Genomic DNA, 72,089 nt, shown 5'->3' with positions numbered 1-72,089 from the left:
TTTATATAAATGATATCATGTTGTAGATCTCATTCTACTTTTTCCCCCCACTCATTACTTTTATAAAGCTCCCCACCATACAAAATAAGTGCTATCTGTTTTGTTGCTTCAAACTGTTGGCTGGGCCTCTGAGCTGCATGTAGTGTGCACAATTTCTCCACCGGAGGACATCCATTTTCTTTCTGGCTTCTACTATCACCAGCACCACGATGCATAGCTCTATCCTCAGCCAATTATAGATTTGTAAGAGCAAATCTGGGGATTTACTCAGGGGCAGAATTTCTGGGTCACAGGATGAATGACTTCTTTTTAGAGCCAGAAGTGTGTTGACCATGTCAGTTCACACTCATGTGCACCAGTAGGTGGAAGGTCCTTCTATTCCAAATCTTTATCTCACTGTTTTAATTTTCAATTTGTGTGATTACTAGCAACATTAAGTATTTCTTTAAGTTGTTAGCTTTGAGGTTTCCTCTTATGTTGATTGCATGGTCGTGTCCTTTGCTAATTTTTTTTATTGGGTTTGCTTTTTCTTCCTCAATTTGCAATAGGGTCTGCAAGGCTTGGATACTAATTTGTCTGTTTGAGACATTGCAAATATTTTCCCTCATTTTGTTATCTGCCTGTGAACTTTGTGGAATAGAGATCCTTAGTTTTGATAAAGCCTATTCACCAATATTTTGTCTTATTGTTTGTGCATTTAAAGGTGTGTTTAATTTTCTACCTTTGGACCATAAAGGTGTTCTCCTACCATGTCTTCTCTTCGCAGTTAGCATCTTATTTTAGGTCTTCAACCCAGCTAGAGCTCATCTTTGTGCGAAGTGATAGGTGGGGATCCAATTTCATTTTTCTTCATCTGTTTACCCAGCACCATTTACTAAACAGCCTGTTCTTTTCCAGTTGATTGTGTCAACACCAGCATTTCTTGGCAGAGGAGTCTGTGTTCTCAGCCTTGCCTCAACCACCTAGATTATAAACTCCTTAAAGACAGAGGTGCCCTGTACTTCTTCCCTTCTTCTTCCTCATGCATTTTTTCCTTCTTGAAGCCTAATGTCTGGCTTGGTCCTGTGCATGGAATGGCTGCTCATCTACTGGTTAATTGGAATCTCCAACCTTCATTTCTTTATAATAAGCTCTATTGCCTGGAAGGCACATAGAATTGTTAAATTCACTGAGCTTTGTGAAACAGGGAGGGGACATGATGGATGGAGAAGTTCTAGGTTGGGTGACGTTCAGGGTAGCATCCCAGAGAGGCAGCATCCTACCTACCAGGTTGGCAACTCCCACCATCCTGGAGCCCTCTTTCTCCAGAAAGTAAAGAAAATAGAAACGAGCAGGTAACTTTCAAATTAGATCTTAAGGCTTGGGAAATTCCATAACATCACCATTATCATGAAATCACAACATGATTCCATAACATTGCCATTAGTACAGGGAAGGGGAGAGGAACTACACTTTTTTGAGCCCCTACTATGTGCCCAACACTGTGTGGTACTGTGTGGCAACAGACCACCAGAAATCCTGTCCCTGTCTTGAAGAAGTTTCTTGGAGGAGGATGAAATACAAACTGAAAGGTGTGCTTAGTGCATTAATGGAGATAAGCCATAGGCATTGGATGAGGAGAGGGCTGGCAAGAGGGCAGGTATGAACAGAGGAGTACAATTGGTTAAGGAGCTTGTGAGAACAGAATGAAGAGGATTATGGAAACAGATGGAGAGGGCATGGTAACAGGGTAGGAGGAGAATCACAGGAGAGAGATGTCATGGAGGCCAAGTCTAGGAGGGATATCAGTGTGCCCTATATCATCCCTCAGTCCACCACTGAGTGGAACTACATGCAGTGTGGACAGTTCCTGTGCATGCAGGTGGCTCCCCACATCAAGCACCCACCATGGCTCTCTGCTTTCTTGCCTGAGGGAGTTAATGCTCTTGGTGAGTGACCCTCAACCCATGGGCACCAAGAGCCCAGCTAAATGCTTCTGCCTTTCATCTTTGGCAGAAGCAATTTTAAGGTGCATTCTGTAAAGTTGCTCAGAGGACCCAGGAGGGATGGAGTCCCAGCTGCCCATAGCAGGATTCAGAAAACATGCTCTTTCCTTGTCCCATTTTCCCTGCATCTCACTTCTGCTTCCTGGGACCACCTCCCAAATAAACTATTTGCATCCAAGTCCTTGTTTTGGATTTCACTTTGAACCTGAACTAAGACAGGAGAGTAGAGAGTTTTAAGAAAGAGAGTGAAGGACTGTTCAAAATGAAATGAGGTGGGTAGTGATATTAGCTAAGAAGACTGGCCATTGGGTTAGCAATGAAGAGGCACTGACATCCTTGGTGCCAATTTGGTGGCATGGTGGGGAGGTGGTCCTGGGGGACTGAGGAAGCAGAGACAGTGAGCGCTGCTTTGAGGAGTTTAGAGGAGAGGGAGGAGACGATTCCTTCACTACCCAGCTGTCCCCTTCCCCCATTCCCACCCGATTCCCACTACATTCTGCCTTTTCCCCTCCACAGAGTTCTCTAACCTCCTTTGGGAGATGGTGTTGCTTTATAAACATTTTTTCTGGAAATTTCCAGACACCCCAGGGTTTCTACCCCTGTCTTGATGGTACAGAACCATAGTCCATGTACCAGCTCTGTGTTTGGAACTATTGTAGTCTGCTTTTTTGAGGCTGCCTCAGACATCCACCCAGCCATCCCCAGCAGTGAGGTAAGTGGAAAAATAGGCACAGACAAAACATAACCATCTGTCCAAGGTCAGCCAGGAAGCCTGCGGCAGCCTCGAGTCTAAAACACAGAAAACAGATCTCCCAGACCTAGCCCCAGTGTGATGAGCTAAGCCCACACACTTCCAGAGGACGAGGAGGAAAAGGAAGTTCTCATTCCTTTCTGTCTGTAGAGAAATAACCCATGGATGTTGGCAGCATTGGTAGGGCCAGCCACAAGGAGCCCTATAGCTTCAGTGTCATGAGAGGGTGGGAATGTCTGCTTGGCCAGGCCTGGGCCCCGGTGTCAAGAGCAGACACTAGCCAGCTTCTGTGCTGAGCTCCAGGGCACAAATACACTTGTGAGTGGGTTGCCAGGGTTGGCTTACTCCTCCCCAGTGCCCAAGTTCAAATCCAAGTCAGGGAAGGCCTTGGGTTTGGAAGAAAAACAGAAAAGGGAGGGAGAGAGATGATGAGGGGGGAGGCCTTACATTTACAGACTGAATAATGCCTACCTTGACCACAGGGCAGCACTTAGCCAGGGAGAAGTGCATGTGTGCATGTGTGTGTGTCATGTAAAATATCCACAGGATTATTAACATGCATCTTCCTGAAGTTAGGAGGATAAAATTTCATATTTTCAAGTGTGAGAGGAAACAGGAAGCACATATACACTTGGGTATAGAATGTAAAATTGTGAATTTTGAATTGACAATAGGAGACTTTAGCAAAATATTTGAGAAGCACTTATTTAGTTTAGTGGTGTGCTTGTAAGTGTTTAACAACCATCTCTAAAACAACAACAGCAAACAGTTCCATTTACAGGATGTGCCAGCTTCCATGGTGTGGATACTCTCTCAATGGCCACTTTCAGCCTACCCGTGTGATACCACTGAATGTGGAGGTAAGGAGAGATGTGCACAATGTACTCTCACAAGCTGATGTGAGCTGGCTCCAGCCTAATGCCAATTCTAGTCCAACCTCCTCATTTCATAGCCCAGAGAGAGAAAACGATCCTCTCAAGGTCATGTGAGGTGTTAGTGGCAAAGTTGGACTCCTAGCCAATGTCCTTCCCTGTATTCCATGCTACCATTTACTATTTGTTTTAGTTGTTTGTCTCTAGAATAAGGGAGGCTTCTACCAGCCTGAGTCTTTCTTTTCTATTTTTAGAATTGTTTGTGTGTGTATATGTCTTTTTCCACTATTTTATTTGGCCATTCCCTCTGTCAGGAATATACCTTCTCACTTGCCCAAAGATGGCATCTTTTTTATCCTTCAGGCTCCAAGTGTCATCTGTTTAGAGAGGGCTTCCTTGACCTCCATATCACATTCAGTCCCCTCCCTGTCACACAGCCTGCTCATTTTCTTCATGTCCTTTAGTGTGTAAAATCATCTTCTTATTACTCTTTTCTCCTCCCTAAAGAGCAGTCTCTGTGTGAGCAGGAACTGCATATTTTTCATTGTTATGTCAGCTTCTAGAATGGGCCTGGAATCTATTCTTTTATTTGCTAGGTATTTATTGAGCACCTACTATGTATGGGTCAGGCACCACTTTGGTACCTCGCTTTCAGAGAAGTGCTGGGTCCTGCTGCTCTAAAAAATAGTGTGTTCAGAGTTACTTTCTGTGGCTGTGTCTGGAGGCTGGGACCTGCAATGCTTTATTCAGGAACAAAGCTGAACAGAGAGGCAGCAGATCTGGGATGCAGGCAATGAGCACTGGCTGTGGAGATGCCTTGGGCTGGTTACCCAATGTTCCAATTATCTATTGCTGCATAGCAAATCACCTCCTAAACCAACTAGCTTAAAACATAGCATTGTACTATTTTATTTATTTATTTTTTACATGATCTCTTGCTGTTCTGGAAAATGCAATCTGCCACAATTAGCCCATTGAGTTTTAGCTTCTCCATAGAATTATTGTGAGGATAATACATGTATACAATTTTGAATTTTAATAAGTGAACTGGAACAACTAGCAGATTACCTAATTTACAGAAGGCCCTCAGTGGAGGCGGTCATCCCCTTTATTATCCTTCAGACTCAGACGCTGTTACCTTTAGCTTAATTTTTTTTTTTTTTTTTTTTTTTGTTCATGAAAACGTTAGAATGAAAGATTTCTTGGGCAGGGATCTCCAAGTTGGCTTTTTTTTTTTTTTTTTTTTAAAGTCGGGTTGTTTGAGGTATTGTTTACATACAGTAAAATTCATCCTTTTTAGTGTACAGGTGTGTGACTTCTGACAAATGTGTATACTGTGCAGGACATGGACCATTCCCATGAGCCCCAGCCCCTATGACCCTCTACTAGAGTCAGCCCTGCCTTCCCTAGCTCCTAGTCATTGATCTGTTTTCTGTTCCCACTCTTTTATCTTTTCTAGAATGTCATTTAAGGGGAATCATATAGTATGCAACCTTTCGAATGCAGCCCCTTTCAGCCAGCGTAATGCACTTGAGAGACATCCATGCTGGTGAGTGTCAGTAGTTCTTGCCTTTGTGATGCTGAGCTGTATTGAGTGCACCACACTTTGTTTTTCTATTGCAAGCCTGTGTTTGAGATAAGGCATTCTTTAAATGAAGTCCAGTGTGGGAACTCAAAGTATAGAACAGATGAGAACTGAGATCTAGTGGTGCAGTCAGGACGGTGGGGGAGGGGTGGGCAGTCATGGCCCTGAGTCCCAGCCTGGGAAGCCCTTAGGAGGCATCCAGAGCTCCTGGGAATACAGTTGGAAGACCCCCTGGTTGAACACATCTGTTCTCTGGCCTCTCTCAAGTTTAGAAGCCTCCATTGGTTTTATCTTCCTGGGAGTTGTTTTCCATTGTTCCAAGGAGGTGGACCTCAGCGAGAGAGGGAGTATGGGACAAGAGGGAGACCTGGGCTTAGAAGTCAGCTCTGTCTTGACCTCAGCACCATCTTGGGCAGAATCTGGCCCCCTCCGATGGGTCTCTATTTCCCCATCTGCATAATGGGAATTGAATTAAAATGGATGCATGAGGGGCACCCTGGTAGGAAATGGAGCAAGGGTGAGGATGCTGGCTCTTCACCCCAAGGCTGCCACTTTGCTCAGTTCTCTTCCCTCTGTCCCAGCTAAGAGGAAGGTCCCCTCCAGAGCCACCATCTTCTTGAGAAATATTGGTCTAAATGGGGGACAGATGTGAGCAGCAAACAGCAGGGAGGGGATGGGCTGCCAAGTGGGAGGAGAGTCTATATCTGCCTTCTCTGCCAAGAAATGGAACTGCCTCTTGGCCCTGCCCCTTCTGGCCAAGATGACTGGAGCCCTAGAAATCATGTTTCTTTCATGTGGCCAACATGACAGCACTCTGATGATGCCTGTGGGGACGCCGGGCTTTCTGGCTTTCTGTTATTTGTCTTGGCCAGGGAAGTGTGGTTAATACACTGTATGGGCATCTTGTAAGAGTGATGGTGTTCTTACTGGAATAAATAATTAATGGTGACACTATACAATTCAACATCCAGGAGTATTCTCTCCGAGTCTCAGGGACTATCAGAGTCACACCCTGTTCTTGGAGAAGAGATATTTAACTTGATCTCAGACTCTTCTTGGGATATGTTCCAAAAATACTCCCCATGCCATGCTTGACACACCTGGGACTAGGCTGCCTTAAACAAATAACTTTTACCTATTTTCTCCCCACTACTGACACTGACACAGTTGTCATTATACCTTCAGGTGAGTAAAATGTAAGTGGTACATTCTGGGCAAATAAAAAGAGAGTCCCTCTCTGTCTCTGGTTCCTGTCCCTCCTGCAGATTCAAAGGCAGCAGCCTATTTAACCCCATTCAGTGGGGGTAGGAGGTGGGGTGGGTGGAGTGGGGAGGTGGTTTTCTGCTTGTCCACCCTGGACTCCCAGAATCTGTGGGACCAGCTGCCTTGTACCGTCCTTGGTGGGGAGGCATCTGACCTCCTTGTGTACCAGGCTTTCCACGGTGGCTGAGTTGTCCACCCGTGCAGAGCAACCCCAGATGAGCCTTCTAAGGGCTCTTCTCCTGGAGGAGCCTTGTGGTCAAGGCTCTTGAAGAAGTGAGAAGAAAATATTCACTTTTCTTTTTTTTTTTTAAGAGAAAGAAAGAGTGTGCATGGTGGGGGTGGTGGGAGAGAGAGAATCTTAAGCGGGTTCCATGCCCAGTGTGGAGTCTGACATGGGGCTCAACCTCATGACCTGAGCCCAAATCAAGAGTCAGATGCTTAACCGACTGAGCCACCCAGTTGCCTCAAGAAGAAAACTTTCAAAACAAGCGGAAGAAGTACCAAGAAGCCACCTGGTAGGTGCCTCATTTTCCCTTGATATGTCTCAGGTCTTAATGCGACTGTTTTGTACCCACTGTCCCAATGCCTGGGGCACGCTTCCTGTAGATATCAGCATGGCTTATTCTCTCTGCTCCTTCATGTCTTTGCTGAAATCTTGCTGTCTCGTGAGGCCAATCCTCACCCCTAATACTGCACACTGACCCTACGCCCTCTGGCACTACCATCCCCATACCCTGTTCTACTTACTGCCTCATAGCATTTAACTCCGACACAATAAATAGCTTTCGTGTTCATGATGTTTTTTATTTATTTATTTATTTATTTGTTTGTTTATTTATTTATTTATTTTTTAGTGATGTTTATTATTTAATGCCTGTCTCTCCCTGTCACGATGCAAGCACAGGAGGCAGGGACCTTTGTTGTGTTCTTTAATGTGTTTCCACTGAGTGCCTAGAGCCCCGTCCAGCAAACTGTAGGTGCTCAATAAACAGTGTCGGATGAACAAATGTGTGTCTCTGATCAGCCCTGGAGAGAGCACTGGGGTTTGCAGACAGGTATCTGAAGTCCATGTCTGAAGTCCACTCTGGCAACTTTGCTCACAGTGTTTGGCTCCTCTGGGCCTCAGTTTTCTCATCTGGAAAATGGAAATAATAATATGCCTGCTTCACAAGATTCTGGTCAACTCATGGAAATAAATAAAAAGAGATGCATTTGTTTCCTATGGGTGCTATAACAAAGTACCAGAAACTGTGGTTTAAAACAACAGAAATGTATTGTCCCACAGTTCTGGAGGCCGGAAGTCCAAAATCAAGGTGTGGGCAGGGCCGTGCTCCCTCTGACACTTGTAGGGGAGGATCCTTGCCTCTTCTAGCTGGTGGTGTTTGCTAGCAATCCTTGGTGTTCCTTGGGTTGGAGACACATCACTGCATCTCTTCTTTTAAGGACACCAATCACATTGGATTATTGGACCACCCAGCTCCAGTATGACATCATCTGAATTGTTTATATCTACAACCCTATTTCCTTTTTTTTTTTTTTTTTTAAGATTTTATTTATGTGATAGAGAACACAATCAGGGGGAGTGGCAGAGGGAGAGGGAGAAGCAGGCTTTCCACTGATCAGGGAGCCTCATTCAGGACTCGATCCCAGAACCTGAACCAAAGGCAGATGCTGAACTGACAGAGCCACCCATGCACCCCTGCAACCCTATTTCCAAATAAGATAATGTTCTGTGGTTAGGACTCCAACACATTTTAGGGGCAGGACACAAACCTATAACAAAGTGAGATTAATTTTAAAATATATTTTATTTAACCCAATATATAAAAACATTATCATTTAAACAGGTGATCAATATAAAATATTATTAATGAGATATTTTATCTTTTTTTCTTGAAATCAGTCTTTTTCTTGAGATCAGTGCATGCTTGATGCTAACAGCATATGTCAGCTAGACTAGCTGCATTTCTAGTACTCGATCAGCATGTTTGGGTAGAGGCTACCATATTGGACAGTGCAGGCATAGATGGAGTCAATACCGCCATGCAAATAGGGATAAGCCAAAGTCCGGTCAACAGCAACCCAAGGAGTAAACTCGAAATACAGATTTCATATCTTAGGCTCTAGGTACCCTTGTTCTGTTCTTGACACAGTTTCTCTGCCTACTGCTACCCTGCAGCCAGGCATTACTTTTTGCATCCTAGCCAGTGTAAATACCCTTTTAATTAGAAGTGATCTGTAGTTAGTATTTTAGGAACATATCAGGAAGCCTCACTGAAGGATTGGCCTATTAGGACTCAATGTGGAACACAAAAGGGAGTGCACAGACCCCACCCAGGCCTCCTCAAGTCCTAGTGGAGGTTGAGTCCAACTGTCGTGTGGGTGTGGGGCACACTCTTCGCATAGCAAGGTCAGTGCTTTCTAGACTCCCAGCTTCCCTTCCCAGCACCCACTGCTCATTGCATGGTGTCCACATATTATCCCTGTCAACCAGGTGTGCCAGTCCCATTCTCCTCTGAAGCCAGGGAGTCACCTTTAACTAGGGATCCCAGATGTGCCATTTCAAGACCACCGAGGGACCTCAGTCACACCCTCAAAGAGAGCTGTGGGCCCTAGGTGGTCAGAGGCATGGATTTCCCAGCAGGGGACCTGGGAATGTGCATTCAGACTCCACTTTATCCCTTAGGAATCCCTGCTAAGTCAAACAGAGCTCCTAGCACCATCCAGACTTGAGTGCATGCTTTATACTTGTCATCATGGAGCTTTTGGGCCTTCCAGGGCTGGAACAGGATGTGGAGAACAGGCTTCTGCTGCATTTCATAAGTTTGAGCAGTGAGCCTCCCTCCCCCTACCACTGCAGCTCTTTTCATAAGCCAGAACAGAGGGAGGGGGACCCAGTCCCCCTCCAGGCATCTGGCACAGTTCCGTAGAGGGCTTTTCATTTCCAACCTTAATTTCTGCTTTTGTCACTCTTTACTGTGTCCCCGTGGCCTCATATTTTCCTTTACCCCTGGAATCCTGGCTGCCTTTTTCAGTTTGGCAGGCATGGCTCTTCTGTTTGTGAATCCTCACCGGCTCTGTCCTTTCTGACACCCACCCACTGTGTGCTCTGTGGACGTCCAGGCACGGGTCCAGGGCCCGGTGGTAGAGGCCCAGATTCAGCTTTATGCAGCGTTGGATGCCGCATATCTGTTAGAAGTCCTGCTCTTGGAGCCTGAAACAAGGATTTAAACGTAAGTCATTTATTTGGGAAGTGCCCCTTGAGACACTCGGGATGCCTGGGGGAGCAGATAGGGAAGGGAAAGAGTAAATACAGGTATGTCACAGGGCAGGTTACTGCTGTGGGCAGCCAGAGCGCAATAGCATGGGGAAACTGGGGTCAGGGGGGCAGCATAGTGCCCACTCCTCAGGATGACCCTCCTGGAGGGAGGAAAGGGTGGTATTTGTATACCAATTCCCACCAGCCATTGCCTGAGGGTTGTTGGGTGTGGGATTAAATCCCCTGACCCTTCCAGCCTGCCCTGCTCATGGGCAGGGCAGCCTTCTGAGGCTTCAGTAAAAGCTTTTGGGTAAAGAAAGACAGACACTGGCAGCTGAAATTGGTAAAGCCCTACGAATATGGGCAAGGCATCCATGTTTGTCTAACTCCCTTCCAGATAGGTCCATCCCTTCAATCATCCCTCCATCACATATTGGTGGGCATCTACTTGTTTCAGACCAAGTGCTGGGAATAAACGGTGAATGAGTGAATGAAGAAAGGAATGAGGCGCGGGGATCAGAGAGGGTGGGGGGTGTTGGGGACAAGGGGGATGGTGGTGCTGGTCTTCCAGCTGCATGTTTGCCAGTGGGGCTGCTGGGCTGAGACATGAATGTGAAGATGGACTGGGTACCCATCGGGGGCAGTTGTGGCAGGAGCTTCCCCTACGGCCCAGCTCCACTTCAGGCTCCTGTGTTGTCTTGACCAACACGTAGGACTTGACCATCTCGGGGGCTCATGTGTCTTAGGGACTTTAGCCTCTTCAGGTGCTCATCCGACTTGAAACTCAACCATCTTGGGAGTTCTTCCACCCCCTTAACACAGTTTTCTTGGAGTCAGGATATTCCAAGATAGTTGACTGGGCTTGGTGTTTTCAGAAGAGGATCCAAGAACCCAGACAGGGAGAGAGGAAACAAGAGAGGAGCAGAGCAGAAACAGGAGTCAGCAGAAGGGAAGGCACCAAGGGGATGGGAAAGTGACTGCCCTGGCCTCCTCCTCAGCTGCCCTATCCCTCACCTCCTCTTTCCCTGTCTTATTTGGCCACAGGAGGCCAGGAGAGGAGAGGAGCCAGAGGTCACAGACCAGCACCTCCCATCCCAGCATGTCGTGAGGAAGGGGCAGCCTCTGAAACTCATCCAGTAGGTCATCTTTTGCCAAATCCATAAGAAGACTCTCAGGAGCACAGCCGTTTCTCCCAACGTGCTGAGCCCCAAGTAGGGGGCAGAGCCAGCATTTGGTATGGTGGTATGGGTGGGAGACAGGCTAAAGGCCAGTGGCCACCACCCAAAGGGGCTTATGGGAGCTTTAAGCACAGCAAAGAAAGAAATAAAGAGTCCTTCCAAAGGTCCCCCCAATGGCTCATTCTAGACCTTTGCTCCCTTCCCTGGGACAAGGAGAGAAGTCAAAGTGGGTGAGAACCCAAAGGGAGGGAGACTTCTAGCCCATCGTGAAAGCCTGCTTGGCTCTGGCCCCAGCCTCCAAGGCCCTTCCCAGATCCCTAGAGGGAGTCCCTATATCCTCAGACCTTCCCCACCCCCTCCTCTCCACCCCCTGATCCAGGGAAGGGAAATCAGCATTTATTGAGTGCCTGGTACTCACTAGGTGTTTCCCATGCATCACGATAATCCCCATGGCAGTCCTTCGAGGTGGGTCCCCACCCTAACTGGGACTCAATTGGGCAGGAGATAGAGCCCCCTGAACACGTGGTGCAGTGAATACCATAAGGAACAAATGCTGTGAGCACAGGAGGACTCCTCAGAGGAAGAGAGGTGCCATCTGAGGACTGCAGGATGAGCAGAAGAGCACCCAGGCAGTTGCTGAGGCTGATGGGGCACTGGGAAGGTGAGAGAGAGGGCTCACACGACCCAGTTAGGGACCTGACATGGGTTCTGCTGGGGAGAGAGAGGTGGGATAGGAGGAGGGGGCTACGGCTGGACCTGGAAGGACCCGTAAACCACAGTAAGGAGTTGGGATTGCATCCTGAGGACAAGGGCAATCATTGAGGAGAGTCAACCACAGAGTGGCCTGCCTAGGAAAGACACTCCACGATCCCTACACCCCATCTCCCTCTCTCCTACAGAGCCCATTTCAGGTCCTTAAGTAGGTCATGTGTGATCTCTGATGGCCATGTAAACAGTGGGAGGAGAAGGTGCCAGAGGGACAGTGGAGGGACCCACTGGGGGCTGGAGGTAGTTGTGGCTGGGCTGGGCCGGGCTGATGGGAGAGTAAAGGACCCTCACCTCCTAGAGGCTTTGAGGGAGTCCCGACCTGGACAAGAAAAGCAGGCAGCTCTGGGCTTCTTTCCTCTCTTCCCACTTTTATTTTTATGTTTTTACTCTTCGTTTTGTTGTTGGCTTTTTTTATTGGCATATAACCTCTAGACAGTAAGTATAGGAATCGAAGACAGTATAGGCTTGCTGGATGTTACACGTGTACATGGCGGTATGGTCCAGACCCAAGTATGCAGCACCCTAGATCCCAGGGCTTCCCTCCTGTTCCTTTAAGTAAGTCACCCCCCAAATTAGCTGCCACTCTGACCTCTGTCACCATCAGTTGGCCTGCTGTTCACCTGCATGCAAATGAAGTCATTTGGTCAACATTTGTGTCTCAGGTTCAACCACACTCCTGTACGTTACGGTAGTTTATTCTTTTTCCTACCGAGTTGTGTTCTGTTGTGTGAGCATACGCATGTTATTTATATATCCTCTTGCTGGTGGGAGTTTGGTTCCAGTTTGGGGCTATTGTGAACAGCACTGTTATGAATATTCTCGCACACACCTTCAGGTGCTCATACATGATGTAACCGCTCATTTCTGCTGGGCATTTCCCCAGGCATAGAGTGTGCAGGCAGCATTTTTAGGAAGTCCTCTTGCACCTGTGCTTCCCCCTCCCCCATCCTTCAGCAAAGAGAAAGATTTTCAGGGCAAAGGGAGGAGGGACATCCTTCCACTGAATGGACTCCCACAGAGGGGCGGTTGCTCTGACACCAGAGCCCTTGCCTGTCTGGTGAGCTCAGATGCTTCTCCCCACTGAACAAACTGAGGCAGGTTCTCTTCTGTAGGTGAATCTCCAAAATCACCCCCTCCCACCCCTTTTCTCCATTGGATTATTTTTCAGGATGAGTGACTTGAAGACCCTACACTGGGGAAGTCTGTCTAAAGGGATATTCAGGATGCAGTATTCTTGGAATATTTATATTTGTTTTGGTCCTCAGAGCTTGTTTTCCCCAAATCTGGGCCTGAGGCAGAGGTCAGTCCCGGTGGGGTATCTGTCTCTCTTGGGAAGGCCATGAGGGAGCACCAGCCACAGCCCTCCATCCTGTCTGGCTTTTGGTTCTGCCCAACTCTGAGTATAGGAGTTGAATTGTCCATTTCCACTCCAATCATATGTATATAAACCAGGGGAGGATGGAACCAGGCCTTGGGCGGGGGGTGGTGGGGTGGTGGGGTGGTGGGGTGGTGGTAGGGGCTTCCCAGGGGCTCATACAGACCATCACACAGGTTTATCCCTCTTGAGCCAGGTGGAGTCTGTGCACCTGCTGCCTCTCTGGCTTTCCCCCCCATATATTGTAGAGCCCATTTCCTCCCCTTCTCAGGCCTTGACCTCAGCGAGGACTTCCCTGACATCCTAAAACTGCAACTACCTACTTCCTATCCACTTTTCTGCCATCCCCCCTCCTTAGACCACACTGCCTCTGTTACTTATTCAACTTGTGGATCATCTATCCCCTCTCCTCCGAGGTTAGAATACAAGTCTTGTGAGGGTGGAGATTTCTTTCTATCTTGTTCTGCTGTAACCCCGGAGTCTCAGACACTGCCTGGCACATCACAGGTGAATAGGCCCTGAATGAATGAAGGCATGTCTGCTGTGTTCTTTTTTCTTTTCTTTCTTTTTTTTTTTTTTTTTTAAGTATTTGTTTATTTGAGATAGTGAGAGAGAACATGAGCAGGGGGGAGAGGTAGAAGCAGGCTCTCCACTGAGCAGGGAGCCTGATGTGAGGCTCAATCCCAGGACTCTGGGATCATGACCTGAGCTGAAGGCAGAGACACTTAACTGGCTGAGCCACCTGGATGCCCTGTCTGCTGTGTTCTTGTTAGGTTCCTTTTTTTCTGATTTTTGTTGCTTCTGCCTGGAGGAAGCAAAGTTAGCTGTCTTATTTAGAGAGGCGGGGGCCACACGTAGGATCATTGGCTTTATTTTCTTTGAGCCAGACACTGGGCAGGGAGCCGACATAGGATTCTGAAACCCATCATGAAACTGCACACCATGGCTAGCAGATTCAGACTAGAGAACAGGGCTCCTTTCTCTTGGTTTTTATTGATGTTGCCTTAAATATATGTGTGTGTGTACGTATATGTATATGTATGTACACACACATATATGTGTCATGTAAAGTGAAGTTTCTTTTTCACCTCTGTCCCCCGTGTTCTCCTTCTCCCCAGAGGCAATCCCGGCTGACCAGTTCTTGTTTATTCTTCCAGAGACATTGCCTGCATTTATAAACCTTTTCCCCCCGTTTTTTCACAAGTGGTAGTACACGATGCACACTCTTCTCTTGGAGGTACTTCCAGCTCAGAGCATTAAGCTCCCTCTGAAAAGGCCATGGAGTATTCCATTAGGTGGAGAGAACATAAGGGAATTAACCCTACCGCACCCATAGACGCAAAGGTGGGTTCCAGTCCTTGCCTATCCGTGTGTGCGTGTGTGCCTCTTGCCTAGAGAAAGAGAAGGAAGGCAGGAAAGAAGGAAGAGAAGAAGGCAGGGAGGGAGGAGAGAGGGAGGGAGGCAGGGAGGAGGGGGGAAGCAAGGGAAGGAAAGAAGGAAAAGCAATCCAGCTGCCTATATGGCTTCAGAATGTATTTGCCAAATATTTATTGGTGCGTATTTTAAGCTTCAGATGTATTGTTAAACCCTACGACTCTCTTGCCCTTGGAGCCAGTCTGACAATGAATCTCAACGCCTTGCCACTTTTGCTTTTGCATAGAAATTCCCCCCCCCCCCCCTTGTGGAAGGGTGGGTGGGGAGAAGGGAGGGCTGGGAAGAGGTCTCTGGTGTTCTTTGAACCTCACATCGCCCTGGGTTTTACTTGGAGGCACTCAACCACGGGCAGGCTGGGGCGACTCACAAATATGCATCTGGGTCGAGGGAGGGTTGTGAGTTTGTCGTGATATATTTAGAATGAGCCCTTTAGTGGTGCCCCGGACCAGAGAGTAAAGAGCTGCTTGCATGGGCATTTAAAGCAAGCAGAGAAAGAGGCTGTAATTGCAGAGCTCAGGGAATGCTGTACTTGAGAGCTTTTCTGAAATGACATGCTATTTGACCCAATATTTTCCCGAATGCAGAGGCCACTTTAATCTCTGAGGCAAGCTGTCCTTGCACAATGATTGGGTCATGGGGGTGCTCCGAGGAATTGGCCTGGTGGGGCTAGAGGCTGATAAACTCTGAGGACTGGGCTGAGAGTTGGTGGAACAAGTCTTGGATTGACTTCTCCCGCACCAGAAAAGGATTGAGTGCAAGCAGATGATTTGCAAGACGATTCCTGGAAGGAGGAGGAGAGGAATGGAGAAGGGAGAGAGAGGCATGAGAAGGAAGCCCAGGCAGGGTGTACTTGGGCAGGTACAGCTGGGGCTCAGGCCACCCAAGGGCCGGGAAGCTTGCATGGGACAGAGTTGCCCACCTGAGGGCAGAGAAAGCTGGGGTATTTATTCCACTAACATCCCTCCATCACTGGCTCCCTGGGAGAGATGGAGGCTCGAGGCCACAGCTTGCCATGCATGAGGCTATGTTGGAAAGCTATTGGGTTGGTCTCCAAGAGATTTTTATGGAAAACCTCCCAGTTGATAAGTATTGGCAACGGATCTCCACATCTTTTAAATAAATGCTGCAAGAGCCACAAAACCCAAGTTGACCTAGATGCCGCTTGTGGACCACCACGTCATCACCACTGTTGGGCAGAGGGCAGGAACCCACTGCCCTCCCTCCAAGGGGCTGCCTCCTTGGCATCCAGACTGGGAGACCTCCAGATGCACTGGAGTCAGAAGAACCAGAGAGCTGTGAGCTGCCAGTGGTTTTCCCACGGCTTCTAACTTGCAGTTAGTTACTCATCGGCCCCTCTCCACCCCCATTTGAAAAAACCCCAATGAATCAGTCTGATATGGAACAAGATCTGTATACCTGAGACTCACGGGCCTGGGACAAAGTTGGAGCATTGTTTGGATTGAACTCAAATGTCCTTTTGTGCAAGCCTCTGACTGAGGGTAGTAGCAAGAATGACCTTGTAAGCAGCTAAGACAGTAGTTGTTTTCAGGTTGTAAGTGAGGTACCATCAACAGCTCTCCACTCCCAAAAGCTTCACCTCCACTTCCCCACCAGGACAATAATTCATGAGATGCAACTGTCACGGCATGATGCTTTAGCCTATGGCCTGGTGAAAAGTCCACCAAGTCAGAACAGCCTGACAATTGAGCCATCCTCAGTGGCTTATACTTCAGTTTAGATGAGTTTTCCAGATTAAAATGGTATTGCTTTTTTTTTTTTTTTAAGTTTTTATTTATTTATTTGAGTGAGAGAGAGAGCACAAGAGTGAGGAGCAGAGAGAGAGGCAGGCTCCATGCAGGGAGCCTGATGTGGGTCTCCAGGAATGATTCCGGGACTCCAGGATCATGACCTGAGCCAAAGGCAGATGCCTAACCGATTGGGCCACCCAGGCGTCCCTGCCTTTTCTTTTTTCTTTTTTTAATTTTTAAGATTTTTACTATTTGTTTGCAAGAGAGAAGGGGAAGAGAGAGAGAGAGAGACCAGGCACAAGTGGAGGGGAGAGGCAGGGGGAAAGGGAGAAGCAGACTCTTTGCTGAGCAGGGAGCCTGGATTCAGAGCTGAAGGCAGAGATGCTTAACTGACTGAGCCACCCTGGCACCCTGAAGTACTATTGCTTTTTATTCATCTTTACAGATGAATTTTATGACATTTGGGGTTTGTTTCCAAGTAATACAGGAAAAAGGGAATGGGTCTGGTGTAGACACAATAAGATTGGTTAGGAGCTGATCATAATTGAAGTTAGGCCATAGGGATCCCTGGGTGGCGCAGCGGTTTAGCGCCTGCCTTTGGCCCAGGGCGCAATCCTGGAGACTCGGGATCGAATCCCAAGTCGGGCTCCCGGTGCATGGAGCCTGCTTCTCCCTCTTCCTATGTCTCTGTCTCTGCCTCTCTCTTTCTAATCATAAATTAAAAAAAAATTAAAAAAAAAATGAAGTCAGGCCATAATGGTCACATACTACTTTGGCATATATTTAATGTTTCCAATAATGAAATTTTGGGGAAAACTTTAGAAGTTGTTGTTTTGTCAAGAAATGGATTAAATGTGAACACTTAAGAGCAGAACCTGATGATGTGCTGAAGGTATGTTATATCTCAGAGTAGATCTTATGAATGAAGCCAGCTAATACCCCTTCTTGAACATTTCACTCTGGAGTCTAAAGTAACATTAACTTTTTTTTTTTTTTTTAAGATTTTAGTTTTTTTTAAAATTTTTATTTATTTATGATAGTCACACAGAGAGAGAGAGAGAGGCAGAGACACAGGCAGAGGGAGAAGCAGGCTCCATGCACCGGGAGCCCCACGTGGGATTCGATCCTGGGTCTCCAGGATCACACCCTGGGCCAAAGGCAGGCGCTAAAACGCTGTGCCACCCAGGGATCCTGTAACATTAACTTTGATTCTGAAAGTAGCTCGAGCTTCTAGAAGAGAAGTTAGGTTTCTCTGTTGGATTATAAACAAATATTCTTGAGTGACTATTGATGAAACTTTGCCTCAAAGAAAATTCTGATGTGGTTCTAGAATTCTTCATGAAACACAAGTCTTCTAAGGGCTGTGGGGTACTACAGCCAGCACACATCAGCACATGAGCACTGATGGTGTGCATCCCTTCCCAGTTCTATTTTCAGAGGCTTTAGTTTGGAAGGTTGAAATTGGCTACAGTGGGAGAATTTATACCATGGTGATTGGCAAATGCTACAAATTGGGACCTTTCTTTTTGGAGAGTTGGGGTGTTAGATGTGTATCAACACACCACTGATGTAAGGTCTCCTGTTCTGGGATAGCCAGAGATATGGCACTATCATCTTAGGTGTCTGTGGACACTTTCTGGAGATAGATTGATGTCAACACCTAACAGAGCTTAGGCAAAGGGAAGGTTGATAGGGAAGGGGATGCAGCAGATTGTCTTCATTTAACAAGCTGATGTGTTCACATGAGCCCAGCCTGTGGTAGGTACTACTTTATGTCAACATGCTTCTGTTGAGCAATATGAGAGAACTGAGATAGGCTCTGAAGGGAGGTGATGTCTTTGAAAAGATTGGTGATTAGTTTCATGTGGAGTGCTATGTTGAGGATTAGGATTCTTTTCTTAAATTTTATTTATTTATTTATTCATGAAAGACACACAGAGAGAGAGAGACAGAGACACAGGCAGAGGGAGAAGCAGGCTCCATGCAGGGAGCCTGATGTGGGACCTGATCCCAGGATCCCTGGGATCACGCCCTGAGCTGAAAGCAGATGCTTAACTGCTGAGCCACCCAGGCATCCCTGGCTTTAAAATGGTTAATTTTATATTATGTGAATTTCACTTCAATTAAAAAAATAAAAATTTTAAATTTTTTAAAATTTATTTATGATAGTCACACACACACACACACACAGAGAGAGAGAGAGAGAGAGAGAGAGAGAGAGAGAGAGAGAGGCAGAGGGAGAAGCAGGCTCTGTGCACCAGGAGCCCGATGTGGGATTCGATCCCGGGTCTCCAGGATCGCGCCCTGGGCCAAAGGCAGGCGCCAAACCACTGCGCCACCCAGGGATCCCCAAAAATAAAAATTTTAAAAAGAGACTACCCAGATAGATGCTAGCACCCTACTGTTGTGCTGGCTCAGCAAGTCATGGTGTGGCAGCTGGTAGCTGTCAATATTCCTGTCTCCGCAATTGGGATCAGTGTGATCCCAACACTGCTCTTGTCTCCTTGGACCCATCCCATGCACACCACCAGGCCAGTTCCTCCCCAACCCCAGGAAGGAACCACCGGCTGTCTCTTCTCATCTGTTCAGTTTTAGGTGATAAAATGTCCTCAAGCACTCGTTCAGATAGAAGACTTGACTCAGTTTAAGTCCTGATATGCCCAGTGCAGTGTAATCACCCAAACTCTGGATGTGACGGTCCTGCCTAGCTCAGGTGTGTTCCCGCAGCCATGGGCAAGTGGGCGGGATGAGCTCTCTTGCTATTTCTCTGGCTTGGGCACATATTCCTCCTTGGCATTCACCTTTGACTCTTCCCGGTGGAAGTTGAGGGACAATGGTGAGGGTCAGGAAAGGGGCAAGTCTCAAGAGGACTTGAAATGGTCTTATTGCCACCCTCTTTCACCCTCATCTGCTACCTGACAAGCCTGCAGGTGCCCTTGCATCCCAAGGATTAGGATTCTGAAGCCTGCTTGGGCTCAACAGGAAAGATAACAGTCATCTCTTAACATTTGCCGCCCTTGACCTACTACTATGTTCTAGGTACTCAGCTAGATTTTTGCTCTCAAGTAGCTTACAATCTTGAGAACAGTAAATATTTGTTCTGGTGTGCATTTGTTTATCTATCCATCCATCCATCTCTCCATCCATCCACCCACTCTTTTCAGGATACCTGGAATGAATTTATCAGCAACTTTCCTGAGTGTAGGCATTTGAAGCAACCAGACACAATTTTAAAATCTGCCTTTTCAAGTTGTTCATCATCTACTTTCCCTTTTTCTGTAAACACCACCCACTTTTCTGTCAGGGACCCTCTCCTTCCGTCTCTGCACCCTCTGACCCCAGGGTGGCCAATCAGCACATCAATGCTCTTGGCCACAGTGATTCGTTCAAGTTGAACACCTGATCCAGGTTAGCCTAAAAAAAGCCAAACCTGCAAACTACAATGGTAAAGAGACCTTCTTTTTTGGCTGAGATTAATAAACAGGACATATGCTTATTCTTTTGGTGGCCATGTTTTTCTATCACATGACATGGAAAGAGCTAGCTTGAAAGTATAGCCAACAGAGAGAAAAGCAAAGATAAAAAATGAAGAGAGTAGGAGCCTTATTATATTTTTGAGCACCTGGAATCTGCTATTCCTGAAGACAATATCTCTAGACTTCTTAGGTGCATAAATCAATGAGTTTGTGTTGCTGTTAAAACTAGTTGGAATTGGATTTCTGTGTCTGTCTCAAAGAGTCCTAGTGATATCTTTCATTGACACCCCCAGAGGGCCCAAAGCCATGCAGAGAGTCATCACCCCTACCTAGTGAGTAATAAAGGTGATTCATTTCCAGTTAGCCTGTTGTCCAGAGAGTAGAAGAATTTTCACCAGTCCCTATAGGAGGCCCATGCATGGTAGCATATCCTGGCTCTGATTTTTGTAGGTGGAGGAGGCCTGCCATGCCCCATACTCCATGCTGGCCAAATATGGGTGCAACACTAACAGCAAGCACTGGCTGACCAAAGATGCCAAGTAAGTGAGCTTTCCAGTCTGCAGCATGTGTCCCTGGAGTAGAGTGTGAACAAGGCTTGAGAAAGCTCGGGTATTTGCTACTGGGGTTCCAACCCCAGAAAGAGCCCAGGGAATGGCCAAGGAGAGGGGGTGTTTGGGAGGCTGGACAGGGGCCATAAAGAAATGTGTGAAAACAATGTGATTTCAAGTGACTTCCAGGTTGGGAGGGAAAGCCAGTTGTCCCCAGCAGGTCTATCTATTTTCTCTCTGACAGTTCCCGTACCAGCTTTGTTAGCACTTGGGGCTAACACAGTTGGCACAGTTCAAAGAGTTCTGGAGAGAGGACAGGGCCCTGAGCTGAGAGAGAACTCTGCTGGGCTGAATTGGAATCCCTGGGTTCAAGAATTGATTCTGTGCTCTGCTATTTATGGTTTTGGGCAGTGAGCCCACCATGTCCTTCTTGTTGAAATGGGATGGTGTCTTCCTCATTTCCATTGCTACCAATGACACCTGCATCTCGTTCTTGCTGACCTGGATCACCCCTTCATCCCCTAACTGGGGTCCTCACTTCCACTCTGACCTCTTAGAGCTCTTTGCTGCACAGCAGCTGACCTGCTCTTTTATTAATATACCTCAGGTTGTGCAGGCACCAATTTGAAGCCCTGTATACCCAACTCTCAAGCCACTTTGAAGAAGTGACCCAGCAGTTCCACTCCTGAGCATACACCCAACAGGGATGGGCACCTAGGACCACTGCAGGACTTAGCCAAGAGTTATTATAGCGGCTTTCTTCATAACAGCTCGCAATTGGAACAGCTCAACTGTCCATCCATAAGAGAATGGATAAACATATTATGGTACATTTAGGCAGTAGAATATTACACAGCAACAAACAAGTATGACCTGCCACTACATGTGGACAAATGGGAGCATCTCAGAGATAGAATACTGAAAGAAGTCAGACATAAATGAGCACATAGCCATACAGTTCCAATTTATCTGAAGATCAAAATTAGGCAAGTAGTCTTTGGTGATGTAAGCCAGAACAGTGGTTATCTTTGAGGGGGGCTATTGAGCAACAAGGGGCACAGGGGAGCACTTTAGGACACCAGAAATATTCTAAGTCTTGCTCTGATGGTGTTTTCATGAAGGGATGCATATTAAAATTTACTGACCTGTACACTTTAGATGGGGCATTTTGTTGTTTTATTGTGTGTCCATTGTACTTCAATATGGAAAATAAAAATCCCTCCAGTGGGTTCCATGACCCTAAGAATAAAGCCCTCATTTCTCTGCATGGTCTGCCCTGCTCATTTCCCTCTGCTCCAGGGTCATTGGCCTTCTTCCTGTAAGCTCCATCCTGCCTCTTCCCACAATGCTCTTCCCTAGGTCTTTTTATAGCTGGAACCCACCTATAGAGGCCCCTCTTGTCCTCTAAGTAACTCCTACCCCAGTTAATATGATCAGTTTTGCCATTTGAACCAGGTGAACAAGAGCTTTGCCCTCAACCTTGATCTTACCCTCCCCTATCCATGCCCCTCCCGAAGGGCAAGAAGTAGATGGGGCCAAAGGAAGGCACTCATCCAGGGTCCAGAGGTATATATAACTCTGACAGCCCTCCTCTGTTGACATAGCTGCACAGGGGTCTCTCCTCTGAGTGTCTTCTCTTGCATCTGTGGAGAGGATGGGGGAGAATGTGGCTGTGCCCCTGGGGTGTTCACATGTGTGAAGGCTCCTTCACAGCAGTATAGAAGGGTGCCTGGGTGACTCAGTCTGTTAAGCCTCTGACTTTTAAGTTCGGCTCAGGTCATGATCTCAGGATCATGGGATCGGGCCTCCTGTCAGGACCCTGATTGAGCTCTGCCTCAGTGGGGAGTCTTCTTGAGATTCTCTCTCTCCCTCTGCCCCTACCCCTGCTCACACACACTCTCTTTCTCTCAAATAAATAAATAAATATTTTAAAAAAATAAGAAGGATAGAGCTTAGAGCAGGAAGACAAGAGAGTGGACTGTAGGCCAGGGGCCTCCACTTGAACTCTTATCTGGGGTCCATGAATATTAGGGGTGGGTCTGCTCTCTACTGTCATAACTGGCAATCACTTTGTTTATTTTGTATTTGCTTTTTTATCTGTCAGGGCTTTGGGGACAAGAGTGGGTTGCTAGCATCTAGTACAGTGCCTGACACATAGTAGGTGCTTGAAAACCACTTGCTGACTATGCCAATAAAAGCTGCCCCACAAATCTGCTAGCTTCTCTCCAGGCTGTAAGGAATACAGTGTGATCCCAGGGGCTGAGCTCAACTAGTCTGAAGGGTGCCATTGGCTTTGGAGCATGGTGGCCCTGGCAGGCAGATGAAAGCCAGCCCTGTCCTAGCTCTGCTTTAGGAAGGCTCATGTCCTCTTCTGTGGAGAGACAGGGCTCACCCTGCACTGATGGGACTGCACTAAGCTTGGACTGAGCATGTGCCTTAGCTAGACTGGAAGCTGGGGAATTGAGTTCTGGGGCAGGAGTGGTGTCCCAGCCTATGTGGCCAGCCCCACTTGATTATCTTGGGGTGGAACAGGTGTAGGAGGTAAGCCAATTTGAGGGCTGTCCCCTCACAGAGGGGCATTCAGGAGGCCTGCAGGGCATTTGCCCTCCTTTCTTCTCATATCTCCACCACTCATAAAGTTCAACAGCTTGCTTTTGGCCTTTGAGTTATTTTAAAATAACAGATATATAGAATAATACATGTGGCATAAGTGTGCAGCTTGCCACGTTTTCACAAACCGAACAGCCCCAGACCAAGAGCCATTACAATACCAGTCACAGAGCCCCTGAGTGCCCTTCTAGCCTGTACCTTGCAAGGCAACCACCATCATCAGAAAGCAGAGATTCATTTTGCCTTTTTGTGCTTACATACTTGGAATCATCCAACATGGGCTTTGTGTTTAGCTTCTTTTGCTCAACATGGTGTCTATGTATATCGTTTATAGGTTGTTTATTTTTGCTGTTGTAGACTATTCCATTGGGTGGCATTTATTTGTTTATCCACCTGCTTTGTATGATTATTACTGATTATTATTTATTCAATTTATTTATCCATTTTACTATTGATAGACATTTGGGTAGTTTCTAATTTGGGGTGATTATGGCTCATGTCTCTGTGAACCTTCTTGAATATGGCTCTTTCTTTTCTTTTCAGCATTTGGGAGGGAACTGCAGGGCCATGCAATGAATGTGTGTAGCAGGTCAGCTTCTATTAATTCATAGAAACTGGTTTGTTTTCTTGCAGGGGTGGGGAGGGTGGGGGGGATGGGGGAACATGGTTGTCTAAGGCTTTGGTATTTCTCTTGTTTGATGCAAAATGGTTGATTTGGTTGGGAAACAGTCTCATTTTCATTTTAAAGGAAGCTGTCACATTCCACCCCACCTCTCCCCCATGACCTCCAAAGAAACTGCCAGAGCCCAATCCCACAGGAAGCATTCTTTCTTTCTCCCAACCCAGCCCCAGACAGCGAGGCTGGAGGGGATGGAGGTCACAGTGATAGGGAAAGATATAGCCAATGAAGAAGAGGGAAAGTGAGGAGAAGGAAGGGGGGAGAGAGAAAGACAGAGAGAGAGGGAGAGACAAAGAGAGAGAGGAGAGAATCAGCTGCGAAGCAAAAAGGAAAAAAAAACCTGGGGGCTGGGAAGTGAAACCAAATAGTTCTGGAAAAGTCTACAGCTTCAAATTGGTGACAATTGTGTCTTTCTACTAAATTGTTGTGAGATATGGCTTCAATTTGAAAGCTTACAGGACTCAGCTCAAAATGGCGCCAGGGAAATGAAATAAGCAGGGCCCCAGGGCCATCTTCAGAGGCATCAGGAGCTTTGGTGGCAGGAGGCCTTCTGGGGACTAACCAGGACCTTCCCACCACGTGCAGTGACCCTCTGGCCCCAGAAGCCTCTCAGGGCTACAGAGCTGGTGGAGGGAAAAGAATATGGAATACTTTTCCAGGACCCAGCAACAGGCCCTCGTCCTCCTTTTTCTGTGCCAGTCTCGTCCTGGTCTGGGCACATATCCAGATGCCAGGCTCTTCAGAGCGGGACAACCATGACAGGTAGGCAAGTGAGGCACTTGCCTTGGGTGCAACATTTCAGGGAGTGAATTTCAAGGAGTTCCAGGAGACTCAGTAATCAGAATAAAAAATATTTTATATTTTAACATGCTATTTTTAAAAGTCAAAAGTAACTCCAAAAATTGATGATGAACAAAATGTCAAAATTTCAAATGAAGATGGGACCTAATCCTGCACTTGCCTGACCCTGTCTCACTCACCTGTCCCTAGTCCCTGACCTGGTTCCAATAAAACCTCATTTATACAACCAGACAGCTGGCCTGCAGACCACAGCTTGGCAATTTTCTTTTAAAAATCATTGGGTGAGGCTGACCATCTTCTTTCATGAATCCATTAGCCTGCTGGGTCTCTGGGAGTGACAAGAGACAAGGACTCCAGGTGTTGTGGACATTATGATTAGCAGACAGGAAACAGAGGACAATGAGGCACTTGTATCTGTGGGTGGCTGCTTGCACAGTTGGGGGAAGGGTGGCAAGATAACCAACAGTCTGCCAAAACATACACATACCTTATTTTATTGTGCTTCACAGATATTGTCAATTTTTATAAACTGAAGGTCTGTGACAACCTGCATCTAGCAAGTCTTATGGTATTATTTGTCCAAAAGCATTTGTTCACTTCATGTCTCTGTGTTACATTTTAGTAATTCTCACAATATTTCAAACACTTTCATCATTATTGTATTTGTTATGGTGATTTGTCACCAGTGATTATAACTCACTGAAAGCTCAGATGATGGTTAGCATTTTTAGTAATAAAGTATTTTTTTAAGATTTTATTTATTTATTCATCACACACACACACACACACACACACACACACACACACACACACACACACAGAGGTAGAGACACAGGCAGAGGGAGAAGCAGGAATGTAGGAAGCCTGACATGGGACTCGATCCCGGGTCTCCAGGATCATACCCCGGGCTGAAGGCAGCGCCAAACCGCTGGGCCATCGGGGCTGCCCAATAAAGCATTTTTTAATTAAGGTATGTACATTTTTTTAGACATAATGCTATTGCACACATAATAGACTACAGTATGGTATAAATAGAACTTTTATATATACTGGGAAACCCTAAAATTCATTTGACTCCCTTCATTGTGACATTCATTGTATTGCAGTGCTCTGGAACCAAACCAGCACTATCTCTGAGGTATGCTTGCATGTTCTTCCTTACATAGTATAAAGTCGTGGCTGAGAAGCAGTTATCCAGCCAGAAACTACATTTCTCAAAATAGTTTATAGTCTGGAAGGATCATGTGACCAGTTCCCACCAATGAGAATGTGAATAGATGTGAGGTGGTTAAGAAGTAGGCATATTCTCCCCATTCTATCTTTTCCCATCTTTTTGGATGAATGCAGAGGACCCTGAGGCAGGGAAAGGTGGAGCCACAAGATGGAAGGAGGATTTAGACCCCTGAATTAACATGTGTAATGCAACCTCAACTTCAAATACACATATTGCACTTTTAAGTGAGCCAGAAAAAAATCTGTGCAACCCACTGCGATGCAGAGACTTATTTGTTACAGCAGCCAGCATTACCCTAATTCATAGAAGAAGTCATCAAAGGTTAGAGTAACTCCAGGAAGGAGTTCACAGAGGAAGCTAACCTATTCAGGCTCCCAAGCTTGGGTGGCATTTGGGTTGGAGTCCAGCAGATGTTCCAGGCTGGAAGGAAAGCATGAGCTTCGTGTGCCTTCTAATGGTCTCATCTGAACCCCCAAAGCTGGCAGTAAATTTGGAGAGGGCATCTAACGGTTAGATTGACAAGGTCCTCCCACTTTGAGGAAATATCCCTCTTCTACTGCCAGCCACGGTGGCCCACCCCTGGCCCCCACTGAGTCCACCATCACTTTCCTCCAGGACTTTTTCTTTTTTTAATATTTTATTTGTTTATTCATGAGACACACACACACACACACACACACACACACACACACACAGAGGGGGGCAGAGACACAGGTAGAGGGAGAAGCAGGGTCCCTGCAGGGAGCCAGATGCAGGACTTGATCCTGGGACTCCAGGATCACGCCCTGGGCCAAAGGCAGGCACTAAACCGCCGAACCACCCAGGGATCCCCTTCCCCCAGGACTTTTAAAACTACCTTGTGTTTCTGGGTGCCATGGGTATGAGGCTCCAGGGCTGGTGGCACTATGGAAGTTGAAGTCTGTGCTCAGAGGGAATAAAGCTGCTAGGCAGAGAGAGACAGAGACAGAGACAGAGACAGAAATGAGAGCCAGAGGGAGAGTAGTGATGGGATTGGATTATGGATGCCAGAGACCCAGGCTTGCTCCCGCCCTTCCCACACTAACTCATTATACCTCAGAAGTGATTCCTTCCAACAAACTCCTGCTCTGGGTCAGGCAAACTCTAACTGGATTTCTTTAATCTGCAAATCAGAGATTCCAATGAGACCAAATCCACCAAGCCCCAATATTTATGGAGCAAGAACTAGGTGCAACACAGTGTGGTCAGCTTTTGGTGGCTTTGATAGAGGCTGTGGGGAAGGGATGCCTCAGGAAGATATAGAAGGAACAATATTCTGAGAAATGAATCAGGAGCCTCTGCTCTGGTTCAAAAAAAAAAGACAGGTGGAGAAAGAGAGAGAAGGAATCCCATGCCCAGCTCCTGTTTAAAGATACCACAAAGTTGACTTTCTTCCTCCTCTCTATCCAACCTCCTCCCTGATCTGACGGGTGATTACACCCATGATCATCTCCTGAACCCTAGAGCAACAATGCCCTGCCTACGACAGCCTCAGCTGGTGGAAGATGGGGCACCTGCAAATATGGAGCCTTGCAGGGAACACAGATATTAGAATTACATGTGTTGCTTTGCTTTCCAAAAGACAAAGCTCCGAAATGAACAGACATTTAACCAAAGAGGATATACAGATGGCAAATAAACACATGAAAAGGTGCTAAATATCTTTAGTCATTAGGGAAATGCATATTAAGTCACAATGAGATATCATTATATACCTATCAGAATGTCTAAAATAAAAAATGGTAATGGTGCCAAATAAGGATGTAGAGAAACTGGGTCCCTCATTCACGGCCAGTGGGATGTATTATGGTACAGCCACGTCAGACAGGAGTTTAGCAGTTTCTTTTAAAAGCTAAACATGCAACTACTATACATCCCAGAAACGCACTCCTAAGCATTTATCCCTGGGAAATGAATACTTCTGTCCACATAAAAGCCTATAGATAAATGTTCACAGCAACTTTATTTGAAATAGCCAAAAGCTGGAATCAGCCCAAGTGTGCTGCAACAGGTAAATGGTCAAAAACAAAACAAAACAACTAAGATACATCCATGTCATGGAATAAAGGGGTGAACTATTGATACATGCAATTTGGAGGAATCTCTAGGAAATCATGTTAGGCAAAAACAAAATAAGACAAAAACAAACACAAAGTCCCCAAAAGGTTGTATACTCTATGATTCCATTTATATAATATTTTTGAAATGACAAAATTTTAGAAATGAACAAGAGACCAGTGGTGACCAGGAGCTAAGGAAGGGGTGTAGGTGGGAGGACAGTGGGTATGGCTATACAAGGGCAATGATGAGGGACCCTTGTAGTGATGGAAATGTTATGTATCTTGACTATCTCAATGTCAATATCTTGCCTGTGCATTGTACCATAGTTTTGCAAGATGCTGCCCCTGGGGGAAACTGAGTAAGGCATCCAAAGGATATCTCTGTTATTTCTTACAATTAGATATGAATTTATAATCATCTCAAAACATGAAGTTTAAGTTTTAAAAAACCTGCCTGAACACACTGGAGAGTGAACAAAAGCAGGCAGAAAGAGGAGGAGCCTCTATACTTGGAAGTAAAGAAATGGCATAGGCAGAGTTTCCCGTTTTATATTTCTATGTTTTGAGGGCAGCTCCAAGCTTGAACTATGTAGGGTAACTAAAACTCCAATAGAAAATTTACAGTTTTTCTGGCTGAAAGAACCAGAGGACAGAGTATGGGTGACTACAACTGTTAAGAAGGGTTGGAGAACCCTAGAAAAGTGAGGATCAGCCCCATATTCTGTGTATTAACTCTGTTCAAGTCTCTGGCTGACCCCTGAACCATGCATGTGTGGGAAAGGCTTCCAACAGCCCAGCCAGGTGAGGAGAACTGAACTGAGATTTGAACTCAGTTCAAATTTCCCAAAAGGCTGAGTCTGCAGTTTGAGTGTAGCCAAGTTTACTGCTTTAGAAAACAAGTAAACAGTCAAGTAAGCATCAATATTCTTCAGAGGAATATAACAGAATCCAGAGTCTCCACAAAATTGCATCCATAATATCTAGAACAGTATCCAAAATGGAGATAGGGAAATCTAGGTGTTGTCCTTGATTCTTCCCTGTGTCTTGCTTTCTATAATCAATCCACTTATGAGAGCTGTCTGTCACACTTCTAGAACATAGCTTCATTTCGTCTGCTTCTCACCATCTCCACTATGACCTCCTTGTCCAAGCCACCATCCTCTCTGACCTGGATTACTAACCAAGGCTCCTCACTAGTGTTCCTACTTCCTCTCTTGTTCCTCTGCAATTCATTCCTTGTACAGCAGCCAGAGTCACCTCTTTACATGTTACAGGTCGTGTTACTTGCCATTGCTCTTAGGATATCATCCAGCCTCCTCATCATGGCCCACAAGGTCTGGCCGGATTGACCCAACCTGTCTCTTCTCTACTCATGCCCTCCCTTAACCACTCTCACTGGCTTCTATCCGCTCTTTCAGTAGCCATAGCACCTTTGTACTTGCTGTTCCCCAGTCCTCCTGTTGTCATTGAACTTTCAGCTCAAATATTACCTCCTCTGATAGATTTTCCCTGGACCTGTCACCGCCCCTCCCCCCCCCAATGTAGCCTGACAGTCACTGCTACATTCCCTGGTTTTATTTTTCTGAATCGAGTTACCAACTCAGTGTTTGTTTACATTATCTGTCTTCCCCAGATGGAGTGCTAGCCCCACATGGGACTTTGCCTATCTTGCTTATTGCTTATCTGCAGTGCTTGGAATAGCACCTAATACATAATAGGTTCTTATCCAAGATAATTCTTATCTATTATGCACAATGGACTTCCCAAACCTAGAGACATAAAACAATACCACTTAATTATGCCCACAGATTCAGACAGGACCCAACAGGAATAGCTTATTTCTGTCACAATGTCTGGGGCCTCAGCTGGGCAGACTGGAGTGGTTAGGGGTATATCAAAGGGCTGGGTTGGGCCTCGAGAACCCACTTCCAAGAGGTCTTCCTCAGTCACAAAGCTGGTGCCTGGACTTGGAATGGTTGGGAGGTGGGGCTGAGCTAAGAATGTTGTATGGATGCTTAGCCAGGTGATCTCAGGGTCATCAGATTCTTTATATGGTGGTTTAGCCTTTCAGTGAACTGGGCTAGAGCTTCATGCTTCAGAAGTCACAAAGCAGAGCCTCCAGGGTATTCTATTGGTCAAAGCAGTTAAATGGGACTCTATACCTGGTTTTTTGATGGGAGGAATGTAAAATAATTTGTAGCCATTAAAAAAAACTATGAATGAATCTATATTAGGGCATGCCTAGGTGGTTGTTCTTATGTATCAGCCATCAAAGCCAAAGCCAATACTGAGAAATTTCTCCAAAGGATGGCATTTAGATAAATGCATTTTTAACTCCATGCCAACTCAATTAGAGGCTCCTTCCTATTGCCTGCTCTACCTCTTGCTCCTCTGGCCCATATTAACAAATCAGTGAGGACATGAGTCACTGCATTGAATTTTCTAACACCTTGACTTCCTTGTCAAGCCACTGATGGCAGATGCTGGAGCGGACATGAGCAGTGCAACATGTCATAGCTCTCCCAGTCTGGATGTGGACATGCCATTCTAGATCACTTCATGTGATGTGAAAAGTTGAAAAGTATGGATCTGCTCACCCCCAACCTCTACCATAAGGGTTTAGAACCATCATAAGAACATGAGCCTGAAATTGGATCAAGAAATGGTGTGCATGAACATAAGCATTATAAGCAGAAGCAAGCACTCTTCAAGAAGATGATAAAGGAATGGAGAGGCTTCCTCCCAAAAGCTAGTCAAATAATGGAGATTGACACACAAATATACATGTATTAAAAAAAAAAAAAAAAAAACCAGCCATTAAACATGGCATTGATCTGAAAGCTGAAAGGCCTTCAGCGTCAAAGCCTCCTGAGGGGCCCTGGGTGAGGCAGGCTTCTGGTCCCTGTGCTTCCTAATCATTTCCCTTCCCCTTACCTCCTCTCCCCCACCTTGTGCACCCCAATCTGCCAGTGTCCCCACCAGAGGAGCCCCACTAAGGTTACTAGTGGCATCCTTGTTGCCAAACCTCATGGACTTTTTGGTTATTTTCTTGCTTAGCCTCTGAATAATTGATGCTGCCATTTGGAAACTCTCTCCTCACTGGATGGCCCATGGAACCACTCTCTTGCAGAGTCCCTGCCACAACTCTGACTGCTCCTTCTTGATGTCCAAGTGTGTCCATCTACACCATCTTGCCCTGAACCTTGCAGCCCCTCCAAATCTGTCCTTTTTTTTTTTTTTTAAAAAAAAGAAAGATTTTATTTATTTATGAGAGACACACAGAGAGAGGCAGAGACACAGGCAGAGGGAGAAGCAGGCTTCCAATAGGGAGCCCGATCCCCCAAATCTGTCCTACCTCCACTCCTCTTCCCACTAGCCTCTTTTCTACCTGTATCTTCAACTTGTGTTCTGGTGACCACCAAAACTCATCTCTTGCCCTCTCCCTCTTCTTCCTGACTTCAGAACCAGTGGGCCATCTGCTTATAAGACTTTGGTCCTCACACTACACAGACACCTCCAGTTGAATGTGTCCAAAAGAGAACTTATCAGTGTCTCCTACAGACGTGTTTCTTGCTCTTTTCCACCCCTGCCACTTCCAATCAGTCCCCAAGTCTGGGAAGGACAGTAGTTAACAGAATATCTCCTAAATCTCTCCCAATTTTATGCCCTAACACTGTCCTATCTGGGACTTTGCCATTTCTTACCCAGATTCCTGCAATCATCTCTGATTCTACTTTCCCTCCCCCTGCCTTCTCCATGCTGTGTTCATAGCGACATGACCCTCCCTGCTTAAACCCTCCAGTGTCTCCCATCATAGGACAAAATTTAAAGATCTGGGAATGACACATGAGATGTTGATTGATTTGGTCCCACCCCACCTAGCTGCAATAAGGTTCCAATTGCGTCTAGGTTTCTTCACTTACTGGGTATATGACTTTGGGCAAAAAAACTTAACCTCTCTGTGTCTTATTCTCTCCATTACAAAAAAAGCAATGCTTCTAACTTCTACTAATGACAATGCAATGAAAAATGCACAGGAGTGCTTAATACAATGCCTGGCATATGGTAAACTATTACTGACACTCTCGTCTTTTTTTTTTTTTATTTATTTATGATAGTCACAGAGAGATAGAGAGAGAGGCAGAGACACAGGCGGAGGGAGAAGCAGGCTCCATGCACCGGGAGCCCGACGTGGGACTCGATCCCGGGTCTCCAGGATCGCGCCCTGGGCCAAAGGCAGGCGCCAAACCACTGCGCCACCCAGGGATCCCTACACTCTCGTCTTTATGGAGAAGTCTCCATCCCCACATGTAACCTGCACTGCAGGTACACCATCTCTCAAAATTCCAAGGTTCTCTTATCATTCCCCATGCATGGGTCAGATTGTTATCTCTTCCTGTGCTAGACATTCCCTCCCTCTTCTTTCCCCACCTTCCTGCCCTCATTTCTCCTTCTCAAGACCCCACTCAGGGATCAAACCTCTCAGAAAGCTCTCTCCACTTCCCCCACCCTCTGACCACAACTAGGTTGAGGTCCCTGGGGTCCCTGACCATATCTTTGTTTAGCTTGCCAGAGGTAGCAAATTCCTGGCTATGAGGCAGATTACAATTATCCACATGTTTTGCCCTGTACAATATTTTTCAAACTTTTTGAATTTGTTACAACATTAAAAAGTTGGGAAGCCTCACATGAAAATCTGGGTTTCTGGCAACTCCTGAAAAACTGAAGGAGATCACAATATAGCCACCACCAGCTGGGAGCTCAGTGTCAGCTGCTCTCTTTCAAGAGGTAGAGATGCTCCAGTTTGCCACACTCCCCACCATTCCCTATTATATGACACCCAGCTGCTTCAGTTACTATCTTAGCTCCACATAGCCCACTAGCTAGCAATTCCACTTTGAGGCATATGCTCAAGATAAATGAGTGCATACATTCCACCAAAAGACACATACAAGAATGTTCTCAGTAGCATCATTTGCAATAGTCAATAAGCAAATTAGTCTATTCATACAATGAAATAGCATACAGCCATTGCTGTCTGCAATATTATACATGAATATTGTACATGAATACCATAATAAATCCCATGTAACATGGATACAGCTGGACACAGAAGTGTACATATTGCACTATATCAAGCTCAAGAACAGTCTACACAATCTCTGCTGCTAGATGTGAGTACAACAGACATAGGGGAGGTAAACCTGTCTGAAAGGGGCATGAAGGGCCTCTGAGCTATTGGTAATATTCTGTTCTTGATCTGGATAGTGGTCACCTGGTGGTATTCCGTTTCTGAAAATTCTCTTGGTGTGTCTGTTACACTTGAACAAAACATTTTTTTAAGAGATCGTGCTCTATAACTTGATTACCCATCATATTTCTATAATTTTGCTCTAATTAACTCCATTCTTCCCAAAATTCAAATGGATTTTCAGAAGACAGAGATTTGCCATGTTGAGAATACTTAAGAAAACATTTTGGGTACTAGTGGCCATTCTAATGGAGGAATTCCAGAATGCTCTGAGCCAGTAATGTGAGCCACCCCCACCCAGTGGCTGGGTCCCAAGGGGCCTGGGTAGGGCAAATTAGGAGCGAAAGCTCTTTGGCCCTGCTTGCTGGTGGAGGTGACTTGGGAACTACTCTGGGATCTCGACTGGTTCTGAATTGGCTTCCTTGATGCAGGCCTAACTCTGAAGTTATTTATTATGAGACATGTTTGCCCATTGAATTACAGACCCTTTAAAAACACTGCTGTATGGGCTTGGAATTTTGATCTTCTGTCTGCAGTGGAAACCCCAGGAGCCTGGCCGGAAATGTCCCACAATGGGAGGCTCCTGAGGGGTTCCCTGCAGACTGGGAGAAAGAAGGGATTCCCCAGCTTCCCGTGAGTTTCCTCTCCGGACCCTTGCCTGTGGGACAGCACAGGCTATGCAGGAAATCAGCCACTCTGTGGAGGCCTATGGGCTATGTCCCTCTTTGGGCATGGGGAGCCTGCTCCTTGGGAAGTGCTGGTGAGATTTCACTACCTGGGGGTCTGTCCCAGAAGCAGTTTAGGGGCTGGAGGCTGGCTGGGCCCCTGGTGGGCTCTTTGCTGTGGGGGCCCTGGTAAGTTGCTCTCCTTTCAGAAACAAATCTTTGTAACCCCAGTCACCAGAGAAGGTGGCTTCTCTGTCAGGGTTCACCCCTTCCAGGTTTCACTGTTTGGTGGAACAAACAGTTCTGGAGGTAGCCACCTGTCTAGTTTGTTCCAGAGCTGAGTCAGGAAGGAACCACTGACGAGGACTTGTTTAAAAACCAGAGCTTCCACTGCCATCTAGGGAGATGGGTTGAGTGGGCCACTGGTTTTATAAGGCAGGCTCTGAGTGCTAGCCATTAGCACAATTCAACACAGATTTATTGAGTGCCTCCCCCAGGCCCAGCACCAGGCCAGCTCTGATGGTGAAGTAAGTGAATGAGTTATAGGGAGACCAGCGAAGGGTATTCCAGGCACAGGGAACAGCCATTGTGCGGCCCCTGAGCTCCCTGCTGGAGAGTAGGCCCGGGTGGTTAAGGGCCAACAGAGGCCAGCGGCTGGAGCAGGAGAGCAGGTGGGGCAGAGAAGAGGCAGCCAGAGAAGTAGTGTACCCAGATTGTCCAGGGCCTCCTGGGCCACGGTAAGGAATTTGGGTTAACTCTGAGCAAGATGTGGTTGAATTAACTCAAAACCACGTTTAGCAAATTGGCTTAGCTTCCTAGAAAAGCATTAGCATTAACAATCAAAAGCCTTAGGGGTGCCTGGGTGGCTCAGTCAGTTAAGTGGCCGGCTCTTGATCTTGGCTCAGGTCATGGTCTCTGGGTCCTGAGATTGAGCCCCACATTGAGCTCTGCGTTCAGTGGGGAGTCTGCTTGGGATTCTCTCTCCCTCTCTCTCTGTCCCTCCCCCCTCTCAAATAAAGAAATCTTTTTTAAAAATCAAAAGCCTTAAAAATGTTCCTGTTTATTCACTCATTTAGACTCATTTTTAGCATCTTCCTTAAGGGAAGAATGAGAAATGTTATACATATTTATATTTATGGCTTCATTCATTCATTCAATAAGAAATGTACAGCTACTCATAAAAGCTTTGTTTATAATGCTAAAAATAAGCCGCAAACACCTAAGAGTCCAAAACTAGGGGCACAATTCAACACATAGTACTGCACATAAGTCTAATGAATTGCTATAAAAATGGTAAAAACTGTTTTTCAAAGATTGACTCATGAGAGAAAACAAAACATAAAAGGAAGAGGATAACTGATGTTTAATAGGATCCAGATATGTTTTTTAAAATGTACATACGTACACGGTAAACATGGACACATGTACACACTACACCACGGATGGGCCTTGATGTTCGGTGCAAGAAGCCAGTCACCAAAGACTATGTACTGTGTGATTCCATTGACATGGAAGGTCCAGAATAGGCATATCCACAGAGACAAAGTTGATGAGTGGCTGCCAGGGGCTGGGTGGGAGGGTTGGGGGGCCACTGCCAATTACTAACAGGTTTTCTTTCAGGGGTAATAAAAATATTCTGAAATTAAATAGTGGTGATTGTTTGCACAATTTCTGTGAATATACTAAAAACCCCTGAACTGTACACTTTTAAAGGGTGAATTTTATGCTGTATGAAATATATTTCAATAAAGCTATTATTAATGAATGTATAACCATGCCATTAAAGAGAGACTGAAAAGAAATTCAATTAAATATTGGATGGTAGGGAATCCCTGGGTCGCTCGGTGGTTTGGTGCCTGCCTTCAGCCCGGAGCGTGATCCTGGAGTCCTGGGATCGAGTCCCACATCAGGCTCCCTGCATGGAGCCTGCTTCTCCCTCTGCCTGTGTCTCTGCCTCTCTCTCTCTCTCTCTGTGTGTCTCTCATGAATAAATAAAAAATTTTTTAAAAAATCGGATGGTAGTTTTTGGTGGAGGAGGAGTTATCAATTTTCTCCTATATTTCAGTGATGGTGGCAAATTTGCAAAATGACAAGTATGGCATGGAACGGAACCTTCTTGGGGACTTTCTGTGAATATCACCCACCTCCTCCCAAAAAGTGATTTGGCAGTGATTTGTGATGTTTGCCCTAATTTTCCATTCTCCCCTCTTCCAGCAGACAGTACTGCCTGGTCCCATTGGGGCTGGGTGGGACTACATGACTAGCTCTGGCCAATTATTTGTTAGTGAGAGTGACATGTAACTTCTGAGCCAGAGTACATAATTGCCTGTGTGAGCCATCCCTAGGGCTCTTTCTGCTGAGGTAAACTTCAAATGTTCAGGATGGGGCTGCTGTGTCAGCCTGGGTCCTAGAGTCATGGCAACACAGACTGGAGCCAGGAGACCTGAGATGGGCCTGTGACGTGAGTAGGACATAAAGCTCTGTGGGGTCTTTGTGGTTTTTTTTTTTTTTTTTTTTTGTCACAGCACAACCTAGCTGGTACCAACTAATGTGTGTAAATGGTGAGATCTGAAGAGGTGCCACTGCCATTAGTCACCTGTAGTTGTTGTCCAGAACGAAACAGGGCAGTAACTACCCCTCACACTGCTGTCAGCCACCCTATCTCCTTTTATGTTTAAAATGTCTTTATGTTTATTTTTGAGCTCTCTTCAAAGCCAAGCTGGGAGACATGAGAATCAGATATTCTCCTCATTACACAGACAAGTCAAGTGATTTGTCCATGGTTCCCAGGCCCACTCGGTGGCACTATCCAGTAGCTCCTCACTCTGGTCCAAAAGATCCAGTCACTGGGCCAGGTTAAGCAATACAATAGCATAGTTTGCTCAATCATAAACCAGAGAATTGACTATAGAGAGAAAACCAAACAACAGCAAAGCAGCATCTGGTAGAAATAGGCAAGGATGAGTCTGTAAAGATAACTAGTGACTTCCATTTCTCTAAAGTGACCTTAATCTTAGGAAAGAAAGGGGAGAACTAGAAAGTGGGGGGGGGGGGAGTAAGGAGGGGGTCCCTAAGTCTCCAAGCCAAATAATTTCAAGAGGAGCTTTCCCCTCTGCCTAGAGCAACAGCTCATGATGTGAGACCAGTGACATGGGAGGATCCGGGGGTGATGGTTGGCCACACAGAATACATCCCAAGGACTAAGGCGCAGTCTCTTGTAGGTCATCTTCCCATGGCCATTTGAATGGGCCTCCCTTATCCCCTCTAATGCCCATATGTCCCTGGTAGGTGCTATGTATGTGTCACTGAGAACACATCTGAATTGCCAGATATGCCCCCCTCTCCACCATCAAGGGTGGCTCTGCAGGCAGCAGGCACTGCTTTAATGCCAGGCAGACCCGGTTTGAAGAAAATCATAAGATTAGTGTGGCCATGTCCCTTGACTTTTTTGGTCCTCAGTTTTCTCATCTATAAGATAGAGAAAAGTGCCTCCACTCACCCTGGGAGAATTTGGGGTGCTAGCAAAGTGCCTGTTGCAGTGTGGGTTCAACCATTTCTATTTCCACATTTCTGTATTTAGAGCAGGAAACATTTAAAAATTGTATATCTACATATGCACACCCATATACATACTCATATATACATGCATGTATGTAGAAACATATATACACATATATGCATATACACAATATATACATGTATATGTGTATATATATATCTCTCTACACACACATATATAGGCATACACACACATACATACACACACACATATTTCCAGAAACACTTGCTAAAAGGTTTACCTTCATGAGTCAGTATTCTTTCAGAAATTCCCAAGACTAATCACCCTCAAATGTCACCTCCTCCTAGAAGCCTTCCCTGACTACTCTCATCCATCCCCACCTCTCCTTTCTATAAATAACAATATACCATCAGTGCTACACATTTAAAGACTTAGGCTTTTAAAAAATATTTTATTCATTTATTCATTATTTATTCACCTGTCTTCCACAACTGGTCACACCATTGATAATTCTTGTCTTCCCCTCTTAGATAATCACAGTTTCATCCTGCCTTCTTCCACTCTGAGCCATGCTCTTTATAAAATACTTGGTTCAAAGCTTAGCTTCCATGGTTTTCCCACCCCACCATGGTTGCTTGGCTTCTGTGTATGAGCCATGGGATCCCTCCCATTATCACCATTTATTACAATATTAGTCTGGGTACCCTCTAAAAAAGAAGTGGAAGCTTTCCATCTTACACCTGGGATGCTGCACACTCTGAAGCCTCACATGGGAATTCTAGCAGTTAGCTCTAGCCGCATAGCAAACTACCACCAAAACACAGTGGTTTAAAACAATAGGGTTTCTTTACATGAGTTTGTAGGTTAGTTGGGTGGTTTTCCAGCTCTAGGCCAGGCATGGCTGATCTCAGCTAGACTCACTCATGCATCTGAGTTTCAGCTGATGGGTTGGCTGGTCTAGGATGACCTCACTCTGATGGCTGGCTGTCGGTTGGCTGTTGGATGAGGCAATGGAGACAAGTGGCCCATGTGTCTCTCATTCTCCAGCGAGCTAGCACAGGCTTGTTTGTGTGGGTGTCACAGGGGTACAAGAGAGCAAGCAGAAGCCTAGGCTCACAACTGTCACAGTGTCATACCCACCATATTCTTTTGGCCAAAGCAAGTCACGAGGTTAGTCCAGAATCAATAGGAAGAGAGGTAGACTCTGCCTCTTGGCAGGAGGAGCTGCAAAGTTGTGTAAAGGGTGTGGATACAAGGAAGAGTAAAGGGTTGTTGGTTGTAGTAACCAGCTACTACAGGATTTCTCAGGTGCAGGGAGCAAGACTCCTATAACCTATTCTGGGTCATCAGCATCGATGAGGTCCCTGTCCCCACTCACTGCTGCTGAGCACTAACCTTGCTAGGACAGAGAGCCTGCAATAGGTTCCTTCAACTCACTCTCTCTGGGCCTGTTGGTTTTGTGTCCCCTCATAGCTCCTTTTCCCACTGCCTTCTTCTTCCCCCTTTATTCAATCCTGACCTCCCCCTTTAACACCAAGCTCAAATGTCACCTCCTCCTAGAAGCCTTTCCTGACTACTCTCATCCAACCCTACCTCTCCTTTCTATAAATAACAATATACCATCAGTGCTACACATTTTAAGACTTAGGCTTTAAAAAAATATTTTATTTATTTATTCATGAGAGACACACAGAGAGGCAGAGACATAGGTGAAGGGAGAAGTAGAATCCCAGTGGGGAGCCCAATGCAGGACTCGATCCGAGGACCCTGGGATCACATCCTGAGCCAAAGGCCACACGCTCAACCACTGAGCCACCCAGGCATCCCAATACTTAGGCTTTTAGAGCTACTATTCATGAAGCTCTTAAGTGCCAGGAATGTTCATCTTCCCAGGGCTTGAGTAAAGATACTATCATCATCACCCTTTTACAGATAAGTAGTGAGGCCAACAGGGTGACTTTCCAAAAAGGCTTACCACCGCTCCACTGGTGAGGGATGGGTTGCTTTCAAAGCCAGACCTGTCCTACTCCAAAACCCAGCCTGTACCAGGAGCTATGGGTGCCCCACACCCTGTGTGCCCTCACCTTTACTACTTCAGTGCATGCGGCTGGGCCGACCTCCAGCTGCCAGTGCCTGACCTCCTTCTCGGTGAGGTTCACTTTCCCCATGTGGCAGGTTCAAGAGCTAAGGAATTAATTTCCTGTGGGAGCAGTCCTCAACAAATGACTAATAAGAGCAGGTATTTAGCTACCCCAGGGTGAGGTGACTGAATGCATGATCTACACTGGCTCCCAGAGTTCCCTGGGTGGGATGTGGTCCAGTTGTCCATGGTGCCAGAGATGGAAGATCTTTATTGGTTGCTTTCTCCTTCCTGCCACACTGCCCACTCCCATAATGGAATTTCCTGGGAGATTCCTTGAAAAGGAAGCTTTCCTTCAGGACTTTGTCTTGAGGTATACTTCTGGGATGGTGCAAGCTAAAATATATCTACCTCCTAACACGTTGGCTGCTCTTCCCTCCCTTCTCCCAATCATCTTATTAAGCTTAATGTATTATTAAGCTTGAAACCAGAGAAACTTGTTCTTATCCCCGTTGCCTTTCCCCTAGCACCTAACCATGCTCAGAGCCTTGGACTCTCCATAAATACTAACTGGAATCATTTATTGATTCACAGATACTCCGAACTACACATATTGGGCTAAGAGTCAATTCTTGACCCCTCTTCCTTCCACATGGTTTGGCTTCTGTTTAACATGCTGCTTAAATCCATAATGATTGGTAAATGTTCTCAGGCACCAATCCTTTCCCAAATCATTAAAACTGTCCTGCCAAGTAGATGAGCCTTTGACCTGGCTGAGGACACATGTACATGGTCACCCCTCTTAAGTGTCCTTGAAAATGCCTTTGGGGATCAGTGGGCTGAGGTGGCCCTGTAGGTTCCGAGTCAAAATCTGATTTGTACTGGTTGTCCTTTCTTACCCACTCATTAAAGAATGTGTGGTCCCTAAAGAGTGTAGAGTGTTCTGTACTCGTATACTGGAACAGAACTGGGTAGGCTGATAGCTGGGTTCCCTTCCAACTGACAGCTATGAATTCTCTCCCAAGTATCAAGACATAACCAAGCACTCAGGGGGTCAGATTCAGAGGAGAGCCTTTAGAACAAAGACAGAGCTTCTACTATGAACCATGTCATTAACATATACTATTTCAATTAATCTAGCCTTCAAGGCAGGGTAATTACCTTCCTGCCCCCATTTTATGGATGAAGAAACTGAGGCTCAGTGAGATCAAGTAGCTTACCAGGATAATGTGCCAATGCATTGGCACAGCTGGAATTCATACCTGTGCCTGGCTGCCTTCAGAGGCAATATTCTTTCACACACTCTGGACTGCTGCTCCATTGAAAGGTTTGGTTGGGCTTTAATGCAACACCATTTGGTGGGGTAAGGACATGTTAGACTAGGAGGAGTGTATCAGTTAGATATCACTGCGTAGCAAACTGTCCCAAACATTAGTGGCTTTGTATAGCAATCCTTTATTCCTGCTCATGCATCTGTGAGTTGGCTGAGAGTTGGCTGACCAGGGTGGGCTCTGCTTGGCAGCTTTTCATCAAACTTCAGGTCTGCCTGGCCTCGGGTCCTTGCTGCATGTTGGGCTCAGATCAGTTTCACTGGGTTTCATTCTAGGACCCTGAAGGGGCAGCAGTTATCCAAGGATCTAGTTCTTCTCTCGATGTTGATAGAGACATGAGAGAGCAAGTAGAAATACACAGTGAAGCTCAGAACTGGCATGCTTTCATTTCAGACTCATACTTTTTGCCAAAGCAAGTCACATGGCCAAGTCTAAGTCAAGGGACTGGGAGTTAATCTGCCTCTAGAGGGAGGAACTGCAAAACCCCTGACAAAGGTGGAAAATACAGGGAGAAGGTGAAGAATTTGAAGCCAATAATTTTATTTATGAGAAAGACTAAAATCAATACAAATGAATAAATGGCTGATGGGGAGCATTCTTATTGTCTGTAAAGTAAATCATGAGTGAACAGGGTTCATCCTCAGTGTCTCACCAGTTACACTACACAAGGAACATCTATTCTGGTTTTCAATGTCTGTAGAGGCTCCTTAATCTTGGAAGCCCATCTCCTCCCAAGTTTCTCAGCTCTGTTATCTTCCTACATGATCCTAGACATCAACCTGATTAAAGGGATGAATTTCAGCAATATGGGAGGTATGTGGAAATAGAGTGAGGGACAGGACTACTTCCCATTCTCCTTTCCCTAGAGCCAACTAGCTCTTGTCTTAAAAAAATGAGTGACTGTGGGGCACCTGACTGGCTCAGTCGGTTAAGAATCTGACTCCTGGTTTCAGTTCAGGCCATGATCTCAGGATCATGAGATCGAGCCCCTTGCCGGGCTCCATAATCAGTGTGGAGTCTGCATCAAATTCAATGTCCTTCTCCCTCTGCCCACCCCACCCCCCACTTGCATGTGCATGTGAGTGCTCTCTCTCTAAAACAAACAAACAAATAAATTTATCTTAAAAAAAAAAAAAAGAGTGACTTCTAAATCCCATGACTATTTCAGTAGAGGGTTAATCCAAGTGTGTGCTAGACAGGAGGGAGCAGGGAAGGGTTCTGGGTGGCCAGAACCTGATATCTCAAGAGATGGAGCTGTTTAAATCTTTGGGCCAGTCAGATGGCTCACCTGGAATTCTTCTTCTTAGACTCTCTTCGGGAACAGCTAAAGAAGCAGAGCTAGAAAGAGTTAAACAGATCCCAATGGAAATATCCTAATCACATTATGAACTTAGGAAATGTAACACCTGTGAGGCACCCAGGGAAAAATTATTGAACCAGATTGATGATTGTGGTATTGATTAGTGCTGTCACCAGACATTTCTGCTGCTTCTGAATTCAGAAGAGTCCTTGACCCTTTGAACTTAAATATGACCATGTGATTTGCTTTGTTGTTTCATTTACAATGAAATGTGAACATAAGTAGAATATATCAGTCTGGGTAGAGGCTTTGAAATATAGTGTGTAATTCACCAGGGCACCTTGCCACTGCTGTGGTACCCATGGAAGCATTTTTAAAAATAAATTTATTTTTTTATTGGTGTTCAATTTGCCTCCATATAGAATAACACCTAGTGCTCATCTCATCAAGTGCCCCCCTCAATGCCCGTCACCCAGCCACCCCCACCCCCCGCCCACCTCCCCCTCTACCACCCCTAGTTCGTTTCCCAGAGTTAGGAGTCTCTCATGTTCCGTCTCCCTTTCTGATATTCCCACTCATTTTTTTCCCTTCCCCTTTATTCCCTTTCACTATTTTTTATATTCCCCAAATGAATGAGACCATATAATGTTTGTCTTTCTCCGATTGACTTATTTCACTCAGCATAACACCCTCCAGTTCCATCCACGTCGAAACAAATGGTGGGTATTTGTCGTTTCTAATGGCTGAGTAATATTCCATTGTATACATAAACCACATCTTCTTTATCCATTCATCTTTCGATGGACACCGAGGCTCATGGAAGCATTTTTTAAAAATTTATTTGAGTAGTCTCTATACCCAACATGGGGCTCAAACTCATGACCCTGAGATCAAGAGTTGCATGCTCTTTCGACTGAGTCAGCCAGGCAACCCAAGCATGTACTGAAAGAGAATTTCTATCTAACTCACTCTCAGAAAGATTACAACAGATACAGCTCTCCTGATGGCATATATTAGATATGAAGCTTAACAGAGAAATGAACATTTGTTGGCTAAATCACTAAGCATTAGGGGATTGTTTGTTACAGCCGCATAATCTGACTAATATAATCATCCAACTCAACCAACAGGAAGATGTATCAAAACAAAAAATTCAGGAGTGACAAAGCTATGGTTTTTAAAATAATTATACCAACAAGAATTGATGGTAAACTCTTAAATATACAACTAAGACTGAACAACTGCAGGGATTATGCTTACAGGGAATGTGTAAATGCTATAAACCTTGACAAGTTAAGAATAATACTAAAACCAATTTTTAAAAATGAGAATTAAGAGTGCTACCTTCTTTTTACTTTTCTTTTTATAAAGTGGGAATTCATACCATCTAATATTTAAAAACACTTTAAAATATATACCTAATGATATTAATCTCTCTTACACTTTTCCCCATATTATTCTTTATACTCGAAATAAATTGATTTAGAAAAGACTTATCTAGTAATGAAGAAAAAAATTCAAGGAAGTTTGATAATTCTTTCAGTTCCACTTCTCTTCTTCTGTTGAAATAAAATTAAATTCTAACACTTTTGCCTTAAGTGGGGTTCTTCTCAAACCAGACAGAGCCTAAGATTAAATATTCCATTGAGGGATAATCCCAGAAAACCCTGATACTAGAGTGGGAAGGGAAGAAAGCAAATGCATGGAGGTGTTAAGAGGGCAGGGGGCCACTGTGGGAAGCTGGGTTCAACCCTGCTGGGGAGCTGGGAGATACCACCTCAGAGCTGTCCCACCCAAAATACGAGGAAGCTGAGGCATTTACCCATCAACTTCCACCCACTAGTGGGTGTTAACTCCCCAGCACTGCCTTCCTGCCCTGTGCATGGGTGGATGCCCACTCTTGCAACTCGAGATCTCTGCTGGCAGGTGCTTGCTGAGGGAAGTTACTGGACCCTACTAGAAAAGCGAATGCAAACAGGATATGGGGCCAGGCACCAACAACATCTGCCAAAATTCTCCTGAATTTATAAAGGCCAAATAGTGAATTTATCTCAACTGAATTTTGCTAAATGGAAGAAGGTACTCTTAAAAGGTTACATATTGTGTGATTACATTTTTTTGGCTTTCTGGAAATGTCCAAACTATAGGACAAAACCAGATCATTGGTTGGCAAGGACTGTGGAGGGGCATAGGATGACTATTGGAGAGCATTATGGAACTCTTTGGGGCAATGAAAGTGCATTTGTCAAAAGTCATAGAACTACACACCTAAAAAGGGCAAGTTTTACTGAATATAAGTTATATATCAGAAACCTGACTATGATGCTCTTAAAAATATGTCCACCATCTTGGTTGCTGTTTCAAGAAAGTTTAATTTTCTTCTCTTAAGGACTTAATGACTTGTTTCTAAAAATAGAACAAGGCAGAAGTGATTTAGTATGAGTCAGAGACGAGGTCGTAAAAGGCACTGTGGCTTCCTGCTTACTCTCTTACTCTCTCTTGGGTCAGCTGCTTTGGGGGAAGCTACATGCTATGCCATGTGTAGCCCTATGGAGAGGCCCATGCCAAGAGCAGCTGAAGCCTCCAGTCAACAGCCATGTGTGCTCAACCACTTACAAGTGGATCCTCCAGCCCCAGTCAAGCCTTCAGATGACTGCTGCCCAGCTGGCAGTTTTCAACCTCATGGGAGACCCAGAGCCAGAACCACCCAGCTGAGTAACTCTCATTTCCTGACCCTTAAGAAACTGTGTAAGATAAAATTGTTTTAAGCTGCTATGCTTTGGGTTCATTTGCTATGCAGCAATAGATAACCAATACACTGACTTAAAACTTAAACCCCATTTAAAAATAAAAGATTCTTTTATAAAAATTTACGCCAAGATATTTGGCATGATATTCATGTAAGGTGAATGACAGTTGTTTTGAGATAGTGAATTTGGGGATCATTTGTCTTTTGTTTGTCCTCTTATATTCTTGAACTACTCTGTATGATGAACGTGTATCCTTAAAGTTAAACACAAAAATAATGACCCCAAGCCTGGGTGCCAGTGCAGAGTGTGCCATTTACCCAGGCATTAGGGCAAGGAGGTGTGTGTCTAGAGGAAGCAGGAGCACCACTCCTTCAGACAGTGAGAACTCTCCTGGGCCTCACTCTCGGTGGCACCACAACAACAAATGAGCCACTTCTGAAATTCAGCTTCATTCTTGTGCATCAGAAGGAACTGTCCCAACAGGATGTAGGCCTGTGAGGAGGGGGTGAGGCAGGGAGAAAAATGGGAAACGTTATAATAAATTGGCCCAGAGGTGCTCTTCTCTGACACCAGGACTTGAGTGAAAATCAGAGGAAGGGGCACAGGTCAGGTTTGAGGGAGGATAATAGCAGGCCCTGAAACCCTGGCTGGGGCAGTGGGGATGCTGCGACTGGCCTTTGGCGAGATGTGAGGCCAAGTTAAATGGCATTTCTCAAGGATGCCCGAGTGGCTTGATTGGTTAAGCGTTTGCCTTCAGCTCTGGTCATGATCCCGGGATGGTGGGATCGAGCCCCACATCAGGCTCCCGCCTCACTGGGGAGTCTACTTCTCCCTCTGCCCCCTCCCCTGGCTTGTACACACTCATACATGCTCACTTTTCCACTCTCTCAGGTTGGGGTAGGGGTCTGTCCAGCCTGGGGTAAACCAGATCTGTCTTTCTCAAGTTTAATGATGCCATAAATTACTTGAGACCTTGTTAAAAGGGATGTTCTGACTCATTAAATCTGGAGTAGAGCCTGAAAGTCTGCATTTTGAACATGCTCCAGCAGATGCTGGTCCAGGCACAGCATTTTGAGTAGCAAGAGCCTACTGGCCTCTGATGTTCCCTTCTGGCCTCTGATCTAGTGTTTCTCTCTCTCTTTTTAAAAAGATTTTAAGTAATCTCTCCACCCAATGTGGAGCTCAAACTTACAACGTTGAGATCAAGAGTTGCATGCACCAGCAACTGAGTCAGCCAGGAGCCCCTAGTATTTCTTTTTAACACAGACACACACACACAAACACACACATACATACGTGCATGCATACACACATAAGGAGGAATCAGAGATGCTCCCCACCCCATCACTTTCTTAGTAGATCTTACAGAGTTTCTAACTCTCATCACTGTTGACATTGTGGATAATTTTGTGCTGTTGGAGTGGGTGGGAACTGTCCTGTGCATTGCAGCAAGTTTAGCAGCATCCCCACTTTCTACCCACTAGATGCCAGTAGCTGTCCCTAGCTCCCCAAATTGTGACAATCAAAGTGTCTCCAGACACTGCCACATATCCCCTTGGGGATGAATTCTCCCTCAACCAAGAACCACTGTTCGTGGGATGGGTAGATGAAGGACATCTTAACACCAATTTATTCTTGCAAACCAGCTGTGTGACCTCAGGCAACTCACTTAACCTCAAGTGAGAACTCCAAGAATTGGGCTCAGTTTCTGCATCACCTGAAGCCACACCACATGACCTGTCCCCCCTTGCAAGTTGAATTAAGTGGATTCAATGTGAGAACATTAGGAAAATGCAAATTCCTTATTTGTCCTAGAATGCTTCGCCTATGGAAGAAGCACAGAATGTAAAGCACGATAAACTTTGCCCATCTTTCCTTTCTGAAGAGTCGGTGTGCATGAAAAATGCACAGAATTGATATTAAGTACACCAGGGCTGATAAGTTGTTCTCTCATTTTCTAACTTTCTAACTACTGCCCTACAGCTTTTAATTTATCTCTTTAATTTTAGCACATGGTTATTGACAAGGAGCAAGACTACACGGAGAAAAGACACCCGAGATTGCGTGGCCACAGATTGAGCCACTAAATGATGAAGCCTGGAGATTTAAGGTGACATATAAACAGCCATCTCTTGAGGCTGGTTTGGAGGCTCTCCAGCGTGGAATGAACGAGAACCAGTGTCCACGCCCACAGTCCTGGGCCCTCTCCAGGAAAACCTGCTGCTGTCTGTTTACCTTCAATTACATAAAACAAAGCAAACTTCATCTTAACCAAAGGGAACATATATTTTTTTTAAAAGAAATTAAATAAAAGCTGAATGGCAGTTGTAAAATGTACCCAAGCTGTTGGCGCTTGAGGTTTCTTATTTTTAGTCATAGTCCAGTTGTTGAAAAGATTAAAAAAAAACAGCCAGGATGTCACTGTCATTTTAAACTGCTACTTGAATCATCTTTTTAGAAAAGCCATATTGTTGCTTAGAAGGATCTCGTTTTACTTTATCAGCATCCTCATCTTTTCAGTGGTGATTTTTTGGAGATGTTTTTTAATTCAACATTTTGAAAAAAATGAACATTTATTGAAAGTGAGCCAGTTGTGCAGTGGGTGTGGGGGGTGCAGAGGTGAATAACGAGGTCAGGGAACAAGGAACTCTGGTCAGGGAGAGAGAACATTAGTGATACTGATAAATAATAGTAACGGTAATGATAATAGTAAGTGGCGCTTGAATGCTTTCAGTGGGCTCCAGACCCCTGGCACATTTTTAACCCAGTTCCATTCTCCAGATGGAATCACTGAGAATCTGAGAAGTTGATTCTTGCTTTCCTGAGCCCTGACCTTGCATATCCCACTGGTCGGCATCAGGCCTGGCACCTATGTCAGCCTTGGCCCTTTTGGAGGCCCCACTGCTTGGCATCAGCTGCTGGAGGTGATCAGCGCCTCCCCATCTGCACCAGCCTCAGCAGCCAGGGAGTGCATGATATGTAGGCCCAGAGGCAAATTTTCCAGGAACGCTGCAGGAAGAAGGGCCTCACCTCAGTCGACAGAGACCCCCTTGGTTTAAGGCTGCGCTGCGACTGTATCTTGAAGTCCTCAGTTACATGAGAACCAGGGACCTCATATCTTCAGTTAGCGCTAGGTGCTGGTCCTGGCCCATGCCAATCTAAATTTTCCATCTTCACCGTGGCACCTGGCCTTTTCTTTTCTTTTGTTAACATTTTTTTTATTTGAGGAAAGTTGACACACTTTCGTTCCAGGTGTACAACATCGTGATTTGACACCCTGCACGTTATGCAATGCTCCCCACAAGTGTACCTACAGACCGTCACCTGGCCTTTTCAAATGGAGATCTGTGGTCTTGGCCCTCTCTGATTCTCAGGCTTCTCTGATGCCTCTGCCCAGATTGCTAGCTCCTTGGAGACTAGAGTGAATGTACTCACGTGGCCACAAGACTTTGTTGTGGTGGGCAGCTCGGTGGCTCAGTGGTTTAGTGCCGTCTTCAGCTCAGGGCCTGATCCTGGAGACCGGGGATCGAGTCCCACATTGGGCTCCCTGCATGGAGTCTGCTTCTCCTCTGCCCGTGTCTCTGCCTCTCTCTCTTTTTCTCTCTCTGTGTCTCATGAATAAATAAATAATATCTTAAAAAAAAAAAGACTTCATTGTAGAATGAACAATAACGTTCTGTAGCCAGATGTTGGCTCTCTCTTCAGCCTTCGTGGCTGCCGGTAGCCCGGGACAATCTTGAAAATTCAGTACCTCTGGGGAATTTCTGGTTTAAATCTCCTTGTCTCTAGTGTGAATGCTCGATCCATTGCAGGGCTTGCCCCTTCTTCTTTCTGATTCATGTCTCACTGAGATATACTAAAAAAATTATTTGTTTAACTAAAATTCAGTTTTAATGGAGTGGATTCCTGAATTTTATCTGGCAACCCTATGCGGGGTAACCCCAGTCTTTGAGACTGACTCCTTGCAGGGCCCAGACATCAGGCTGTGGGGGCCTCTGCATTACTACCTCCCACCCCCCCAGGGACTGTCTGCCCAGATTTGAATTTTGCCTTTCTCACCCCGAGTGACTTTGAGTAAGTCATGTGACTATTATGTGCCTCTGTTTCCCCATCAGTAAAAGGAAGGTGAAATAGTATACCTTATAGGATATTTTGATGACTCAGTAAGATGTAAGTAATACACCGAGGACAGTGCCTGACATGGAGTGAACATCATACACAAGTTCTGCTACTAGGAGAGCCTTAGGGAACAGGTAGTCCATATATCCCTCCCTGATCTTCCAAGTATCTTTCAGGAGGAAGATTTAGGCTCAGGGATGACTTTACAATGTCTTCAAAGAGCACTGAATCAAACCAGATTCTCTGGGGTGGTAAACTTAACCTCCTCGCTGTTAGATAACTTCAGGGTTATCCCCACGGTAATGCACCTGCTCCCATAAGGCACTGCTCAAAGTCTCTGAATTTACTGAGTGCTTGGAAATTCACTCATCCGTGGGCAGGGTTTTCACAGGGAGAAAGAGAAGTACAAAGATCGTAGAAGCATCCTGTGCTTCACATGGGAGAGCCCCAAAGGCAAGCTGTGCCTCTCTAGCTAATGACTGTGGGTTCTCAGGCCACATGTGGAAAAAATAGTCAACAGTACAGATGTCACAGCAAGGGGTCCTACTGAATACTCAGTGTTCAGAAACACAAGCATGTTAGGGTGGGGTGGGCAGGCAGAAGGAAGGCATTCTTCCCAGAGAAGGTCGGTTGTGAATGGAGTGGGGAAGGGAGTGAATGTCCATTTCAAGGGAGGCCTGCAGGTGGGTGTCCTGTATGTGTTCGTGATTCATGGACAGACCGGCTTGGGTATGGAGTGGGTAGGGATGGGTAATATAAGACAGAGCTAGAGCCAGGCCACGGAAAGCCTTTTGACATCTTGTGCACCAATGTATTTTCCCTTCACGATCATTCCTTTGTCCCTCATAGCCCTTCTGTCGTTAAATCTAGACCAGTGCTGTCCAGTAGAAATTTAATGTGAGCCAGCCACATATGTAATTTTTAGTATTCTGGGGATCCCTGGATGGCTCAGCGGTTTAGCTCCTGCCTTTGGCCCAGGGTGTGGTCCTGGAGTCCCAGGATCGAGTCCTACGTCAGGCTCCTTGCCTGGAGCCTGCTTCTCCCTCTGCCTGTTTCTCTGCCTCTCTCTCTCTCTCTCTCTCTCTCTGTGTGTGTCACTCATGAATAAATAAATAAAATCTTAATAATAATAATAATAATTTTTAATATTCAAGTAGCCACAGGAAAAAAGGGGGGGGAGGATGAAACAGGTGAAATTAGTTCTGATAATATGCTTTATTTCCTCCCATATTTCAAAAACATTATCATTTCAACATGTAATCAATAAAAAAAAAACTATTGATGAGACACTTTGCATTGGGAGGGGTACTGTAAAATCCTAAATCTATAAAAATCACAGTGTGTACTTCATATACATAAAACATCTCTATTCAGACAAATGCTCGATAGGTATAAATGGCCAGTGGCCACTGTGGCCACAGTGGCCACTCAGACAGCAGAGATCTAGATTCTCAGAGATCTAGAACTGCCAAGGCTGACTGCCTGAGAGAGGGCAGGTGCAAAATAACTGGAGGTCCTGAAGAGACTTGGGTGAAGCCATAGAAGAATCGATAGTTTTCAAAGTCAGGCCATGGGTGGGGGAGGGGACAACTATATCTCAGCAGAGGCCAGCAAAGACAAAGGATAGCATGAGACCCAGAAAGGTGTCTCTCCCTAAGGTCTCCTGCAGACAGGGTATAAAAGTCCTGGAGCTCAGCGGATTCTGGGGGCAGTGAAACAGCTCTTTCTGTTACCATAACCATGGATATGTGTCATTACACATTTGTACAAACCCATAGAACTCTGCCAGTGAACCCTGATATTAGCTATGGACCCTGGGTGATTACGATGTATCAACGTAAATTCTTTGACGGGTACTGATGGACCACTCTGGTTGGGGTGGGGCTCATGAGAGAGGTGTATATGTAGAAGGGGGCAAGGGATACCTGGGAAAAATCTCTGCATCTTCTGCTCAATTTTGCTGTGAACCTAAAACTGCTCTAAAACTAAAAGTCTAAAAAAAAAAAAAATAGGAGCATGCATTTTTATATGCTAAATCTGAGACACCTGCCCTGCAGGGTCTGCCTGCCCTGGAGGCTCTTCCTGCTGGCCCTTTCTGCTGACTGGTCCTCACTCAGAAGCATTTGTTCACCATCGTAGGTGCCACATCGTGTCTCCTGGAACCTTTTACAGGCTCAGCCAGGCTCTAGCCTGATACGGAGTCTCATCGCCGAATCCCAGGGTAAGCCCCCTCCCTGCTGATGGTAACCACCAGGATCCAGATCTTCCTGCATGGTTTGTGACAACACTATCCACAGCCATTCTCATCCTCACTTGGGACCTTGATCAAAGCACTAACTCTTCTTCTGTCTTCTTTTTTGTAAAGTGGAGATACAGACCCTCATCTCATCCACAGGTGAGTGAGGGGCTCAAAGCAAAGGAGAAAGGTGAAATCCCCTATGTTAGTGTTTGGAATTAGTGACCCTAGGAATGAAGAGGGCCTAAAAGCGGTGTGCTGGTCGCCGTGCTCACCAGGTCTTGAACATAAGAGGGACCTGGCCACACAGAGGCATAATTTCTTCTCTACAGCCCTGACTCTGTGTAGCAAGTTCTGGGATGCCTAAAATTTTCCCATTATTCATTCATTTCTTTATCTTAAACATGCCTATCGCCTTACCTGTAATCCTCATTAAAAACACAGGCTGGAAAAGACAAAACCACAGGGACAGAAAACAAATGAGTGGTTGCCAGGGACTGAGGGTGGGGAGTATGAAGGGCACAGAGGAATGTTCTATGCCTTGATTGTGGTAGTGGCCTCATGACTGCATCCATTTGTCAAACCTTGCAGAACTATGTACTAAAAAGGGTGAAATTCACTGTATATGAATAAAAATATTTTTTAAATGCTGAGTATGGCTGAACAACAGCAAAAAAACATTAAATCAAAGGTAGTAGAAGCCAGAATAATGGGAACCCCTGAGAATGGGGGATGGCATCAAGCGGGGAGAGACACAAGGGGGTCATCTGGGATTCTGGAGGTATCCAATCACTGGATCTGAGGAGTGGCTCCATGAGCATATATATATAAAAATGCACTGAGCTGAACACTTCACATCAATGTAGGTGCGTTAGTTACACCACAATAGAAAAGAAAAAGGGGCAATCATATCTTTCAAAAAGGAATTTTTAATTTAAAATGTCTTCCCTAGGGGCAGCCCAGGTGGCTCAGCAGTGTAGTGCTGCCTTCAGCCCAGGGCATGATCCTGGAGACCGGAGATTGAGTCCCACGTCAGGCTCCCTGCATGGAGCCCACTTCTCCCTCTGCCTGTGTCTCTGTCTCTGTCTCTGTCTCTCTCTCTGTGTCTCTCATTAATAAATAAATAAAATCTTAAAAAAAAAAATTCTTCCCTAGCCAGATTTGCTTACTTCACTACCTGCTGGGGGATGGTCCCATCTCCTTTATCTGGGGAGGAAAGAATCAAACCTACCTCAATCACGGACCTCCAACTGCCTAACAATACCATCTATTGGATCTTAAATAGGCCAGTAGATTGAGGTGATGTTCAGAATATTTAACAACTGGTATGAACAGCATGTCAATTCGAAAACCAGAGGCCCAGTGGTTCAGAAGCCCCCTGGCAACAGCCACGCACTGTGTAGGCACACACCAAACTGATTATCAGCCCTGCATGCAAGCGTTCCCTGCCTCGCTGGTGTCTCTGTAACATCTTCCTGCGCAGTGGTATGGATAGTAGTGCACGAAACCTCTCAACTGAGTGTGAAACACTTGGAGTGCATTTCCATCCACTTCTGTATGTGCTGGCTCTCTTTAGGTTCTCTTCCGAATCGAACTCCTAAAGCTCCAAGCAGCTTTCGCTGCATCATAGAAACAAATAACTACATAGAAAAGAATGTTTAGATTCCACTGGATACCCTTGAGGTCATTCTTGGGCTGTGAGTGACATCTGAGAACAACTCACATCCTCTTACTCTGGTGTAGACCGCACCTGCCGTTACTGTTACCCTGCTGTAACTCCACCTGGCGTTGCCAAGCTGGTGCCCTGGTGGGGCAAACGAGACCCCATGAGTCTCTTTGTGGAGGTGGAAAGTGCATCCAAATCATCCATCCTGAGAGCTCAGCCCCAGATTCGGCGGCTGGCTCACTTCTGTCGACCTCTGCGTGTTTGAACACCAAGTGAGTCATGCCCGGTCCAGCTGCTCTGAGCCAAAGCCATTCAATTTGCCCATCATCTACTGGCCCTCGAGGCTGCCCAAGCATGAGGGGTCAGTGGCGCTGAAGCAAGTGGCGCTCTGCCAAGTGGTGGCTTTGCTCTCTGACGGCCCCTTGCAGGGACATGTAGCAGCAACTGCCATCTGGCAGGACTAGAGGAACAGAGGTCTGGGAGTGAATTTGGGGCAATAAGAAAAAAATGAATTACCTTGTTGAAACCTTTGGTGACTAAATTGATGGCAAGCTCATGGCTGATCCCGTCTACCCAGGCAACATCCTTTTCTCCGATGGGTTCAGAGAGGAAGGCTCTCAGCCTAGGAGACATGTGATCCATCTTCTGTAACAGCAGAGGGAGGAACAGGATTAGGAGGTGGCTGGCTGCTCATGGGAGAGGGGGCACCGGGGGACTGCCCTGCCAAGGGATGGGGGCAACAGATGGCAGGTCTCCTTCCATCACTCAATATTTATTAGGGACTTTGAGATGTCAGAGGGCAGTGCCCTACACTAAAGGCCTCAATACAGCCACTCCCACCTGGATGGACTGAAGAGATATATAGTGATGGCTCGGATGAGTCCAGTAAATTCCACCAAAGGAGTGCGTTTAATGCTAACAACTGCATGAGTTTCTCTCTGCTAATCTCTCCACCCGCAGTGCTTAAAGAAACAAGTGCTTCTTGAGAGTAGAATTGTGGTTGGAGAAATGAGGATATATTGGTCAAAAGATGCAAAGCTTTAGTTATGTGGAATGGATTAATTCTGGACATCTAATATACAGCACGATAATAACAGTTAACAATAATGTATACTTGAAAATTTCTTTTTTAAATTTTTTTATTATTTTTTAAAATCAATTGTCTTTTTTTTTTTTACTTGAAAATTTCTAAGAGGGTAGATCTTAAATTATATCCCCACCACGCACACATACACAAAAGGATACCCATATGGAACTGAGGGATAAGTTGTTGAACTTGGTCGTGGTGATCTTTTCAGTGTGTGTATATGTCAATCATATCATACACCTCAATATAAACAACTTCTGTAAGTCAAAGATATCTCAATAAATTTGTCTTAAAGAAAAAAAAGAAATATTTCTCCTCTTAGCTAATTAGCCCACCTTCTTTCTTTGCTACCAATACTTTTTCATAATTTTATTTTAGCGTTTACCACACTCTGTAATAATTGGTTGTTTATTTTATTTTTGAAGGATTTTATTTATTTGGCAGAGAATGAGAGAGAGAGAGAGAGAGAGAGAGAGACAGAACAAGCAGGGGAAGTGACCGGCAGATAGAGAGGGAGCAGCAGGCTCTCTGTTGAACAGAGAGCCTGGTGGGGCTCAATCCCAGGATCCTGGGCTGAAGGCAGATACTTAAGAGAATGAGCCACCCAGTGCCCCAGTAGTTGGTTGTTTAGTGACACATAGCAGAAAACTTGAGTTTTCTGGATCAAATATCAAAGAGGACATCATGTAACTCAAAAGCCTAAGGATGAGGATGAGTATGGTGCGATCAGGGCCACAGCTCCATGTTCTCTAATTCTTTCAACTTTTCCTCCTTGTGTTGGCTTTAGTCTCAATTGGTTTCCCTCATGACAGTGAAACGGCTGCTTCAGGACTCATATTCGTCCACATTCTATCCCAGAAGAAGAAGGAAGGAGAGAGAACGTGTCTCTAAGGAGTTTCAAGCAGATCCCCATCCAGACTTGAAGGTCTACACAGGGTCACTGGTATGAGCTTGGTGTTGGCAGTACACTCTGGTCCTAGATTTGGGAGGGGAGTTAGCTTTCTCTAAACCATACAAGCGATGAGATCAAGTTGAATTACTGGAACAGAATCAGGATTATTATCCTGAGAAGGGGAGATGTGTGTTAAACAGTAACCCTAATATCCCACTATAGTCCACCCCTTTGGTGAACCAACATCTGTACATTCTCCTTTTCCTATATAATCATCAGAAATATACACACTTGGCTAATGTAGACTCACCTCCTCCCCTAATGGGTGAAACCCCATGACTCATCCAGTTACTGGATTCAGATTCGAGTTCATATTTTCTGGAAGATGCATCATACTCTCCATCATGTCTGGAAGTAGCAACTCATGGGATGGTAGCCTATGAACTAAATTCTGAACTTCTCCACTATCAACATAGTCAATACTGGGGAGGGGGGTGGGACGGAATCCAGTATATCTGCAATAAGAATTTCCAGAAGAATTCTCCATTTGAAGAAGAAGACCATGGGAAACACATTCAAGTGTCATTGGCCAGTAATATGTGCAGTCTTGAGAAAATATTGGGGAAGCCATGGTGGTAAAGCAAGTTTCTCTGTCAGCTGAGATGGTGGCCCCAGTTCTGGGTTTGCATGTAGCTGCCCCATCTGCTGCCTTGCTAACAACTGGGTGGGCATGTGTCTTACAAGGAGAGTCACTGCTTTAAGAACACACTTCTGGTGGGTACAAGTTCAGGGATTGCCCTGAGGAATGGGCAATTTCAGGTGTTAGTTGGCCCCTTTCTTTTTTTTTTTTTTTTTATTAATTTTTATTGGTGTTCAATTTACCAACATACAGAAAAACACCCAGTGCTCATCCCGTCAAGTGTAGTTGGCCCCTTTCTTTGGCAAGTCAACACCCTTAAGAATCTACTGGCTTGGGGATCCCTGGTGGCTCAGCGGTTTAGCGCCTGCCTTTGGCTCAGGGCATGATCCTGGAGACCCAGGATCGAGTCCCACGTCGGGCTCCCTGCAGGGAGCCTGCTTCTCCCTCTGCCTGTGTCTCTGCCTCTCTCTCTCTCTCTCTCTCTCTCTCTCTCTCCCCCCCCTACCCCCGTGTTTCTCATGCATGAATAAATAAAATCTTTACAAAAAAAAAAAAAAAAGAATCTACTGGCTTTTTTTCTATTCAAGTCCGGTTTTGATCTCAGGTCAGAATCCTTGAGCTGGCAAATGGGCTCTGTGCCTTGCTCACTGCCCTGCTCCCCAGATTAGTGGCATCTTCCTTCATCTCTGACATGAAATTATCCCATGTCGGCTCCCTACCCCCCAGCTGTTTTAGCTGCATGTCCACAGTGAGTGAATTGTTCCATTTATCAAACTTGAAGTACCTAAGACAAGATGTTCCATAGAGACCTGGGACTTGGGGGCACCATTTTCCCAGGGTCCTAATCTTTTCTCTTGCTAAGCCACCTGATTTTCTGCCTGTGTTCTAACTTTAGCCAGTTACATCAGCTTTTCCAACCCAGCGGGGCTTGCTCATCAAAGTCCAGTCACTTCAGATTGCAGGCCACAGGCAGAAAGGCCCTCTCTTAGCAGAGCTGTGTTTTTTTCCTCCCCATTTTCAAATAGGCTACCCTCCTCCTAAATTTGTGTCTCCTAGGACCTTAACAAGGACTGCCAGAGGCAGCCAACATCCTGAGTATTTCCCACCAGATGTCTCCAAATGTCCTATCTCCCCACACGTAGGGTCTGTATCCCAGGGTGAAACAGGGAGAACCAGTCGCTTTCTTAAACTGGGATCACTGTCTTCCTAACTCAGGTAAAGACATCCTGCTGCTCTGTGGATGAACACCTCTTCTCAGCCGATCTACATTTGAGGTTTGCTTATTGTAGCAACCCCTTCTTGGTACCAAACTCTGGGTCAGTCTGGACAGTTTGTAATTCAAGTAACAGAAAAATCCAGTTCAAATTGGGCTCACACAGTAAAAAGGTTTTATTAACATCTGCCACCAAAAAGTCCAGAGGTGGATCACATGCTTGATCAAGGCTCCAGCTTGAGTTCCCTGAAACTCTCTTGGCTCAGCCTTCCTTTATATATTGGTTCAATCCTCAGCTTGACTCCTTCATGAAAATAATCAGGATATAGCCCGACTCGGCATCACTTTTGCAAGGCATGGCCCCCTCCCTCAAAGGAGAACTGCTTTTTCCTAGAAGCCTCCAATAAATGCCTTCTCCAGTCCAAATCATATGCCAAGCCCTGATATGTGTCCTATCTCTGGTTCAGTAGGCAAGTCAGTGACCTACAAATCACCTAGGCTGCAGAGGATAGGGAAAGAGCACAGGATTGGAGTAGTTGCTATGTTAGTGGGGGTAGTTGTCCTATACCATGATACAGGATAAGATCAGGAGGGCAATCCAGCATCTACTACATATCCCCCAGTAGATCGTGTGGGCTGCAACTGCCTCCTAATGGCCTTTGCTCCCCACCCCCAGTGCTTGGCACATGGTAAGCATTTGGCATGGAAGTAACCTATCCATCCATTGCTTTCAGATGCCTTCAGCACTGGTCCCCTCACCTATTCCCACACTCTCAAATACTCTGCACCTAAAGTCTAGCTCCCCTCATACACCTTCCCAGGGGACATTTTGGGACACTTAGGGACATAAACTCTCCAAAAAATGATGAATCTGAAGGCACTGATCATGGGAGTCGGGAGATGTCTAACGAAAGAGGTCTTGATGTGTCAGCCAATTGGAGGAAGGGGTTTGTCCAGGGGCCCCTGACACTGCGGGTCTCAAGTACACAGATGTGTGAGCTGGGAACACACTATTGTATGGATGGCATCCATCTTTCTAGCAGCTAAATATGAAGATCTCTCTTAATTTGTGAAAATCTGCTAAAGGGTGAGTTCTGCAGCCCCCATCACCTCCTGGGACAACGAGTTGGGTTTGGGGGTCCAGCTCAGGGCCAGGCTGCCGGAGATCAGGGTTTCTGAGCAGAGAAAGAGCCCCAGAGAGTTCTGGCAGGGTTCACCAACTTTGCCGGGAGAAAATTCAATTCACTATCCACGTTGGCCATCTATTAAGTTAAACATCTCTGCCCATTTAAAGAATAAATGGAAACTACAACATTGCTATCAATGCAGCAGCAGCATCAAAGACAGGTAATGATTAGCAACACCTTGTGTATATTTGCTTTTCTCACACACCTGATCTCACTTTGATCCTTGGAACACTCTGGAGCATATAGGCAGCAGCAATTTTTATCCTCCTGAGGAGCCACTGACTAGCTTCACATCCATTAGGATGCCTTTGTCTGTGACAGTGGTTCTCAACTGGGGGCAAATTGTCTCTCCTCCCTGAACCCCAAACAGTTGGCGATCTGTCTGGAGACACTTTGGGTTGTCAAAGCTGAAGGCAAGGGGAAGTACTATTAACATCTAAGGGATAGGAGTCAAGGTTACTGCCAAACATCCTGTAATGCACACAACAGCCCTCCCACAACAAAGAATTACCTGGCACCAAATGTCGATAGCTTCAAGGTTGAGAAACCCTCAGCTAAGAGTAACAGAAAACTGGACTCAAATGGTTTTAAAAAACACTTTTCTAATCTCATATAATCAGAAATCCGTCAGTGAGGTGGACCCCAGGATCTCGTCAGTCAGTGGCCGTGTGTGTGCATGTGTGTGCAGCAAGGATTAGGCTAGCTACGCCCAAGATCCCAAAATGCATATAGATTTTGCTTGGATCTCATCCAGACATGAACACTTCCAAAGAAAGCACAGGCCATTTCTTCTCGGGTGTTCCCAGAACCTCTTCAGTAGAACTTGACTTAGTTTTATTGGCCAGAACCAGGCAACATGCCCACCTGGAAACCAGTCACTGGCCAGGGAATGGTCTGCATGGGGGTGTGGATACGGGCAGCCCTCAGAGAATGCCAGGTTCTGGGGAAGGTGGATGCTAGGGTAGCAAATGACTGAGTCTGCGTTGTCTTCTAACCTGGTCAAATGTTCAGGCCATTACAATGAGCACTTCTGAAAGTATAATGTGTGTACAGACCACTTGGGTTGGGATCCTGTTTAAAAATGTGGGTTCCTAACCAGATCCTAAGAAGATGTCCATGCCAGGAATCCACAGATCACACTTTGAGTAGCAAGGCATTACATGATGCCATTTTTTCTTTTTATGTTTTATATTTAATTGTAGCAAAACATACATAGCATAAAATTTACCATCTAAAGCATTCTTTTTAAAAATATTTTTAAAAATTTATTCATTTGAGACAGAGAGAACATGAACAGGGGAGAGAGGCAGGGGGAGAGGGAGAAGCAGATTCCCCATTGAGCAGGGACCCTGACACAGGGCTCAATCCCAGGACCCTGGGATCATGACCCGAGCCAAAGGCAAACGTTTAACCGACTGAACCACCCAGGTGCCCCCACTACCTGATCTTAACCATTCCTAAGTGTCTAGTTAGGGAGTGCTAAGTATATTCACACTGTTGTGCAACCAACCTCCAGAACTCTTCATCTTGGGAAGTTGAAACTCTAAACTCATTAAATAGCAACTCTTCACCCTCACTTCCCTCCAGAGCCTTGGCAGTTACCACTCTATTCTCTGTTTCTATGAATCTGACTACTCCAGATTCCTCATTTAAGTAAAATTGTTAAGTATTTGTCTTTCCGTGACTGACTCATTTCACTTAGCCTAATGTCTTCAAGGTTCAACCATGCTGTATCATGGGTCAGAATCTTCTTCCTTTTGAAGAATGAGTAATATTCCACTGTATGTATATACCACATCTTATTCATTCATACATCCATTAGTGGACACTTGGCTTCCTTCTAACTTTCGGCTACAGTGAACAATGCTGCTATAAATACAGGTGTGCAAATATCTCTTCCAGATCCTGCTTCCAGATTCTTTTGGATTGAGTGGAATCCTGGACTACATGGTAATTCCATGTTTAATCTTTGGGGGAACCATGGTACAGTTTTCCATAGTGGCTACACAAATGCTATGTATTCTTCAACTTTAGCACACATTAGACTCACGCTGGGAAACACAAATAACCAATGCTTGGGTCCCTCCTCTAGCACTTGACTTAATCAGCATGAGGTGTGGCCCAGACATCAGAATTTTCAAAAACTCCTCAGGTAAATCCAACACGCTGTCGAGTTTGAGAACCACTGTTTCCTTGCCATTCACTTCTCATAAAATTAGGAGCAGATTTTCTAGGATGATGGGATTCCAACTAAGTGGGACTGTATAGTTGGTTGCCTAATGTCTGTGTGGGCAGATGGCTTATGTTCACCAACTAGCAGGCAGTGTCTGTCCCCACTTTCCCAGGCACATCATATCCTCATTAGCCATCGATAGGAAGACTTAACTATGACCCCTGATGGCTTTGAAGTCAGAGAACTTCAGAGCGGATAGGCTTCAGTAATGGCCTACTCCTTTTTCTTTCTTTCTTTCTTTCTTTCTTTCTTTTTTTAATTAAAAAAAGGGATCTTTACTTCAAAGGAAATTTTACCTGGAATCCCTTTATATAAAATAGATCAAAGCAGAATAATTGTTGACTTGCCAATGAGGGGAGGGTACTAGAGCCTCCTCTGGATATATGAAGCCATCCCCATGGTCCTTTTGTGTCCCCTTCAAACCTCTGTGTGATTCAGCCTAAACCCTTCATTTCACCCATAAGAAAACCAAGACCCCAGAATTTAAGTGACCTGCTCAAGATCCTGCACCTAGCAAAACACGGTTGACTCTGTTTCCCAGAGGAGCACTCTTTCTGAGTCACGGGGCATTTCCAGGGTGGGCTTCAGGGTGGGCTCTGTTATGGTCAGATCAAGTGCTCAGCCATCACATGACAAAACCGTCACAAATGCCTTGACATAGTCCTGCCCCATATAAGAGTCTTGTTACAGGCTGTTCTTTTAATTACATCATTTTGAACCGCAAAGTACTGTTTGGAGAGGATACATTGGCAGGAAATGACTTCAACCAAGTCTGGTTTTAGAGGCTAAGAGAAGTCACTCACCTGTTTAAATAAGGAATAAAGGGTCAACGGAATTTAATCACAATTCCCAAAGGAATGGCCTTCTAGTTGCAAATGTTTGACATCCTTTAAAGATTGTTTGAAAATCTCTACAATAAGTCTTTGTAAAGAGGCAATCACAAACACACCTCATCAGATAAATGGAGTGGGGGCTTGAGGGGGCTGCTCTAATGGCATACAAATGTGTATTTGGGGCTAGGGATACAATTTCCAGTGGAGACATTTACACAAATTCAAAAACTGGTATTTCTCAACAACCATTAGCTGAACATGAAGTCATTTTTCTCTGGAGCCCAAATAAGATGACTCTAGGGATGACCCCAATGATGGAGACACTGGTGTGGACCATACATGAACATAATTAGAATATTATACATGAACATAGCTAGAATACTATAGTTTTCTTGAAATCTAAGTGGAAAAGTATAGTACTTCTAAATATATTACTTTGCATAATATGTGCTTTTAAATGTGTATAATTAAATTATGAAATGAAAAGGTATAAGCAAATTGTTTTATCTACATCCCTAAGAGTTTACACATTCAAATGGCCAAAAAAAGCATTTTTGGAAGGGTCTTCTAATTGAGCAAATGAGAGGTTATCTTATTTTTCTATTTGCTTTGTATTTGGGCATAAGTGGTACTGCATACTCCAGGGAACTAAGATGTTAATACTACTTAAACTTCATGTTTTTCTCTCACCTTCTATTGAAGGGATACAGGCCAGGAATCTGCATAGGTGACATCATTAACATCTTAACATCATTAAGAGTGCTGCTACCAACAAGGTATTCTAGGAAATACTCTCCATGGTGAATCTTTTTTTAATGTGAAGAAAAAAGTATACCTTTAAAAATTGGGATATTTCTATCTTTATGAGGAAAAGAATTTGTAAGCATATTTCTCTTTTTACTCAGCCTACTAGGAAGCTTTGACTTAAATCTAATGGCCACACCGAGAAACTAGCATGGTTAAAACTTCTCTCCCTTCCTGGTCATCATATCTGCTTCTTCTGCTCAGTGCCCTCATTTTCTTTCTACTTTTACTTTCAAACTTAAATTCATGTACTCAGAGTACTCACACACTTTTCAAATTATACTGCTTTACTATGTGCTCAAAGCCTCAAAGATATGGAGAATAAAAACAGTTCCTAAACTAAGCAGATTTATGGAAAAATTCAAAGGTCCATCCCTGTGGCCTCACACCCCTGCAGCCTTGTAGCACCAAGGGAATGCAAGAGACTGAGGGTGAGAATAATCTCAGGATTGTCCCTATGGAGGCCCTTGGCTTCCAGGGCGCGGATGGCAAGACAATGGAGTTGGACCTGGAGGGAATGAGGACAATACGCATTTGTCACCCCTCAGTAGCCAAAGCAATGTTGTCTGTCAAATACCACTCCTGCCTCCATACACCTCTCCCCTGCTGCTCAAAGCTATCTCTTCTCCCTTCAAATAACCTGGTCTGCCTCTCCCTCCCAGTCATTCCTAGATTAAGAAAAAAAGAAGAGTAGTAATGTTCCTATGACAATGAGGTCTGACTCTGAGGAGCTCTCTCCCTCTCCAGCTGTTAAAGATCTGAGGAGACACTGTAAGGTTGTCTCCCTTTCTGGACAGGAGCTCACGGCCTAAAGGCATCAGACTCTAGTTTGTACAGTTAACTCAGGAGTTACTTTGCAGGGCCTACCATGCCCATCCCAGTGTCCTGGGGCTGGCCTGTGGCCACACCTCACCTCCTCAGGCCATATCCTGGTTCACCTATGAATGGCTTTCTCCAGGAGGATTGCTCAGCTGGTGGGCTCCACATGTGTTGGCGGGGCCATCTTTGCCAGCACATATGGAGATCCTGCCTGAGAAGGAAGCAAGGCGGAGAAAAGCCGATCTGAGAGCAATGCAGATGGGCAGAAGAAATGCCCAAGCTAGGGAGTCAGAGATAATTGGATGGAAATATCTGCCCCTTCACTTACTAGCTGGGAGAAAATGAGAGGATTTCTGAACAAAGGCTCAATTTCCTCATCTGTAAGGTGGGCATAACGAATGTCACCCACCCACAGGATGGTTGTGCAGCTCAGAAGAGTTAACTGAATGTCAAACGAGCAGTACTCTCTCTGGAAGTAAGCCCTTCTGCAAGTGAGCCAGTTCACTGGGATTGTATCTCATCATGATTTCCCAACCCTTCGCAAATCTCTGTGGTTATACAGTCAAGTTGATTTCTGTTGCGTCTAAGCACTATCTTCTTTTTTTTTAATTTCGAGTTTTTATTTAAATTCCAGTTAGTTAACATGCAGTGTAATATTAGTTTCAGGTGTAGGATTTAGTGATTTTCATTTACATACAACACCCAGTGCTCATCACAAGTGCCCTCCTTAGATCACGTGATGGGATGAGCACTGGGTGTTATGCTATATGTTGGCAAATCGAACTCCAATAAAAAAGGGTACAAAAACAAGAACAAAAAACAAGTGCCCTCCTTAATTCCCATCACCTGTCTAGCCTATCCCCCGCCCACCTCCCTTCCAGCAACCCTCGGTTTGTTCTCTACAGTTAAGAGTCTGTTTTAGTTTGCCTCTCTTCCCCGCATTGTTTTGTTCATCTGTTTTGTTTCTTAAATTCCACATATGAGTGAAATCACATGGTATTTGTCTTTCTCTGACTGACTTATTTCATTTAGCATTATACTCTCTAGATCTATCTATGTTGTTGCAAATGGCAAGATTTCATTCTTCTTATGGCTAATATTCCCTTATACATGCACCCCCACCTCCCACCCCCCACCTCCCCACACATACACCACACCATACTTTCTTTATTCATTCATCAGTCAATGGACATCTTGGCTCTTTCCATAGTTTGGCTATTGTTGATAATGCTGCTATAAACATTGGGGTGCATGTATCCATATAAATCATCACTTTAGTATCCTTTGGATAAATACCTGCTAATGTAATTACTGGGTCATAGGGTCATTCTATTTTTAACTTTTTGAGGAACCTCTACACTGTTTTCCAGAGTGACTGTACTAGCTTGCATTCCCACCAACAGTGTAAAATGGTTCCCCTTTCTCCACATCTTCACTAACATCTGTTGTTTTCTGTGTTGTTAATTTTAGCCACTCTGACAGGGGTGAGGTGATACCTCATTGTAGTTTTGACTTGTATTTCCCTGATGATGAGTGAGCACTGTCTTCTAAAACATGAGCCTGAGTGTCTTTCACACACCATGGAAAGACCTTTTGCCATCAACCCCCATAAGGGTTGCCTATTGTCTACCCCTGCTTAGCACTGGCCCTCTCTACCTCTGGGACCAGCACCTCTACTTCCCTTTGGGGACTCACTCTTCCCCAAAACTCAATCTCTATTTTCCTAACCCCCTGACTCCAGGGGGGTAACCATGTTCAGGCCTGGCCAATGAAACTTGTGCATCATTTTGGCCACAGCGATTGGCTCAGAAATTGATGTATTTCCTAGTAGTATGTGAATACAGAACTCCGATGACCACCTCCATCACTACCTGTCCCTGAGAACCTGCCTGGGAAGGAAGCAACATGTAGGAAAGCAGATCTGTGAGAAGGAAAGAGACATTCCCAGGACTCACTTGCAGGCCTGGATCTAGCCATGCCTGAAGGCACCTGCCCCTGGACTTTTCCATTGTATCAGGCAATATTTCTCACTTTTGTTTAATTAAGTTTAAGTTGGAATTGTGCAATCTGTAACAAAGAGTCCTAACTAATCCACCCCCCATATTCATTCACTCACTTACTCACTCAATCAAGTGTTTGTAGTATGCCTCCAAGCACTAAGCACAATGCAAGGCACAAAAGCATATTTATTCTACCGAGAAGCCTATGACAGGATTAGTCCCACGGGCAGGCATCAGGGATAGAAAAATAATTTTTCAATGACCATTAGTGCTCATCATTCACAATTAAAGGAATATTTGCCTTCCTTACCCTTAATTCCAATTCTACAATGGCAAACAAGATTCCTCTGCCACTTGGTGGCTGTCTTACACATCACCCTTTAATGTAAATCTTTCTCCCGATGCGTGTGACAAATACCCAAATAAATACAACAATTTTTCAGAACTTTACTGAGCATTGATTGTCTCTTACAAGACCTTGAGTTAAATCTAGAGGACAAAGACTTCTGCAGGTTCCTGTCAGAGAAAAACTCAGTGATAGGAGTGGAGGGGAGGATGTTCGCAGAGGCAAGAGGTCACCTCTTCAGTAAACCATAAAGGAAAGGGATGATTCCAGACTCCAAAGGTCATTGTGGGTCTACCAGAGCCCTGTGGGGTATGCCAGCTTGAGGGTAGGAGACCCGAGTCTGCTCTGCCCATGACCAGCAGTATGATGTTGGGCAAGTCACTTCCATTTCATGTGTATTAAGTCAGAATGATGAATTAGCTGGATCTCATTGTTCTGATCCCTCCCAATACCATGTGTCTTTGTTAACTTAGTCTTCAGATGGTACAAAATTCATACAGGTTCACAATCCCTATTCTGCCATTTTCATTTCCAAAAAGCTCTGAAAACCAAAATATTTTTTTAAAACTTATTTGGCAGCAAAACTTGGCCTAGACCAACACAAAGCTATTTATAGCCTTTATTATCCCACTTAGTGTGAATATTTATACATTTCACCACAGGAATATTAATGGGTTTTTTATTTACAGTGTGCTGAGCCAGACTCCACCAGGAATGTTCTATAATACATAGAATGGACACCATATTGCCTTTCTAAAATTCAGAAATCTGAATTTTCCAAAACTTCTAGCCCTAGAGCTTTAGAATAATGTTTTATAGACTTATGCTAAGATCACTATGCCTGCAGCCAAGACACCCTACAACAGTCTCCTGTAGAAGACACTTGTTTCCCCAGCTTGTCCACACTCCACCTTTCTTGTTCATGTCACTAAGGCTCTGTCCCTGTCACTAACCATCTCTCCCCAAATAGAGTTGTCCCTTTCTCCTATCTGTGCTGGGTATCCTCTGTCTGGGTAATGGTTCTAACTGGGACTATTGCTGGTTGCATCTTTGCTTCATGAAAACATTTCCTCTCCTTTGGGGCCTCATTCTCTGCAAATGACCAGGCACTGAGCTAATGAAATAAGTCATCTAAGGAATGGATGGATGAGTGTTTTAATTCCCCTCCATGGACAAGGCATCTGTTATTTTTAACAGATTTTTTCACTTATTTTTAATTGTGGTCAAATGCCGCACAAAATTTACCATCTCAATAATTCTTAAGTGTACATTTCATAGTGTTAGGTATATTCTTATAGTTGTGCAAGCAATCTCCAGAACTTTCTCATACCCATTGAACATTAGCTCCCCCATTCCCCACTCCCCCAGCCCCTGGCAACCACCATTCTACTTTCTGTTCCTGTAAATTTGACAACTCTAGGTACCTCATATAAGTAGAATCCTATAGCATTTATCTGTTTGTGACTGGCTTATCTCTCTTAGATTAATGTCCTCAAGGTTCATCCACTTTGTATCATGTGTCAAGAATTTTCCTTTCAAGGCTGAAAAATATTCCATTGTGAAGACACATCAATTTTAACCATCATTCATTCATTGATGGACATTTGGGTCGCTTCCACCTTTTGGCTCTCGTGGGTAATTTGGCTGTCAATATATGGGTACATTTTTAAACTACATTTTCTAACGTACATTTTTAAACTTCTTGATTTACATTCCTTCAGGGGTAGAGCTGTTTGATTCTGCCTCTCTCTGCTGTCATAGCCCTAGAGAGAGGGGGAAAGCAATAAGTCTTGGGAAAGAGGAGGATTTTCCCCAGAGAAAGGACAAAGGAAGGTAGTGTCTATCTCATCTGGCCCAAGGCTTCTAGAAGAGGAATGAGAAAGCTTGCTCCACAAGAGAGAACACAATGTCTGCCAAGTAGGTAATAGGGGCCTGGGACTTCACCTTCCCTCTCTGAGACAAAATACCAAAGTCAGCAGACATGCTAGATTCCAGAGTAATGTCCAGAATGCCGGCTGGGCTGTGGAAATAGTGCCGGAGACCTAGTGGCTTGCTTCCTCAGGCTTACCATGAGATGAGGCAACAGGAAGAGGCACTTCCTAAGCATTGGTGGCAGCACTGCAGACAATGGCTAGATACCACAGCCTGAACACAGGGCTGAAGATGCTGTGGGGGGCTGATGGGTGAGCTGAAGCCAGGGGTCAGAATGAAGAGGCCCCATGAGTGGGGGCCTTACAACCAGCACAAAGACCCAAGCCACAGACTCCAGAAGTGGGTGCCAAGACACCCTTAGAAGTCCAGAAGGGCTAATGACCTGTGTGGTCCAGAGAAGCCACACTGCCACGAGATCAGGCCACTGTCCTGCAGATCCCCAGAGTATTCAAAGCCCCCTTCCCCCACTGCCATAAGGACCCACATACACCTCTCCCCACCTCCACAGGCCACAAAGCTCCTTAGGGAAGGCGGAGAAGGGCCCAGTGGTCCCTAAGGAGACACACTTTGTAACACTCTTTACAATTTGCAACTGAAAAGACAGATTAGTGGGGGGGGGGGGGGGAGGGAAGACCCATTCCCCAGCTGCTAATGCTGCTGCTAAAGCTCCCAGGGATGGCTCTTCCCACTGCATTATCTCAGCAATGGAAGCCACCACACCCGGAGACACCTGGGAGGTTAGAAAGGCCCAGGGTGTCAGTGACCTGAGGGTGTCAGTGACCTCTAACCCCAAAGTAGAAAAACCCGATCCCCTTGTCTCAAAGTGAGACCAACTCTCTGGCACCAATCCTGCTTCAGAATGTTCATGGGGTCAGGTGGATGCTGACTCCAGCTGGCCCCACAGTCTTGCTTAGCCCCTGCTTTCGAGTCTCTCTGTCCTGAGGGTTTTTCCCCCCAGAATAGATAGGGGGGCCAGACTGAGGAAATAAAAATACAAAATGCCCAGTTCAGTTTGAATTTCAGATAAGCAATAAATAAATTATTAGTGTAAGCACGATCTAAGTATTTCAAAAGACGGACGTACAGACATACCAAAGAAGTTACTCGTTGATTAACCGAAATTTAAATTTCACTGGGCATCCTGCATTTTTTCTGGCAGCTCTCTCCTCCGTCTCTGTCTCAGCAGAAGCCTCTTACATCTGCCCACACTCCCCAACGTGGGCTAGCAGGTGAGCTACAGGAGTCAGAAATCCTTCCTGTGGGGATTTCCTTTCTAGATCTTACTTTACTTCAGCCTCCTTCTCTGGATCTTGAAAGCTGCAAACTCACAAAGCTCATAGCTAAAGGGGACACAGCATGATACTAAGTGGCTAGAGAGAGAATTGCTATGGGACAACATGTCACTCAGAAGTGGCCTCTGTGGCAAACACTAGTTAGGATGTCAGGGTGCCCCTGCTCAACTGGAAAGAACATCTGGTGCCAGCAGGGCTCACAACCGGGTTGCGAGCAAGTGGGAGAAATGAAACCAAAGGGGGCTCACGTTTGTCGAGCACCTATCACGTGCCCAGAATGTATGGCCACGGTCCCACATAATCCTCAAAATTCATTTGGCAGCACCAGAAAATTGTTCCTGTTTTGAGAGATGGAGAGACTGAGGCCCAGAGGGGCAAGGAGGATCACATATCTAGTAAATGGTAATGTTGGGGTGTAAGTGCAGGTCTGGGTGCCTCCAAAGCCCATGCTCTTCCCTGTCCAGGATGGGAATTGGAAGAGCAACAGCAGCAATGTTAGCAGGTGCAGTCCCTGCCTGCCCACATCCTCTCGGGGCTCCCGTTCCCTCCGCCAGCACCTGTGGCTCTCCTGGCAGTGGCAGGTGAGAGTAGATGGATAAATGCCCAGTGCTGGTGTGGCTCAGGTGAGACACTTCCCAGATGTCCCCAGAGGGATCGAATCCCCAGGGCCCTTGGTGGCAACCTGCTTGTGAACAGAGTTCGCAGCCACCCTCCCTTCCTGTTTTGCCTCCTCGCCCTCCTACTTGCATGACCTGGACCCCTCTCAAATTAAGTGCTTGCACATAAATGAGATTCTCAGGGTTGGTGATGGGGAAAGCCAGGCTCAGAGAGCAGTTAGTGCCTCCCCAGGCCCCCAGGGCCCTGTGTGAAGCTCTTTCTCACATATTACCTCATTTCACCTGCCATGTGAGGAGGTGCATTCTGTAATGATCCCCATTTTACAGAGAAGATATGTTCAGGGACCCAAGGCACTCCCGGGCCTCAAACCCAAATGAACCTCAGACTGATCTCTGCATTCCCAAGCACTGAGTCATCAGGAGAGGCTTCCGCTGCCATTTCTGGGCAATCATCTTCTTTTTTTTCCAGCGCTGGACTGAATTCCTTTACTTGGGTGCAAATACAAACTGGGACAGCTGGCCATCAGCCAGCAAGGGGACATCTTGTGGTCTAGGTGGAACTGTACAATTTTGCAGTATTGTAAGCACTGCATTGACTCCATCCTAAGATATGTGAGCTCACCCCCTAAGTGTCTTCTGCTTGTTCTTTGGCAGACAGAGTACTTCGTCCCAGATTTGACTTTTCCCTTATTCCTTTTGCTCATTTTTTATGTACCTGCCCTTGTCTGCTGGTCCTCAGATAGCAGTTCTAGTACCTTCTAAAGATCTCTCCTGTTCTGCAGATCTCTGCTTGTGAGGGTATGTGTCTATGTTCTGTGAGTTTTAGTTCAGAAATTGGCCCTACTGACTTACTCAATCTTCCTAAGTGCAAAGATCTACTTAAGACTCTCCAAAAAAATCACTAGCTTTCTTGGTTCTGACTTCAGAAAGGGAGCCTCAGCCAGAGAGTTGTATTCTTCTATTTCTGAATTGTTTCAGAACCAGGTTCTCAAGGCCATAAAGAAAGGATTTCCCAAAGATTGCCATTGACTTCATTTATTGCATTATTTATGTGAACAGATAATGAATTATTTGTGTTGCCAATAGGACTTTTGCAGAGATTATACAAAGCAATTTCGGTAATTTTTGGAGACCTTTTGGTGTTTTGTAGCTATCAAAAAGATAAGCCAGCCCATCTGTAAACACATTCTTGTACATGGAGCATAACCACATTCCTTGGGAGGAAGAGACTGAGTCCCCTGGCCTGGGCTGGACAGTGTTCCTCTCCTACTAAGGATCAGTCTCAGCCTTGGATTAGTCTTAATGACCCTTTTGAAATCAGATACGCTTTTGATAATTTATTAAAGTTCAGATGAGGGGTGACAAACATAAATCCAAAGGGTCCAGATAAGTGAAAAATAAATTAATGAGGAAAAACAGTGTGAGGGCAAAGATAAACAAGAACTGACCTTTGGCATTACCAGGGAGGTCACAAAAGGTATGGGCTGTGGCTGAGTTTGGTCCCCTCTCAGGAAATTGGGTCCCAGGTGGCCAGATATTGTGCTTGCTTTCTTTCTTCCTTTTTTAAAGATTTAATTAATTTATTTATTTATTCATGAGAGACACACAGAGAGAGGCAGAGACACAGGCAGAGAGAGAAGCAGGCTCACTGTGGGAAACCCAATGCGGTACTCAATTCCAGGACCCCAGGATCACAACCTAAGCCAAAGCAGACACTCAACTACTGAGCCACGTAGGTGTCCCTTTTATGCATTATTTCAAAAGAATCTAAAAAATTTGGATTTTTTAGTGCACAAGCTCCCATTTTTAAAATGTTGGACAATAATTCAAATATTGGTAACACAATGTAGACCCAACCAAACAAAGCCATTCCACCAGTTTGCCTCTCCTGCTGTAGATTTTTCTTTCCAGAAAAATGTCCAGCTTGCACATATTTGACATCAAATGTCAGAAATCTGTGGACCAGGGGCCCCAGGTTATGAAACTTTTCATTCAAGTTCCAACTCATATGAAACCTTCATCTGGGGCAAGTGGTTCTCATCCTTAAACTTGGATGTGGTTTCCTGAGGACATGTTCTGACTTTCCCCATGAAGGTCATCTACAAACTGGCAACCAGCATTCTCACCTCCACTTCCCATCTTCCCACTCAGTAACCAGACACTTACTACTCCCAGCATCTTCCTGCAAGTCCCAACTGGGATTTTCATCTCAAAAGCATACAATCATCAGGAAAATGCAAATCGAAACCACAATAAGATATCACCTTGCACCTGTTAAAATGGCTAGGGTCAAAAAGACTGGACATGACAGCTGTTGACAAGGATGTGGAAAAAAGATAACCCTTGTGCACTGTTGGTGGGAAAGCAAAGTGGTGCAGCCACTATGGAAAACAGTATGGAGGTTCCGAAATGGGGGAACAGTATGGAAGTTCTGAAATAGAACTACCACATGACCCAGCAATTCCACTTCTGGCTATTCATTCAAAGAAAAAATGAAAACACTGGGGCACCTGGGTGGCTCAGTGGTTGAGCATCTGCCTTCAGCTCAGGTCATGATCCTGGGGTCCTGGGATCAAGCCCCACATCAGGTTCCCCACAGGAAGCCTGCTTCTCCCTCTGCCTATGTCTCTGCCTTTCCCTCTGTGTCTCTCATGAATAAATAAATAAAATCTTCACACACAAAAAAAAAGAAAATGAAAACACTAATTCGAAAAGATAACTGCACCCACATGTTCATTGCAGCATTATTTACAACAGTCAAGACATAGAAACAACTGGAGTGCCTACTGATAGATGAGTGGATAAAGAAAATGTGGCATATACATAAAATGGAATATTACCAGCCGTAAGAAAGAAGAAAATCTTTCCATTTCCAACAACACAAATGAAACTTGAGGACATTAAGCTAAGTGAAATAGCTTAGAGAAAGACAAATACTGTATGATCCCACTTATATGTGGCATCTAAAGCACAAAAAAACAAAAGTACACTGAGCTCATAGATACAGAGAACAGATTGGTCGTTGCCAGAGGTAGGGGGTGGGGGTCAGTAAAATGGGAGAAGAGAGTCAAAAGGCACAAACTTCCAGCTATAAAAAAGTCACAGGGATGGAACATACAACTTAGTGACCTTAATTAATAAAACTATATTGTGTATTTGAAAGTTGCTTGGAGAGTAGATCTGAGAAGTTCTTAAAAATTTGTAACTATAAAAAAAAAATTGTAACTATGTATGGTATTGGAGGCTAACTAGACTTATTGTGATGATCACTTTGCAATATATGCAAATATCAAGTCATTATGTTGTACACCTGAAACCAGTATAATGGTATATGTCAATGGTATCTCAATTTTAAATACCTTTAAGGAGGGGGAGAAGTATCCACTGGTGGAGACATGGTTTCTACTACATGTAAACCTGGCTGACAACACTAGGGTGTGGTCCCTCATCTCTTCCCTTCTGGGCCTTGATTGCTGATGGCAGGTGCCCCTCACCACCCCCGTCATGCTGGGCACTGGCTCTGCTCTCATGGGCCAACCCCCACTCATGACATCACTGCTCCACCTAGTCTTTGAATAGAGTCATCTGGAAGTGACCAAAGAGACACAGATGCCACCCCCCTCTCATACAGA

General features: G+C 45.3%; 1 protein-coding gene and 1 long non-coding RNA gene across 2 annotated transcripts; one reads left to right on the top strand and one right to left on the bottom strand.

Annotated features, from left to right (window-relative positions):
* The first annotated feature begins 14,261 nt into the window (after positions 1-14,261).
* Positions 14,262-51,907, top strand: LOC121478339. Its single transcript, XR_005984454.1, has 4 exons — positions 14,262-14,380; positions 50,800-50,881; positions 51,026-51,055; positions 51,849-51,907. It is a non-coding gene; the product is annotated as an uncharacterized LOC121478339 (long non-coding RNA).
* BANF2 (BANF family member 2) lies at positions 44,887-53,204 on the bottom strand. The gene is made up of 2 exons (XM_041733328.1): positions 53,079-53,204; positions 44,887-45,033 (listed from the first exon to the last, which is right to left on the bottom strand). The coding sequence occupies exons 1-2, from the start codon at positions 53,202-53,204 to the stop codon at positions 44,887-44,889; spliced, it is 273 nt and encodes a 90-aa protein (XP_041589262.1).
* Positions 53,205-72,089: the final 18,885 nt, after the last annotated feature.

Source organism: Vulpes lagopus, chromosome 18 (genome assembly GCF_018345385.1).
Source record: "Vulpes lagopus strain Blue_001 chromosome 18, ASM1834538v1, whole genome shotgun sequence".
In the NCBI taxonomy this organism is placed as follows: domain Eukaryota; kingdom Metazoa; phylum Chordata; class Mammalia; order Carnivora; family Canidae; genus Vulpes; species Vulpes lagopus.
The sequence above is the reverse complement of the archived record's forward strand: the minus strand, read 5'-3'. Positions and strand labels throughout refer to the sequence as shown.

What these genes read in the sequence shown, in the direction of transcription:
- BANF2 (XM_041733328.1), bottom strand. Translation starts at nt 53,204, where the DNA reads ATGGATCACATGTCTCCTAGGCTGAGAGCCTTCCTCTCTGAACCCATC. An exon ending in TCACCAAAGGTTTCAACAAG is followed by an intron (nt 45,034 to 53,078) that starts GTAATTCATTTT and finishes CCCTCCTCACAG; the next exon opens with GCCTACATCCTGTTGGGACA.